This window comes from Artibeus jamaicensis, unplaced genomic scaffold (genome assembly GCF_021234435.1).
Source record: "Artibeus jamaicensis isolate MK-2021 breed Jamaican fruit bat unplaced genomic scaffold, CSHL_Jam_final contig_851, whole genome shotgun sequence".
Classification (NCBI taxonomy): domain Eukaryota; kingdom Metazoa; phylum Chordata; class Mammalia; order Chiroptera; family Phyllostomidae; genus Artibeus; species Artibeus jamaicensis.
In genome coordinates, this window is record NW_026521986.1 from 14,129,097 (window position 1) to 14,200,531 (window position 71,435).

Below are 71,435 nucleotides of genomic sequence, written 5' to 3' on the forward strand. Positions count from 1 at the left end.
ATTGTTGTGAGCTCAAAATAGGTTATTACGTATAGAGTGTTAATTACAGTGCCTGGATGCACAGAAGTATTATAAAAGTATTAGCTATTAGGTATTATCTTTATCATTTAGGGAGGTGGGGGTTTCAGGGGAGAGAATATATACCCTTTGGAGCAAGGACAGGCTTCATTTCATTCAACAAAACGTTTCTGGTGCCTACTATCTATCAGGTGCTGGATTCAGATGTGGGGGAGACAAAGCCCTGTCCTTAAAAAGTTCATGGTCTAGTGAGGGAGGAAGTCTCATAAACATACCCATTATAATACACTGCAACAATGAAAATTAACACGAGGTGCGGGTTTTGCATGGAGGAGGAAGGGATGAACTCTGCCTGGGGGGTCTCTAATAAGAGACCTCTGAGCTGGGCTTTAAAGGTGGCCGAAGAGAAGCAGATGAGGATAAAGTGAAGATGAGCAAGTGAGAGGTGGAGGAATTCCAGGAGGCAGAGGGATAGCAATGTAAAGACACAGACTCATAAACCAGTGCACTCAGTTTTGCCGGACTATAAAATGTGGGGCCGGGGGAGGAGAGGATGGGAGCTGTAAATTAAAGAGTATTCCATAGTTACATTTGATTTCATCTGCATCAGTATCGCAGCATCAAAGTGGAGGGGGCTGGACATAGGTCAGAAAGGAGTAACTGTGGCCAGATCATGAAAAGGCTGGTATTTATTTAGTTCAGTTGTGTGTAGGCTGAACTAAGGCAGTCGTGGTGGGGATGTAGGGGGACCAAGAGGTGGTTAGTGGGTAGAACTGTCTGCACTTGGTGACTGAGTGAATGTGGAGGTGATTGATTGAGTGGAGGTGAGGGAGAGGGTCCAAGCTCACTCCCAGTTGACCAGGCCTGACACACAAAGAGGCGTGTGCTTCCACCAATGACTTTGGGACTACAGGAAAAAGAGCAGATTTGGGGGATAAGACGCTAAGTTCTGGGTTGGACAGGTCGAGTTTGCGATGCCTGTGGAATTTTGGGGAGGGGGTTGTAGGCTGTTGGAATTACATGATGGAAGTTCTGGGACGTGAATTTATAGAGCTTGTCTGGAGGCACGTGGTTAGGATGGAACCTGGAGCCCTAGGATATAACACTGATCATGGCTAACATTTTACATGTGCTTGCTCTGTGCAGGGCTGTGCTGTGCACTTCACGGGCAGTGCCAAACCAGGGACCACAGTCTCTTTGCTGACCATTTCCCCTCTGGCACCTGACACATAGTGGGTGTACAATGATTTTTGTTGAATGGATGCTCTCATTTAGCCCTCACAATGATCCCATGAGGCAGATATTAGGATCCTCATTTTACGGGCAATGAAATGACCTAGGAAAGGTTAAATACATTAACCAAGTTCACACAATGGAAAAATAGCAGATTTGAAAAATCAGCTCTTTGCAACTTTAAAGTTCAAAGTGCTTTACTGCTCTGCTAGAATGTTAAAATCGGCCCCTAACTATGTACGCTTGTGACCTAGGGTAAGACTCTAACTTGAGACTGTTTCCTCTACCAAATCAGGAGTGGGTTTTGAAAATCTCAGAACTCCCTTTCCAGCTCTGAAATTCTGACATCAGGTGACACGTGTGGAAAGACACTGACTGGGCCCACAGCTCGTCACTGAGGGTGGAGGGCTGAGCAGTGTATGCCGCGCTGCAGCTGGATGCCAAGCGCACAAGGTCGAGAAGTCCGGCCCAGCAGCAGGCAAAAAGGAGGGATCGGTGTTGTATTTCTGTATAACAAGTTATCACACACTTAGCAGCTTCGAGCAACACACATTTATTGTCTCACAGTTTCTCTGGGTCGGAGTCCAGGCACGATTCAGCCCAGGCTTCTCTCCAAGGTCTCCCAAGGCTGCAGTCAAGGTGCCAGCCAAGCTGTGTCCTCACCTGGACGCGCGAATGGGGAAGGGTCTGCTTCTGAGCTCATCCCGGTCGTTGGCAGTCTTTATTTCCCTGGGATGGTATAACTGAGGGCCTGCCTGTTTGCTAGCTGTTGGCTGCAGGCTGCCCTTAGGCCCTATAGGCTGTTTCTTCAACATGGCTTGCTCGCTTGGTTAAGGCTACCAGGAGAACCCACTAGTGTGTGCTAGCAAGACAGAAGGACACACACACACAGCAACATAATCACAGAAGTGAATTCCCATCATCTTGGCCCTGTCCCATTGCTCAGAATTAAGTCTTGTAGGTTTCACCTGCACTCAGGGGGAGGGAACTACCCAAAGGCAAGGACACCAGGAGGCAGGAATTATTGGGGTCACTCTAGGGTCTGTCAGCCACAAGAGGTCACAATACCTGCCGAGAGTTTAAAAGTAGTAGTAAAACATCATTAAACTGGAAATCCTAGATATTGTCAGTGACAAAAAACTTCCTGAAAAAAATCTTGTTTTAAGTTCTGAATGGTTGCTGGGATTACTGTTGAATTTTCATAGAGTATATTAAAAAGATTACTTATCATTTAAAGCATTGCATCCTACGTGGATGTAACTCCCAGTTACACTAACAGTTGGCCCCCAATCATGGGCTCCGCCTCATGCCTTCACTTTAAAAGTCTGTAATGGCCCTGGCTGGTGTAGCTCAGTGGATTGAGCGTGGGCCTGTGAACCAGATAATCGCGGTTCGATTCCCAGTCAGGGCACATGCCTGGGTTGCAGACCAGTTCTCTGCAGGCCAGTTCCCAGCAGGGGAGGCACAAAAGGCAACCATACATTGATGTTTCTCTCCCTCTCTCCTTCCCTTCCCCTCTAAAGATAAATAAATAAAATATTAAAAAAAAAAAGTCTGTAATGGTAGATCCCTGGTGACCGTTCTGATATGTGTGGTGTCTCTGACTCTGGCGATACACAGTTCTGCGTTGTACATAGTAGATCTGAAGTAACGGCCACACAGAGACTGTAAAGGCAAAGAACCTGAGGTCCAGATACTTCAGTTCTGTTCTTCTTTGTACCATCTGGAGCTTTTGTGTTTAAAATTTAAAACTGTGAAGCAGTGCAAACTGAGACAAGCAATGTTTTTATGTGTTGAGAGCCCATTTCAGTTAACACGTGAAATATTTTACTAAACTTTAGCATTAAGTTTACAACAGATAATACTTCATTTTAAAACTAAAAAATGAATGAAGAAAACAAAACATCAGTAGTACAGTTTAATAGCTGCTTAATACTAGGTAAACTCCCGTTGTGCTGCTTGGGGCTAAAAAAGAAATAACTAGTGCTAATTTGGGGTCCCAATCTGCTAGACACTGTTACACACACACATCTACACATCTATATTAATTCATTAAACGAACACTAGCAGGCAAGACCTGCTCTTCTCCTTCTTCTATAGACAAAATAGTCTGGGGGCACAGAAGGATTGTGATCTGCTCAAGATCATCCAACGGGAATCGTGGAGCTAGAATTTAAGCTCCAGGCACTGTGGCTCCGATGACTGAATTCTTAGCCACTAGTAAGAAAAAACAAAGCAGAACCAATATCCCCAACTTTGGAGGCCAGTGGCAGCCTTTCAGAAAGGACAGACAGGCTTTCAATGCAGAAGCGCTCCTTTCTATTCCTGACTGGGCCCTGCTGGGCCCTGGGTTGAACAAGAGCTGGGACCTCCCAGAGAGTGCGCGTCTCTAGTGTCCCCTCCCTTAGCCCGTCAGCACCCAAGTCTGCCAGGCCCAGGTTTCTCCTGGCTCTTCCCAGCGTCGGGCCCTTTGCTCCAGGACAGGTCGCCAGGTCAGGCTGTGCCAGGAGCTCTCGAATCCTCTATTTACTGTTTGGTTTCCATGGTGACACGCAGGCGCTGTCAGAGCCACCCATCACCCCCGCCGCGCTGCCCCACCCGGCGCCATGACGTCTGCCAGCCGCTTCCGCCCTGCCCATATTTGGCGCAGTCACCACGCCGCCTGCCGGGTGGAGGTGGGGAGCCGGGCTACAGCCTCGCCCCGCCCCCGGCCCCCGGCCACGCCTCCGGGGTGTGCTGACGTTGGCAGTGTTCCACGTGCCCTCCTCCCCTTCCCGGAGACCCAGCGGGGTGACGGGCGGGGTCGCTCAGGGACCCCGAGAGAGGACGTGGGTGATTACTGGATGAAGTCTGAGGTCTCGAATGTTCCTTGGTCGTTGAGGCTGCAGTCAGGGTTTGGGGTCGTCTCGTCTGTTCTGGGTGGGTGAGCAGGGATCGTGATTTTCTCACTCTGCCCAGGAGTCATGGAAACAGTTATCCGTTCCTTAGTCTATTGTGAATTGTATAGGTTTCAACTTAAGGTTCTCGCCCATGGCGCAGTGAAAAGCTTTGAAGCCGAGGTTTGAGGATCACTGTTCCCCCTTGAGGGATAAGTGACCTTGGAAAGGTCGCTTCCCTTTAAACGGCCTGGTAAAATAGGGGTGGCACCTTAATAGCTGCAGCAGTGCCGTCAGGTTCTCGAGGGGGGATCGTCTATCATCTTCTAACTACGTCCCCCCCCACGACAGAACTGGAATGTGAGTGAAGTTCTTTGAGGACCCCTCAATTCTGACATCATTGTAACTGGATTTGTGTCTCTGCGCCTTGCCCACATTAGACGCTTAATTAACTTTAGTTAACTGATTATTGAATCGATCACAGGCAACTTACCTTCGGATTTCACCTTCATAAATCTGGACCCCCCCGCAATTCCTTTTACAGGCGGAAGAAGGAATATTGCGATGATTAATAATGGTGCAGCAAGGTTGCTGATGTAAAGCGATTTGCAGGTGTAAAGGGCAATAAGCATTCCTGGGAGGAATCCAGAAGTGTCTGAAGGAGGCGTGGGTGTTTGCCTCGGGGCCTGAGTGTGGGGGTGGGGCGGGAAGTGCCGCAGTGGCGGCTGCTGGAGAGTGAGTGCTCTGGGGAGCTGTCTGCGGGCTTGGGGTTAACTCTTCAAGCTGCTCAGTGGGGTGCCCCCCTTCCTGTACACTCCCGCCCCCAGTTCTTTTAGCCAAAGGGAATGCGTGTTTTTCAGAATTTTGGATATGATTCACCCATCAGATTATTCTCTAATTCAGCCTTTCTATTTCACAAAAGGGGAAATATAAGGACCAGAGAAGTTGGTTCACCCATCCAAACTTGCGCAGCTAAAAAGATAGATCAAAGCTAGGGTCTCCCCTCCTTCCCTCCCCCCTCCCCTCCCCCTCCCCTCCTTTCCCCTCCCTCCTTTCCCCTTCCCCCCTCCCCTCCCTTTCCCCTCCCCTCCCCTCCCTTCCCCTCCTCTTCTCCTCCCCACCCCTGCCCTCCCCTTCCCTTCCCTTGGAGGGATGGGGGGAGCTGCAGCTGCCCATTGCTTCCCTGACTGTGAGTCTCCTGGGGTTCCTTAGAGTTTAAGGAGATGCACACCTGTGGGGAAAGCAGAATGGGAAGGGAAAAGCACAGGTGTATTCCCAGGAAAGCCGGGATTTCTGACCTCACCCGTGTCACTTCTCCCTCACCTAGCTGTGTCTAACCTCTTCTTTCTGTGGCTTCAGGACCCCACTGCCTGGCTGAGCTGGTGGGGTGTGTAGTGAAAATGAGTACTCGTTAGAGGGCTCCTGTAGGCACTTGCTGCCCTGCACAGCCCACAGCATGAAACCTGGGCTTGGGATGATGGCAAGGAGGTGTCTACTCCCAAAGTCACAAGCATTTCTCCTTGTAGTGTCTGGAATAGCCACCTTTATCCAGAGAGCCTCAGTCAGCCAATCCTGAAACCAGTGTTAGAAAGTAGCTGATCACTTTTCATAGTTACTCAAGTCTTGCATTAAACTTTTGTCATCCAAGACAACAGCAGAAGGCACGAATAGTTTCCAACCAGTGGAAATCCTTTTTCTGCTCTTCGGGAGTTTTTTTCCCCATGGTACAAAGAGGTTAGATCCTTTGGGGCTTAGAGGCTTCTGTTGCTTCTGCCTTCCCTTTTGGCCTCACTTAACTTCCTCTTACAGTTTATATTTCTTCACTAATTTTTAGGCTGAATATGGAGGCAACTCGGACTGAGAAGAGTGGTTCCCTTCCATGGCTCTGGCCGTTCCAGCTGGCTGATTTGAGGAGGGGTGGGGGATCCTAGCACCTTCCTCTCTGATTGCGCTTGGAGCTAAAGTCACAGAGGGGTAGCTCTGCCCTCTAGTGGACATGTGAGGCAGAGCGACCTCCCCATGCCCCAGTTCTAGAAGCAGCATCTTGGCGGTGCAAGTTGGAGGGAGAGATTTTCTTTGTTCACGCTGATGGAAATAGCAAAATTTGACAGAAAAAAATTTTTTTCTTTCTCTCAAGTTTATTTATGATGATTTAGCCAATTTAGATGCAGAAGGACATTTCTGTTCATCCCCCTTGTCTGGACTGCTTTATTCCTTTCTGCTAGCCAAACCCTGCCTCTGCTTTCAAATTCTATTCCAAATCCCGCCTCCTTGTAACAACTTTTCCGACTCTTTTTTCCTATGTATCTTTTGAAATACAGCTGTGCACAGACCCAGCACACAATGCACACTTTTATAGGCTGTTTCTAGTGTTCTTTCCTCGAGGCCGGGGCCATTTCTTTTGTGTTCACAGTGGCCGGCACAGGGCTGGGGGTGAAAACTGCTCTCAGTAAGCTGACTGATCAATCAGTTGATTGTTTGATTTCTACAAAAAGCAACTCTAGGCAGTGGCTTCAATAAACCGTCCAGAGGCTAAGTGCTTTGTGGGGATCTAGAAAGTGATCTAAGCAAATGTAGCCTTGCGCAACAACGGGCTTCGCAAAGCGGTTTCACAAGGGAACACCATCCCTGCCCCACGATGAGGAAGTCTGAAGTGGACTCTCAGAGACATGAAGAGGGTGGTGATGTAGGGAGGCCAAAGGATGAAAAATAAGGAAAGGGGGCCTCTGCTCCTGGGGTCAGAGAGGCAGCGTAGGCTCCAGAGCCAGGTTAATACCCAGGCTCCGCCCCACACTGTGCGGCCTTGGGCAAGTTCCCTCCTCTCTCTGTCTACGTGAGCGGACATCTCATAGTGGCGGTATGACGAGGGTGAGTGGAGCTGATATTTGTATGGCAAGTGTTAGGATAGTGCCTGGCACATAGGAAGTGCTATATAACAGTTTGTAAGTAAAATTTTTCAGCTTTGATCTCTTATAAATGGAATAGAGGAGCATTGTATGGTCTCTTGGGTCCCTTCCGCACTGACCTCCCACGGCAGTGCCTGAGCTTTGGGGGCAGTCGGGTCTGGTTGACTCCTGTGTCTGTTAGCAGTTGGGGGGGGGGTCAGTTTTCTTAATCTGTGAAATGGGATGATTGTGTCCACCTCAAAAGACACTTGTGTGCATTATGTTGCTTGTCAAAGGCCTGGCACTGAAGGAACTTGAGAAACAGGAGATATAGTTACTGTCAAGGACAAGAGCCATAGAGAAGACTCGGGTCTTCAGTATCTTTCATGTTCCAGGAAAGACTGAACCTACTGAACAGCAAGGACACCAGCTCTATTCAGAGCTTGGCGGCAGGAATTGAGGCCCTGGGTCTGGGCTTTGATAAGCCATCACGGCATCTGAAGAATCCGGGGATGGTTTGACTTGCACATTAACTCTAGGAACATTTTCTGCCCAAGGGCTGAGCTGAGGGTGTGGACCCAGGGCAGCCAGGTGCCAGCAGATGCAGGCCCTTCCTGCTCTTCTCCTCAGGTGGAGGGACTGGTAGGAGAGGGTGTGGGCGGGGTGGGCCTTGGAAACCTGCTGCTAGGTGTATGTGTGTTTGTAAATGTCCCAGATACATCCCACCCTGGGAGTTGACTCCCGGGCCTGGTGTGGCCTCCCTCGTGGCGGAACCTGCCTGCACAGCTCCTCAGAGCTGGTGTTCCCTTCCTGACGGAGGTCACTGCGGCTTGATTGTCAGCAGTTACCCAAGGGGCGGGGAGGGGGGTGGGGATGGGGGGGAGGGTTATGGCAGTCTTAAAGCAAAGTTAATTCCTTCAGCTGCTTGTGTGGAAAAGTACTGAACAGAACATGCAAATGCTCTGCGGAGTCCTTTTTGAAGGGGAAGGAGGGTTGCAAAATCCAACAATGACTGAGTGTGGCAATCCCAAGTATGTTAGGAATCACTCTTATGGTCCTTCCACTCAACAGCTCTTGTCCCCTGTGACCCACGAGGAGTTGTGTGTTCCCCAATAGGTCAGTATCTGCACTGAGTTGTTGACCAAGGATTCAAAACCTGGGCAAATCCACCTGAGGGGCTGTTTGGAGACCACGGAGGAATCTGGAGGCCTCATTCCAAACACCTATTTCCAGTAAGAGCAACAGGGCGGGGCCCCCGGAGTAGCACCTGGAGCGGACTTTGGGCGGAGGCTGTGGTTTAGGAGTCGTGCAGGCGCTCACGCCGGGTGCCTCTGCGGAGGAGGGAGTGCGTCTTTATTTTCTTCATTTTGCTTGTTGTACTTTCTGATTTTTTTTGGCACATGCATACTGCTTTTGTAATAAGAAAAAATATTTTTAAAATGTTCCCAGCAGAGTAGTGTATTTTTAATAGATAACAGAACATCGAAAATGGGAAGTCTAGAACACCTGATTTTTTTTTTTTTTGCTTTCTCCACTTTCCAGAAGAAATAGGTGCTTGCGGTAAAACCTTTAAAAAATTTAGATAATCAAAACAAAGAGAATAAAGATCACCTGTAATTCTATGACAGAGCTAAAACACCTGTCAACATTTTTAATTCTCCCTTTCCGAGGTACAGTTTAGTTTTATTCTCTTCAGTTTACATACATACTTTTTATGGGAAATAGGATCATGCTGTAATACTGTTTTGCAGTCTGATTTCTCTACACAGTAGATCATGAGTATACAATATCTTTTTCATGTGATCACATTAATGACTAATCGCATAGGCTTCTGTTTGTCAACATCCAACAGCTTTGCCACCTCCGGGTCGGTGGACCTTCAGGTTGTCTCTAAACTTTCTGCTATTATAGGTGAGGCTGCAAATATCTCTGCAGCTGAATATGTGTTCCCATCTCAGATTACTTCTTTTGAAGTGGGCCAACAGTGTGCTCCCTTTTCAGGCTTTTGAAATGTAGCTGTGTGGTCAGTAGGGTGTCACATGGTACAGTGTGCAGTTCCTGTTACAACTGGGAAGGTATTGATAGTCTTGGCTTGGTCAGTTTCTAGCTGTGTAATCCTTCAGAAATTACTCTCTCTACACTACAATTTGTGCAACTGTAAAGCCGGAGTCACAGTAGCTATCCAAAAACATTGCTGTGCGGCCTGGGTGGAAACGTGTGTTAAGTGGTGCCTGACATAGCAGATAATGAGCCCTTGATAGTGGTGCTTGTTGCTGATTTATGGACTGTCTTTTATTCAGGGGAAGAGGTCTTAAAATGGAGGTCTGGTTGCCCAGGAAAGTTGGGACAACTCGAGCAGTTTGAATGGTGAATAGGGGAGACTGGAGAGTGGCAGGCAGAAGTGGACGAGTCATGGAGAAGGGGTTGGTGGTGGGTAAGGGGAGGAAAGCTAGCAGAGGGGAGTGGGCGGTGGGCGGGAACAGGAACTCAGTGGGTGGGGGCGAGACCTTCACTGGGGCCCTTTGGAGTGGGACCCTTGGAAACAGAGCTGTGTGGCACTTTGTGACGGAGGTGGAGCCTGCGTCCCCAGGCCCCTGGCCCTGTCCAGGCTCTTCCTGCCTTTCTCTCCGCCTCACGTTGCACCACTGCACGCTGGTCTCCTTTCCATTTCTCCGTGGCGCGTGACCTTTGTACGCTGTTTTCCCTGGCGGGACTCCCGCCCCTTTCCTGGCTCACTCCTGTTCACCTTCAGATCTCCAGCTTTGAGCTCAGTCCCTTAGAGAGGCCTTCCTTCACCATGTGGTATAACCAGCCCCCCTCGCATCCATTCCTCTCTCCTGACCCTCTGGGCCCGAGTGGCAATACCAGGGCGTGTACGTTGGTGGCTGTGCACCCTTGGTGTCCCCATGAGGCTGAAAGTCCCAGGATGGCAGGACCAGCATCTTTTTTCTTTTCTCTCACTATCGTGTCCTTGATGGCCAGGACGTAGAAGACACTCAATAAACATTTATTGAGATGGCAGAAGAATAAGCCAGTTCATTTGTGACCTTCGAAATGCTTTTACACCTCTCCTGTGTTTTCATTTCCGTCTTGATTGATGCTGGCTGGTTAGCTGAAGGGACAGAAGACTTGGGGGCTGTGGGGGACGGCTTAGCCAGCTCCTCTCCCAACCCCCTTTCTCTTGAGGAAGCAGGCTTCCCTTTTCAGGACTAGACACTTTAGATCAATGCTTCTCAAACTTAATATGTACATAAATTACTTGGGGATATTCTTAACATGAAAATTCTGATTCCGGAGGTCTAGAGGAGGGGCCAAGACTCTGCATCTCTAACAAGCACCTGGTGGTGATTCCCCGTTGTTGGTCCCAGGACCATTCTACATCTTGTCTACAGGCCACTGTGATTCCCACGCTTAAGCTTGAGTCGCTGCGCCCTCTGTCGGCCACTGGAGGGCATAACGATCTTTGACCAAGCTGATACAGGCGGTATGCATGACTTTTAAATTAAAACACACCATTCTTGGAGAACGAGACCGACTAAAAGCAGATGGGCACACAGATTACACTAGTGTTAGAAACTGTACTCTTAAGAATGCACTGCCATGCGGAGGCAGAAGGAACTCCCGGAACTGGAGGGTGTGAGGGTTGGAACAGCTGCACTCTTCCCATCAGCAATTTTCTTTTTCTTTTGCCACTGTTTACCTCCCTCCCCTTCTCTCTAAATATCAGAAGGTTTTCTTCACTATTATAACTTCCATGGTCTGTAGGCACTTTGGCCTTTGTGGGACCCTTCCTCTATAAAAATTATATTTTATTACCGTATTGGTACGAAGATGAATATATTAAAATATACAAAGTCATTTGTGACATAAAAGTTAATTTTCTCCTTTGATTTTTAAATTCCCATGGGTTCCTAAAACTACCATGGGTTCTAGGCCCCACGCCCCCGTCTCGGCCCCGTCTCCTGCCTGGCAGCTGGGAGGCAGCTCCCCCTGCGGGTCGGAGGCTGAACTCAATGCCTCCAGGGCTGGGCTGCTTTTTAAGCAGGTGGCCAAATGGAACACGTTCCACAGCTTGGACTTACAGTGTGCGGAGTGCTTTCGACACGCCCTTTAAGTTTCAGAACGGCCTTGTCAGGCAGGGATGACCATCATGTCGTGCCCATGAGAAACTCCGAGTTGAGGTGACATCACTTTCCTTGCATCACAGGACCCGTAGGTGGCGTAGCTGAGATTTGAACCCAGAGGGCTCCAGGTGTGATCTCTGACAAGGCCATGCCCTTGATGTGGCAGGGTGCACAATGAGGTGTTGGACCAGATCTCTGTCCCCAAACACATGTGAGGGTATCAGGGCTCCCCTGTGCGTGTGTGTGGGGGAGATGTCAGGAAGGGTTGGAGGCTCTTAGGGAAGAGGGAGACTAGAGCTGGGGGGCTTTGGAAAAACAGTGATTGCAGAGGTGAAGTGGCAGGAAAGGCATTTGTGGCAACAATGTGGAGGTGGGGTTCCGTGGTTGGGGGGACCATGAAGAGACGTCCGAACTGGAGGGAACCCAAGTTTAGGAAAGAGGGCAGTGAAGCAGGGTGTGGCTATGGAGGGTGAGAAATTTGGGTCCAACTGACCATTCAGCGAGAAGTTCCTTGTTTCCTGGAGTCCAAAAATCCAGCCTAAACAATGACTAACATAGCAAAGTTGTATCCTCCTCTCAGCTCCTTTGCTATCAAATGCGAGGCACAGAGTGTGCCCTGCACCCTCTGAGATGTCAGGAGCTTCAAGTGACTGTCAGCCCCATACATGTGGGAGCCAGTGTCCCCGGGCCTGGGTGCTGGACACACATTTGATGAAGGGATGGACGTTTGTAGTCTACAAATCCCTTTAAAAGCAGCAGCATGGCTGGAGAAAGCGCCCCTAGAGGGCGCTCTTCAGAGAAACAAGGTTTATAAAAAGAACCATGGGGATCTTTCTGCAAGATTGTGGATTGAGAGTTTGCATCCCATAGTTCTGCATCCTGGTATTTTAAATTTTTACACAGTATCTAAACCTACCTCAACTCTAGTTTCTTGACTATAAAAAGGGGCTGACATATAGTTTATTTCCTCTATTCCATACTCTTAATACTTAAGATACTTAATGCCAATATAATTTATTTCGTGTGTGTGTGTGTGTGTGTGTGTGTGTGTAAGACAGCAACCAACATATCACAGCTCACAGTTTTGTGGATCAGTAATTAAGACAGGAATTGGTTGGGAAACTCTGCTCAGTGTGGCCAAGGCTGATGTCTTCCTTGGTGTTCAGCTGGGGGTGGGCTGGCCAGGAGGCCCTGTGACAGCTGCACTCACATGACACAGATATAATGTTACCTTTTGTGTGATTATTTGAAAAACTCTGTCTCCTTCCACTATTCCAGAATCCGCCAGAGGGCCAGAACTGTGTCTGTTTGGTCTATCATTTGATCCCTGGTGGCCAGCACAGTGCCTGGCCCACTGAGACTTAACGAATCAATGGTGAAATTCTAATAAATGGTGTCAGGGTCCCCAGAAAAAAGGCACAGGTGGGGGTCAGCAACGATGACAGCAGCCCAGGAAGTTCGGGGCCTGAGCTAGGCTGGCTGGCCGGCTCTGTCTGCCCCGTCTTACCGACGAGGGGCCGAGGGTGTCCAGAAACAGCTTCGAAGGACACGGAAGAGAAGCAACTTTTACATCACAAGTCAGAGGGTCTGGGGTGACCTCAGGAGCCCTGGCCGCCAAGTTATTAAATAAGTTGTGTGGGAGACAGAAGCCTGATAAAGTGATAAAAGGCTAGCTAGAAGGCGTGTTTTCAAATTAGTCACACCGTTCCAGGTTCCCGCTTCTGCAGTTATCTGAATAACAAGCGAGACCTCCTCAAACGTTGAGTGAAAATCCATTTGATGTCCATCACCACCTTCTCTCAAACATCCTCAAAAATCCACAACCTTTCTTCTTCATCCTGGATTGATTTGTTGTTGATATGTCTGCACAGCGGGGCTGCTCTGCCAGCATGTATTGTTTCTTTTGTTTGATCGAACAACAGGCTGGCCTTTCGCCATGCATGTGGTGGCATCAGCAGTCCGCCCTGGGCTAGGAAATAGTGCCCTTGGTTGGAACTGGCTCTGGGGTCAGAGCATTCGCTGCCTATCTGACGTCTTGGGGCTCTGCCTCACCCGAAGGGCTCTTCTTGTCACCATGATGGGGAAATCCCCCAGAGTGCCAGGAAATTCCTTCCCTGGGGTTGCGAGCTGACTTCCTGGTATCCCAGAGACTCCAAGCCCAGCCCTGCAACCAGCCAATCGGCAACAAACTGCCTCAAACAGACAAGCAAATCGAAGCCCAACAAAAGCAGCTGGAACCCAAACAAACAGACTTGAGTGAGGCAGGGAGGGAGTCAGGCCTCGCGTCATCCAGGCGCTGAGCCAGGATGTTGTCATGGTGACAGCCAGTGTAGTTTATCAGCAAGCAGTAGAGCCCGTTCTCTGAGGGGGGAAGCCCGGAGAGGGGGCTGGGATGTCCTGGGGCCTGAGCTCCTCCAAGTAATAGAAACCCACAGAGAAGGCACGGCCACTCCCACAGGGAGCAGCAACTTCTCTCAAGAGCCGGGCAGGAGGCCTGGGTGGCAGTGGGCTCAGAGGAGCTGGCCGGCGAGAGAGGGAGGAGAGTGGCCACTGAACCAGCAAAGAGGCCTCTGGGAAGCCTGGATGGCTTTCCTGGCAGAAAGAGTTTGCAGCTGTGATAGCTTTCTGGGCAAAACATGAATTGAAGTGGGCCACAGGGTTCTTTAAAACAAAACAAAACAAAACAAAACAACAACACATACATACACTCACACAGAGAGGCCAGTACTGGAGAGCGGAGCCTTTGGGAAATACCCAGGTCCTTCTCCAGGAGCTTTTATTTATTTATTCATTGCCGATGACCACAATTCAAGTAATCACCTGGAGTGGAAGAGGAATGAGCAGCATTCGGTGTAAAACAAAACACTAGGAAATATCTGCCTCGCAGGGCCGGGCCTGAGAGGTGTCCCTGTTCTTGGGGGCGGGTTACTGTAGGGTAAGAATAAACACCCTGTCTGGCTAATGGGCAGCATTGGCCAAAAGAGAAGCAGTGCAGGGAACTTCCTCCAGAACGCTTGCTGTAAAGTGTCCGTCACACGGAAGGACCAGTGCGGCACGATTCCTCTTCCTGAGGACCCTGGAGTAGTCACAGTCACAGAGACAGGAGGCGCAGTGGTGGGCGCCAGGGGCTGGCGAGGGGGTGGCAGTCAGGGCTGCGCGAGCACAAGTTCGGGTTTGGGATGAAGGAAGGACGTCTGGGGACGGGTGAGGTGACGGCTGCACCACGTGGTGGACATGCTTCATGCCACCGAACCGTAGGCTTCACCTGCTTGCAAGGGTAAATTCTATTACCTATATTTTATCACAGTTCTTTTTAAAAAAGTGTCTGCCAGTTACCGGCTGTCTTCTTGTTGCAAGAGACAGTGGCATTTGCTTGAAGGCTGACACCCAGGGCTTGTTGGCAGTGGATGCAGGTCTTCCTTCAGTCAGTACTGCAGAGTGCAAGTGAGAGCACTTAGTGAACAGAAGTGCTCCATAAGATCCTGAAACGTGCCCTGGCCGGTGTGGCTCAGTAGGTTGGCTGTCACCCCACAAAGTGAAAGGTCACTGGTTCGATTCCTAGTTGGGGCGCATGCCTGGGTTGCAGGTTTGGCTCCTGGTTGGGATGTGTACGAGAGGCAACTGATCAGTGTTTCTCTCTTACACATCCATGTTTCTCTCCCTCTTTCTCCCTCCCTTCCTAAGAATGAATAAATAAAATCTAAAAAAAAAAAAGAACATGAAATATGGTTACGATATTATTTCAAAATTCATTGTTAAGGTACCCCCAAATGTCAAGGGGAAAGTTGGAAGGAGAAAGGGGGAACTTTGGAAGAAACTGAGGATTATATTCGGCAATGAGAAGAATTGGGAAAAAGCCCAAACACAGGAGAATGTAAGAGACTTCTGGCTCATTCTCAGGGCCCAGAAGGTTCCCAACTTGGACTATCACGACGATTTCAAATACTTCCCCCTTTCGCTCTGCTTGCATTGAGAAACAAGCCCACCCATCAGAGGAAATGGAATGAAATGAAACAATGTCAAAACATCACCTCTCAAATTTCATGAAGGGAAACGGAGCGGTTACAACACAGTTGGGGGCTCAGTTTATGGTATCTGGCGCCCAAATGTGTGTGTGTGATGCAAGTCACCCTCAGAGAGTCCCACTAACTGTCAACAATTTATTCAAAGCAACTTTTTTTTTAAAAACAAGAAAGATCTTATTTATTTTTAGAGAGGGGGAAGGGAGGGAGAAACACAGGGAGTGAAACATCACTGTGAGAGAGAAACATCCGTCAGTCGCCTCTCGCACCCCCTCAGTGGGGGACCTGGCCCAAACCCAGGTGTGTGCCCTGACTGGAATCAAACAGATGACCTCTCGGGTTTGCAGGGTGACACCCAAGTCACTGAGTCACAGCAGTCAGAACGCGACTTTTTTTTTCCGTTTAAAGAAACACTCTCACCACAACGCCACCGCTTACCCAACCTGTGTGACACTGGCATGTTATTAGCACATGCCAGGCTCTAATCTAAATGAGGTCTGCACCTTATCCTTTCATTCCTTGTAAGAACCGTGCAAGGTGAATCTTTTTCACAGGTGACAACAGGAGACTCATGTGCACCAGTTTGCCCTTTCTGGTTCTTCGTGCCCTCACGCATAAAACGAGAGTGCTGCTACCGCCAGAGAAGTTTAACAGCCTGCCCCCAGTCTCAGAGCCGGTGAGTAGTAATGTCAGGATTTGAACGCATGTCCGCCCGACTCCGAAGCTCTATCCTGGAACACCACACAGTGGTGGAGAAGACCGTATTGCTGAGGAGCTTACGAAACAAAATTGGTCATGCACATTCTGCTCTGAGAGCAGTTGGCATGAGTGGTTGGCAAATGGCTTTGTTGTGACACTGCCTGATGTCACAATGACACACGGTGGGGAAGAGTACTGAGCATCCTGAGTGTGTGTGCGCGGGGATTTGGTTTTGAAGTCGGCTGGCACCACCGAGCGCGGACTGCAAAATGACGCCTGGCTGTGTCGTGTGCACATGTGTGTTTGTGTCTTGCGTGTTGATGTTGCATGTGTTGTGGACACACGTGTATTCAGTTGTGCGCTTGTGTGTCATGTGTGTGTATGTGAGTGGGTTGCATAAGTGAGGGGACCTTGCGTGGCAACTGATTTCTTTAACGCCGAAGACCGGGCATTCCAACAGCCCACTCTCGGTGCTCACTGTGAGCCCCGTTCCCCGGGCTTTGCCCACACCGAGTTGTCCCTCTTCTCAGCAGCCATGCACGGTAGCTGATAATACTGTCCTCCTTTCATGCGTGAGGAAATGGAGGCACAGAAAGGTCAGTCAACTTGACCTAGACCCCCAGACAGTGGAAGGTGAAGCTGGGATTTGAACTCAGACAGATTGGCTTCCTCTTCTGACCTGAAGATCACTGAGTGAGAAATGATGGGGATTATTCTCTTTGTTCAGTCGGGGGAGAGCCCGTGGAGCACGTGGACACGTGTTGGCTGAGACGATCAGTGCCTCTAAATTAGAAATCAGCCCAGGCGAGCCGGCCATCGCTGCTCTTGTGAGTGAGCGGCAGGAATGAAAAAGGGCCGCTGTGCTTAGGGAGAGTCTCACGGCAGAGGCGTGCGTGGGGAGGACGGCGCTGCTCGGGAGGGCTCTGGGCCTGGGCTGGGCAGCGAGGCAGGCAGCTGAAGCATCTTTCTCCTGCACGGGTGGGGGGGTGGTGCTTTGGGCAGCTCTAGTCCCTCAGAAAGCCATTTCCCAGGGTTTCGTTCCCCAGCCCTCGCCTCCATCTTACGGAGTGTGTGTTCTCTTAAGAACCAGCCTCGTCCCGGAGGAAAAGGGGCTGCTATCACATCCCCGAGAGGCAAGCCTCACTCAGCCGGGCTGGGGGTGGGCAAGGGTGGGCAGAGGTGCATTGCTGAAGGCTCTTCCTCAGTGCAGAGCAGAGCACCTCATAAAAAGCTCAGCAGTAGCCCTGGCTGGTGTAGCTCAGTGGATTGAGTGCAGGCCTGTGAACCAAAGGGTGGAGGTTTGATTCCCAGTCAGGGCACATGCCTGGGTTGCCTCCAAGGCTCTGTGGCCACCTGGTCAGCGCAGGCTGAAGATTCTCGGCCTCAGACCAAGGCAGCCTCCATGCCGTGGTTCTTCCTCTGTGCCGAGATTTCAACCATCTACGGAAACCTTAAGGGCTGTGCTTCTTAAATCCCAGCCAGCAAAACCACTCCCTGGGGTGCTTGCTGAAGGGGCAGCTTTCTGGGCTCCACCTTCAGAGATCTGGACCCAGTGAGAAATCTGCATTTTATTTTTGTTTTTTAAAAACTACATCTGTTGGGGCTGGCATTGGTTAGTAATATTATACAGGTTTCAAGTGTGCGATTCTATAAGACATCATGTGTGTGTCGCGCTGTGTGTTCACTACCCAAAGCCAAATCTCCTTCTGTTCGTGTATTTGCCCCCTTTACTCTCTTCCACCTCCCTCCCATCCCCCCTCCCTCTGGAAACCACCATGCTGTCTGTCCTCTGTGTCTGTGAGTCTTTGTCTGTCTTGTTTGTTCATTTGTTGCTTTCAGTTTTTATGTCCCACACATGAGTGAATTCATATGCTGCTTGACTTTTTCCATCTGACTTATTTTGCTTAGCATGATATTTCTCAAGACCCATCCATGTTGTTGCAAATAGGAGGGATTTGCATTTTAAATAAGAACCCCGGTGACTGGGAACAGGTGGGAGAAGGAGCATGATTGGGAATAGGGAAGATTCGGGAAACACGACAGCCCTGCCAGGGAGGTAATATTATTCTCATTATTCTCAATTTATAGATGGCTAAACTTAAGCTCAAAGGGTTGTACTAAATGGCCCAAATCTCAGAACTAGTAGAAGGCAGAGCTGGGATTCCAACCCACTTGACTACAAACTCTGCTGCTATCTGAGTTCTGAGGGGAGAATACTGGAGGATCCAGCTGAGTGCATCCAAATGCAGGTTTGTCTCCTGGCACCCCCTGCATGTGCGCTGTTTCAGCCAGGCCAGCCACCCAGGAATAGGCAGGCTAGGTGATGTTAAAGTAGCAAATGGCCATTCCAACCAGTAGGGGGCTCTATTCATTACAGTAGGTCTGACACGGGCTGATGGAAGCTCCATATTGCCGTGTTTCCACGATTGGAGAGGGAGGGAAGGAGGACAAGGGCTTTTGAACCATACATTTCTGTCTGGAAATGACATACGTGTCACTTTGGCTCCAATTTCCTTGGCCAGGCAAGTCCCATGGCCAAGCCTGAGTTCATCGAGGTGTAGAAATGTAAACAAGAACATAGCTGACCACACCAACCCACTCATGAGACCCGAGTGTGTCTTCCTTCTCACAACTGCACATGCCATTGCAGCCGTCTCGAGTCCTGACCCTGCTTCTCAGCCGGGCTAACTAGACTCAGTGTCTAATTCTAGAGTCACCTGCCACCTGCTCTGGGCAGCCTCCCCCAACCCACCCAGGCTGGGTTAGGTTCTCCAGTCTCCAGGGGGTGCTGGGCTTATCTCTGTTAGGGCACGTGCCATACTGCCGGGCAGCTGTGGGTTTGCTGGTCTGTCCCCCAGCCCAGTGTACTGTCTCGGGAGATGGGAACGTGTCGTAGTGACAGGCCTTGCAGCTGTGGCTCCTGGGAGGCAGGGGTGCAGGAGCTCAGGGGAGCAGACCAGAGTGATGAAGAGCTGGATTCTGGGCCCAGAGGGGGCTGTCCTCCCTTTCCCCGGTGGGACAGGACGGCTGGCGGCTTTAGAAAATGGGGAAGAGGAAGGCAAGAATTGGATGCCTTCAGGATGAGCCAACTGCCGATGGAGGAAGAAAAAGCCCCTTCGGAGGGGGTGGGTTTTTCCAGGGCTTCGTTGCCCCATCATGGAAAGACACCTCAAGCCCGGGTTAGTCACTGTCTGGAGCTGGCTGTGTCACCACAGGGTGGATTTCAGGAGTCCCAGGGAAGGACATTCTGCAGCTGGGAGAAAATCCTTGTCGTTCTCGCTCTAGGCCGCTGATGCCCCTTGAAGGTCAGTGTTAGCAAAGGGGCAGGTGTCAGTGGCCTCCTAGGAGGGAGCTTTGCCGGGGCCCTGTCCCATGGCCTCTGGGTCCTAGGGAAGGGTCTTTGAGGTCAAGAACATGGGCCAAAGCCTGTCCTGCCTGCCGTGGGGCTCTGCACGGTCTGGGTTGCCTGTTGGAAGCCCCCATCTGGAGTAACCACAGGAGAAAGGCAGAGAGGCCCAGAACTGTGCACAGAGGTGCAGTACCTGGTTCCTTGAGCTGCACCAGGCAGGACCTATCACTGTCAACCAGGCTTCTGGGTCCCCATTGTCCCCCCACTTCCCACCTCACACCTGGGACTCTGGCGGAAGAGCCATTTTCAGTTCCTGGGATACCCCATGCTCTCTCACTTCTGGGCTGATGGGTGCACTAACCCGCCAGAAATCTTGGCTCCACACTGCATTTTTCCAAAGACATTAAACCCTTTAGGGGTTTTGCCTCTTTCTGGTGTGGCCTTTATTTTATTTTATCTTTAAAATGGATCCCACAGGCAGAAACTGGGACGTTTCACAAAGCAGCCCAGGAGACCCAGCCACGGCGGGACTGCATTCCTGCACGGCCCAGCCCTGGGGCTGAGCTACCTGTGGTGGCTCAGCTCTCCCATCTGCCAAGGTCCTCTCCACGCCGGCGACTTTTGCTTGGGTGCCGCCTCAACTGAAGCACACATGGGGCAGTATCTCTCCTCACCCCGGCTGTGGGACTCCAGCAAGGCTCTCAACTTCCCTGAGACCCCTTCATCAGTAAGATGGAATTTCTGGTGGGCCCCAGAATCTGGGATGAGGATTGGATGAGAAAGGCCTTAGGGAGCAAAGGCGCTTGGCCCTCCCCCATGTGTTGCTCCCCACTTCCTCTTCCCTGGGCACCTACCCCAGACCCCACTGCTCTGTCTCTGGGAGAGACAGCTCTCCAGCTGGGTGGGGAGAGCTGAGGGCAGCCCCTGGCTGCTGGGGCACCTGCGTCAGTGTGAGGCCTCCTCCCAGGAAGGACACACATGTCATGGTGAAGGGGTGACTGGGATTTAGGGGGGCTCTGAGTCCTAGCTGGGCTTGGCCCCAGAACAATGAACAATGAGGTTTGAGCAGCGCCAACCATCTCCCTCAGGTGGCCACCACACGGGTGATGGCCACCGAAAAGCCCTCCCTCTCCAACCCGAAGGTCCTCATTCTAGAACCAGGTACCACAGCCACTGCTGGCGAAGTCAGCTGGGTTTGCTCAGCTTTTCTAGGAAGTACCTGCTTCTTTCCCCTTGGGGCTATTAAGCTCCTGTGCCTTTTAAAAAGGTTTCAAACTTTTATTGCTTCTTTAAAAAACACCATTCTTCCCATTTTAGAACAAATGACACTTCAGGTGGATTCTCAAGATTTTCTTGTTCTGATTGCAAAGCTAATCCATCCATACTTTTAATACAAAGATTTGGGAAATGTATAACGACACAGAAGACATGAAAACCTCTCATAATCATTTAATATTTTGGCGTATGTCATTCTAGGCTTTTGTCTGTATAAGCCCAATAATTCATATCATTATTATTAGCCTACTTTTGCCCACCCCTGTCTGTCTATGTATATATTTTCCACCTACACATGCAAGAGTCTTATATACACTATTTTATAATACACAGCATAAGAGCTGGCAAATAGTAGGTGGTGAATAAATATTGCCACCACCAATAAGTGTTGCTTATTGATTTGCTTACAATATGCTGGGCATGATGCTTGGTGTTTTATATGTTCTATATCATTTAGTCCTAATAACAAGAGCTATGCTAAGGAACTGTTCTATTTATGTTTTACAGATGAGAAGCATGAGGCTTAGAAAAGTTATGTTATTTGTCAAAAGTTACAAGGTAGTCAATGAAATGGACAAAACCTGTTCATGCGTTTCTGTAGAAATGAAATGTACATTTACTGGTTTAAAAGTCTTTCAAAAACTTAAGGAGTGTCCTGCTGCCTTCTCAGGTGAGACTTTTTACTGAGAGTGGTGTAAAAACATGTTCTGGAGGCAGGGAGTCTGGCTCTGCAACTGACTAGTTGTGTGATCTGGAACAAGTAACTCAACCTCTCCGAGCCTCAGTTTCCTCATCTACAAAACAGGATTTGTGTGCGGACACCAGTTAGTACCTGCCTGGCGTGTAGGAGTATTTGATACGATTGACAAATGCTGATGACAATTGGAAAAGATCAAGAAACTGCAAAAGCACATAACATGAAGCTTGCTTAACGTTGGCTTTTTCTACAAGGCTCGGCCCCTTGAAGGTGCCGCCTGCAACACCAGCTTCTTTAGTATTTCTTCTAGCGACCCATGCTCAATAGATCTCACTGCCTTGAATCTCGTCTGATGGATGGACGGCTCTTTCCTGCTGATTTCTCACCCAGATTGTGCTTTAACCCTTTGGAAAAATTGCCACAGCCCCCCGAGTCCCAGACACCTGAGCTCTTGGCTCTGCTGAAAATGACAAATGCGGAAGCCGAGGGGCCTGAGTGCCACCCCTGATGCCAAGGAGACGGGCCTCTCAGCCCCCCTGGGCCCCTCTCAGCCACCTGATTCTACAGCAGTGCCTTTGTGGGACAGCTGTGGCCTCAAATGGCACCTTGTTGCTGTTTTAATGCCTATAGCATGTCCTTCTGTGGTACCACTAGGTAAGCAGTGGGGTGGGTGGGGGGCAGGGCGGGGCAAGGAGAAAAAGTTAAACACAAAAAAAGTAAGAAAGGAGTAGAGTGAGGACCTGGCTGTAGATTTTCAACATTTGTATTTCATTCCCCCAGCTGAGGGTGTCATTAAAAAGGGGAACTTTCCACCCTTTCAATTCCTCAATTATTTCTAATAGTTTACCACTAAAAGGGAGACTAAAGACAAATTAAATCGAAATAATTGACCTTCCATGTAGGCCAGAGCTGAGGGCTGGATATGCTGATTTGTGTGTCTAAAGTTGTCCCTCCCATCCCATCATTTTCACCTGTAAAGACTTCAAAGAATGTATCTCTAATAGACAAGGACTTTAAAAATATAACTGCAATAACGCCCAACAAAATGAGCACTACTTCAGAAGGGGGCATTTTAGAGACTGGGGAGGGGTTTGGTAAAGCCAGAATGTCCCATGAACTGTGCTTCGGGTTGGCACGGGTCTCCCTCCCCTCCTTGAGCCTGCCACGCTGGGCAAGCAGGAGCAGCCGAGGGGGAAGGAGCCCGAGTAAATTTAGGGAAGCACAGGACTGTGGTGAAGGAGGCTAGTTCAGAGGTCAGCAGCCTGTGGGCCAGAAGTTTGAGGGAGCCAAGGGCACACCCTCAGCCCTACCGGGTGTCCCTGGCAGGCAGGACACATCCGTCTGAAAAAGAGAGAGAGAGTGGCAGTAGAAGGGATGGAGCAAGATACAGAGAGAGAAGGGGGTGGGAGGAGAGAGAGGGCCTGATATTGAGAAAGGAAAAGAGGAAGGGGGGAGCCAGACTAAGTAACTGAGCACCCACAACATGCCAGGTGTCAGGGCTGCTGCCTCTGCCCCTCCAGGTTTCCAGGAGAGGCCCCTCCCGGCCGCCTCCTCCGCCCAAACCTGCCTGGTTTGTTGCTCACCCCCTGGGTGAGTTACTCTGTTGGTGGAATGAGGTTAGGGGCCAGTGTTTATTTATGAGGAAAGAGGGTTTTGTGCCTCAGGCACAGGAGGGAAGGCCCCACCAGTGTGGCTGCAGCCGTGGGCAGTACCTGAGGAAGGGCGTCCCGCAAAGCAAGGGAGAAGGCAGGCCGCAGAGATGAAGGGCTTGTCTTCTTATCAGGGGGCGCCGCAAGGCAGCAGTCTCCCCAGTCTGGGGTCTGTGCAGAGCTGGAGGCCATGCCAGAGCGTTGGGTAGGAGGGTGCCCTGCGTCCTCCAGCTGGTGGAGGGCTGTCTCCCAGGTTTTGGCTGCGAAGCCCCTACAGGTGGCGGGTGGGGGGCTGGGAGGGAAGCAGCACAGCTTGTGGGGAGGGTGAGCTGGGGAAGGAGGGGGTCACTGTAAGTAAGCGGGGAGAGTTTCCTGAGCTCCTCGGGCGTCATGTCCAACTTCTCCAGGTTGGAAACTCTGCGGGTGATATCACCGGCGGGAAGGCAAACCTTGAGGCCAGAGAGTGCCTTTCTCGAGGATTTTGGGGCAAAAAGCGATGGGGGCTGTGCTAGTGGTACACTGGATGCCCGGAGGGGCTCCAGGCCCCCACCCCCTGACATGCATGGGCCCACACCCTCCTGGAGCTTTCTGGTTCCGTCTTATACAAGTGCTGGCTCATCCTCCAAAGCAGCATGAAAGTGCCCAGGAGAACAGAGAGTCTGCCAGTTACTTTATGGCCACTTTGCCTTTTGACGCTGCCCTGACTGCACAGTTGCTGAGTGCTTCCCTCCAGAATCTCGTGGGATGGATTGCAAGAGGCGGTGGTTCAGGGAGGACCCTAACCCTGGGAAATCTTTGTTCCCTTTCTTACTAAACCAGGCACAGGCTGGAGGTGAGCTGCATGTGGATTACAATCTGCACAATGGCTGGTGGCCCCACTAGTCCCGGGAGTGGGGGGTGGGGTAAAGTCACCAGCAGCGTGGTTTCACAGACAGCTAGCTGATGCTGGTGAGCACACAGCCGAGGAGGTAGACCAGATCACCCAGATCTGAGGACTTGTCCTGACCTGCACACGGGAATAATGAACACACAGAGGTCTTCCTGCGTGGCTGCCACTGCTCTGCTTAGATTGTTCTAATGCATCTGGTGCATGTTCTGAACATGCATTATCCAATTTCATAACATTATTCCCGATTTTACAGATGAAGAGTCTGAACCACTAACAGATGACATCACTTGGCCACGGTCACACAGCTTCTGGAGCCCGTGTTCTGTCTTTATGCAGGAGAAGGAATACGCATGGCACTTCTCTAAAGGAAAAACAAGCTGATGTGAGGGATTCTTTCAAGAAAGCAAATTTCAGGGCCACTGCTGAGATCACCACCCATTCAGCAAACGTCCCCAACGCGGAATGCACTTCTGTATGTCAGCACAAGGAATGACTGATGCCACCATCATGACCTGCAACCGCCAAGGAAAGGTTAATTCGTATTTTGCAAGCTCTGTCTAATAAGGTGGAGTGAGTAACAAGCTTTAAAAAGATCTCCATCAAAAGCAAGTCACCAAAGTGAAACACTCAGAGGAATTCACCCCTCTCTCTGAAAAGCTTGGCTTCTCCCGGTGACACATTCTAGAGGACACTTTTTAACCGTTGTCCCCTGTGGAGGGTCTCTGCTGTTATGTCACCAGTGTTACCAGTGCATCTGTGAAACAGGAACGAGCAGTCTCCCTCCATTATTTCCCCATAAGCCCTCCCAGAAGATGGCCAGGGGAGGGGGGAGGGGGATCACGTGGGGAAGTTCTCTTTCTTCCACTGGTCTCGGTCTGAAATTCCCCAAATGCTCAAGGCTCTGCCACACTGGGCAGCAGTTGCCCTGGCGTCCTGCCCGCCTTTGCACAAAGCAATCAGTGTTGCAGAAAATGAGGGTCCTGTGACCACTGGGCACCATCCCCTGCCTGGCATTTGCGTGGGAGAAGGAACGTCCTTTTTCCCTGACAATAGATTCTGGTCACAAACCAGGCTTTTCAGGGAAACAGCTTCCCGTAGAATGAGTGCCTACAGGTGAGAACTGAGTGGTGCAACAGAAGGAACTTCCTGCGGGAAGCCTGCTAATGTCACTGGGAGATCAGTGACAGCCTGTGAGGGCCTCGTGCAGCTTCCCACGCCCTGCCCTCGCTGCCATCAGCCTGCACCCAGGACCCCTCTCCCCTCACCCTGTTCCTCTCCTTGAATTTGCTTCAATGGTGGCCTGTCTGCTCCCTGGCCATCGTGACAAGTTAGTGGCCTAGAATTCCAGCCTCACCCCTGAATGCAGGTGTAACCATCCTTATAGTGTTTCTTCCCTGGGTTACTTTACTAAGAAATCAGCATCAGTAGAATACCATTGGCTAAATTACAGAGTTTATTTGGATTTCCCCACTCTTTCCACGAGTGTCCTTTTTCTGTTCCAGGACACCATATTGTATCACATCTCGTGTGACCTGTGAAAGTTTCTCTATTGTTCCTTATTTTTCGTGACCTTGACACTTACGGGTATTTTAGTTGATGTCCCTCAGTTGGAGTTTGTCTGAGGTTTTCTCGTGATGAGTCCAGGGTTGCGAGTTTTCTGGGAGACTACCACGGAGGTGAAGTGCCCTTGCTCTTTGCACCATGTCAGGAAGGACGTGACATCACCAAGACTAATGGTGAAGTGAACCTTGATCGCATGGGTGAGGCTCTGCCAGGATTCTCCACTGTAATGTTGCTACTTCTCCCGTTTTAGACTCTACGAGGAGGAGGGGACCCAGAAAACACCCTGGAATTATCTTCTGGAGGGCAGTCCCTTGTAGTACAGGCTCCCCCTGCTAGGTGAGTGTCCTGGGAACTCGTCTGTATCAGCATATAAGCTGGCAGTGTGGCGAGAGGCTCCCTATGGCTTCGGTCCACTTTTTTTAAGACTCCTTGAACCCCTTTGCCCATTTCATGATGGGTGATTTGTGAGCGCACCTGCCCGCACTTGCACTGAGTGTTCAGCAATTTTTGACCAAGAGATGGCACGACCCCCATGTCCCATCTTCCGTGTTCACCTATTCACCTGATCTCACCCTAGCAACTTTTCTTTGTTTCCTTGATGAAAAAAAGTCCTCAAAGGGAAACGTTTTGCCGACGTGGATGAGCTGAACCAAAAAACAGCAGAAGCACCAAAAGGCATCGAAGTCTGTGGGTTCAAAAACTCTTGAGCAGCGGAGAAGAATCTCAGTGTGTGTACTGCACCCAGTGGAGAGCACTTGAAAGGTGACTGAAGTTTCAACGTGTAAGAATAAACACACAATTTTTGATAAGGAAACTCTGGTGTTATTTTGGGTCCCTCCTCACTTATTGGAAGTGAGTCACTAAGTCCCGTCCACACGCAAAGGGAGGGACGCTAAGTGCTACTCTCCGGAGGAGGGAGAATCTACATTCATAACGTGGCCTTCTGCTCTAAAGATTTGTCTTTTCTCCAAAACTTACTTATTTAACCAATTAGTTATTTACATCAGCATGAACTCCGGGATATTTATTTTATTATTTAAGTTACAATCCAATACTTTCTAAAATTGCTTCAGTGTTGGTCGTTGGGAACTCCTCCAGGTTGGCTCCTGTGTCCTCTTTACATGCCCCCTTCACAAGTTTTTTGTTTTTGTCATTTCTTTATTTCCTGGTACTCCCAGATGCTCCAGGCTCATCTTGTATTTTCCCTGCTGCAGCCTTAGTCAGTTCTTTCCCCAGGGAGCCCTGGTTCCTTTCACTGGAGAGTGGTATTTCTCCAGTGAAGAAATTGGAGAAACCAGGGTTCAGAGCCCCGGGTGTGCTCGCTGCTGCTGGGCGTCACGCCCTCTCAGTGGACAGAGTTAGGAAATGTACGTGTACACGCTAACCTGTGCATAATGCACGTCTCTACATGCATTTCTGTGTCCGTCTGTATACTTCATACCGATGCTTCCAACTCGAATCCAGCACCACAGGATTCACTCTGGCCTCCCTCCTTTTTCCACGGTCACTTCTTTCTCTGACCAGGAGAAACCCGGCTCCCATTGGCTCCACTTTCTATGTTGTACTAATTTGTTCAACCCTGGCATGCGAGTAGTTTCAGAATTGCTGATCCTCATGAACAACAAAACTTTAACTAGAATACAGTGTTTTCGTATACTTCCTTTTGTCTTTAGTCTTACTATTCCAGTCAAAGCATTCTTCAAAGTTACTTGGGTCAGCCCTTTTTATTATCCTCTTGATGGGTGCATCTTAGTCTTTTCAAAGCATTTCCACATCTGGCTTTACCTTCGGTTATATCACTGTTGTTCTGTGAGGGAAGAGGAAGCCTTGACTCATGGAAGTTGGACTGGCTGCCTCATGTCACATCATCAGTTGGATCCATGATTAGAACTTGGGGCTTTGGGCTTTGCTGGACCACCCTACCTCTTCTGGAGCTGCTGTTTGCTTGGTGGGTCTGGGCTGCAGAGAGAGCCATTATGCAGATTGTCTGGCCAGAGCAGACGGTGGAATATGGCTGAGCAGGCCTGTCTCTTCCTTGGTCAGGCAGAGTCATCAGATGTGAGAGGGAAGGGAGGAAGCTTAGATCACACGGCTCAACCTACTTCCCTTATAGATGAGGAAACAGGGGCTTAGAGGTGATGTGACTTGTCCAAGAGGAGCTAGCTGGTTAGAACCATAAGTAGGGACAGGAAATGTCACTTGGCACTCCATATCTGTGCTCTTTTCTCCACTCTGTGGGCTACAGGGTCAGCGGTCACAGAGTAGGAAGAAAAGCCCTTTGAAATTATTTGGACAGAGTTGGGAGACTTCCCCACGGTTTCCGGAACAGAAAGGTAGATCCAGCTTCCTTAATACCTTGTGCATCCTGAAATAGGGGGGAAACTGTTAAGAAATGACTAGCGGGCCCAGAAATTTGGTCCCTGCATGTCACACGGTCATGTCTTCATTCAAAAGTAGTGACTTCAGGGATCTTGTGAATTCCAGAGCTACCTTTTTTTTTTTAAACCAGTGTCATATCCTCCCTTAATTATCATTCCCCTACTACTAAAACACTGAGGGGAGTAGTATCTGTCCTGCCCATACCATGGGGTTGTTTCAACGCTCCCTATCTAAGTGTAAGAAAGGAGTTTTTGTCTTTATTTTCTTTTTCTTTTTTTTACTAACTACTGATTTCCTAATCTCCAGCATAGGGCATGGAACACGGTGGGAATTCAACAAATATTTATTGGATGAATTAAGGATCATATGAAATGCTTCGGGTAAAAGTACTTTGTCACCTCTACAGCACTATGCCGATGTAAGGGATCATTAGGACATTAGCTAATGCTCTGACCTTGGGCATGTTGCTTAACCGCTCTGGACTTCAGTATCCTCATTTGCAATACAAAATGCTCCAGGCTTATCTTATATTTTGAATTAAACTAGATGCTCACTAAGGTCCCTTTTAGATCTATAATTCTGCAATTTTGTTGTTCACTGTTAACATTGTAAGGATTTCCAGACTGATTTAGGATACGAAAGCGTCACAGACCATCATGGGCTGGTGAGAGGATGACAAGTTGATACCTGGAATGCAATATTGAGGGTCTATAATACAGAGTGCTAATGATTGATTAGTGATGTCTGTCATGGATACGGTCTACAAAGCAGCTATTTGGTAGCAAGCTGCCAAATAAATATCTGCCATTACCAACCTAGGTGCTCAAAACAGCAGCTGTTCTGGAATTTCTTGGAGCAATGTTATTTTTCTCCGATTTTGCATAATAATGGAGAGACCTTTTGGGTGGGGAGGGGGTTTCTTAGAGGTAAACCCAGAAGTCCGTAGGCTTGTAGTAAATCACCCTTCTCCTTTTTATTACCTCTCTTATTTGTCAGGCAAGTATAAAAATGAACACAATTGACTAATTGTTGAGAAGTGAAATCCAGACTCAGAATCTTCTACCACCCCGAGATTCAAACAGATGCACAAGAATGGAGGATAATATAAAAATTCTACACCTAAACATGAGCCCATTCGTCCTACAAGTACACGTTATGCACCTACTATGTGCCAGGCTGGCCCAGGTAAATGCATGATGCTGAAAACACAGATGATCTCTCCAGGAAAAAGGCCTTTTCCCCTTTGCCTATTTTCTTAGGCGAGGTGGCCAGACTGATGCCCGGTTAGTGTATATGTGTCCATGAGTTTTCTGAATGTAACCCTTATATTTCCCAGTCTACCCTGGTGGTGAGGAAGTGATAAGTTTTGGCTCTGAGTCCCAGAGTTCCTGAAGGAAATATACAAACGAGGCTCCTCGAATCTCTCATGGCACACAGGGGACGCTAGCCAGCCAAGGAGAGACTTTCATAGCCCTCAGCACCGTCCGGTTGCTCGTTTTCTTTCGAAACCCAAGGGTGCCGTGAATGTGAGCATGCGCTCTCTCGAAGCATGGAGAGGCCTCTGCTTTTTGGTTGAGGGCTCATGTGTATCGATCCCACTTGTCACCACTTCACAGCTGTCCAGAAATATGTCACAGTGGAGGAGTGACCTGACACCCCTCTGCCCTTCTTCCTCCAGGTGGTCTGCCTTTGCTATAGAACTTCGGCTTCCAGTTACCCTCCCTCAAGACTGGTCTTTCTCTACATTCCAGGCAGTTCCTGAAAAGGCTGCACTGAGTGAGTGATTACTTCAGGACTTGAAATAGCTTTTTTCCTGTCCCAGATACAACACAGTCACTTCCCCAATAGAGCCATCACTCCAAGAGGAACAGGATGTCCTTGTAACGGAGCCAAGAGGGTCACATGATCAGATAGCCAGGGGGCCTCCCGGGACCTCATTTCCCCTGAAGCTGTTGGCCAGGACTTGTCCACAAAAGCGGATCTGGCAAGCCATCCTGAACCTACACTCTTACAGGGTTTCGGTCCAGAGCCATTCCTCCAGGGAATAAATGTTTGATGAACTAGCAGGGTAACGGGGAGAATCCCCGTGGAGCATCTCTGGTGGCTGCACGGAGATAAACCCAGCGTGCACGTGCTTCTGCGCCGGAGCTGGGAAATCCCCGTGACTCCTCATCCTTGTCCTCAGTGGCACCCTTCAAGGAGGCCGTACAGTTTGGACACGCAGCTCAGCTTGCTGACTGGGGAATTCTTGGCCTAGCCTGGAGCCAGCTGGAGTGGAGAGTGGAAGCAGAGGCAGGGAAGGTTCACCTTAGAATCCAGGTCAGGCAGAGGAGAAGAGGCATTTATGAAGGATGAACCGGTCCTAACCCCGGCTCCAGACCCTCAGACCTCACAGGCACATGGTCAAGTTTTATTGGGAAGTTCCGAGGCACTTCAGGGGCCGATATAATTTAGGCAGCTGTGCAGGAGCAGGGGTGGAGGAGCCAAGAAAGGTCTTCAAGAGGCCCAAAGAAGGGGAAAATGAGCTGAGTCAGAAGCCAGCAAGAGGAACCTGTACTAGAGGAACTGGGCCCACAGAGTCAGAGGCAGCCTCACACTGGGAGAGAGGGTTTTTTTTTGTTTTTTGTTTTTAATCTTAAATTTCTGGTGCCATAAAAATCTTGAAGAGACATAAAGCGATTTACATTTATTTAGTAAGAACTTCCAGTCAAAAGTCACCTTTGAGGTAAATAGGAGAACTTCCAACTGAACTAGGAAAAACTTCCAGAATGCCAGAACCCTAAGCAGATTTTCCAAGGCCCTCTGGTCTTGCTGCTCAGCCCCTTCTCTTCTCTCCAAGAGAAGATGAAACAGCAGATGAAACTCAAAAGCCCCAAGGCTCTTGGCCTCTGGGTGAATCGAAGCTAGCCATGTAGGCAGTGCGTGCCTGTGTCCCAGGGAAGGTGGGCAAAGCCACGGGGCCAAGTAGCAGCCATCAAAGCTGTGTTGGTTAGAGTGCCCAGCTGCAGTTTAAGCAGGGTGGAGTTATCTGAGGACCTTGGAAAGCTCGAAGGATTGTCAAAAGGGCTGGAGACTGAACCTCTATGAACAGTCCCCAGAGCCACACTGCTGGTTTGGGCTGGGATGGAGCAGCTGCCACACAGCCAGGACACTGCTGCCACCACCTCCAACCCCAGGGACCTGCTGCACCTGCCATCACTTGGGCCTGCCAAATATGTGCCTGCACTCCTTTTTCTCATGTGGGTACATGTCAGTGGCAAAACCTAAGCCACATGTCTGTACCTAGCAGCAAAGGAAGATGAAAAGTGTCTACACATACGCTCAATCAATCAATTAATCAGTCAGTGTGAATGTCCTTAAAATGTGGCAGAGATGCAAAGCCTTTTGAGAAGTCAGGAGTGACAGATATCGGCTACAAGGTGTCTGTGAGCTGTGGGGCCTGGGGTACCCAGGAAAAGTCAGTGTGAGAAAGTGCCTCCCTCAGTAGCACTATGTTCGTCTGGCCTTAGACGAAATAGAGAAGTAAGGAATGCTTGTGTTCCGGGTTGCTCATGCAACCAACACAAACTGTCATCCTCATTTAGTTTTAAGATACTTTCAAAAAGAGACTTGCATTAACTAGCATGTTGTTTTGCATGGTACAATCTAGTCCATTCTGGGTATTATGAAAGACTGTGGATTGAACTAAGGTGGCATCAGTCCCGTCAACTAGGAAGCCATGTTTAGCACATGCTCAATAGAGCAATGACCCAGAGGGATGATGTAACCCCTCGAGCATGCACAGTGCATGTTGTGGACAGCACGTCCTTATCTGAGGGGTAACATCACCCTCTCAGGGCATGCACAGCAGAGCAACGAAATCAACATGTGCTTATCGAGGTGGCACAAAACAGCGTGTGTTAATCAAAGGCTGGTGCAATGTTGCATTAAACAAGAATATGAAAGCAAAGGCCTTTGGACAGAGAGTTGAGACACAGCCAAGAGGAGCTGAGATGGCAGAGAAACATTCCACTCTCCAGTTGACCTGCTCTAGCTGACTCGGCTGCCGCTGTAGACTCTGCCTTGCAAGATGCTGACCGGCTGCCTCCAAGACCTGGACCTGATCTGGACTCTTGGGGCTCAGGTTCGTTATCCCCCAAATCTCTTGTGTGTTGTTACTGCTGATTGTTTCTGAGTGATTATTGCTATTGGATTATTAATAAACACTGAATGAATCACATGGTCACCTGGGTTGACTCACTGTTATCCCTTGGTGCTGGTGTTGCCTGTAGGGCTGGTGGCCCTATAGGAGGACTGGCACCTCCAGTGCATGACAAAGGCTAGAGGCTGGCTTATGGGAAAGACTACAGCTCGGATACTCATCACTTGTGACAGTGAGACACTTACATGGGTGGCTTCTGGTCTTAATGGGGAGCCAGGAAAACATGCTTGCACCAATGTGATAGAAATAACCACACTATGAAAGGCACCAAATGAGTGGCACAGATAATGGTGATCAAGAAGCCCTAAGGAGAACTGTGGTTTACAGTGGTCAGGATGGCTTTTTGGAGGAGGCAGAACCAGAGCTGGGCCTTGAACAATAGTTAGGATTACTCTGGCAGTCCTGGAGGGTGGGAATGAGGTGAGCAATGCTCAGAGTGGGTGGGGCATGTGTATATAAATGAGATGAATTGGGGAAACTGTAAGTTACAGGTCTGGAAGTCTTGCAGGATGTGAGTAGAAGAACTGTAGAAGATAACATTAGAAACTTGAATTGGGACCATGTTTTGGAGAATCTTGATTGCCCTAGGTATTAGTCAGGACTGCTTTAGTTTGAAGTGATAGATATCCAACTCGAATTAGCTGAAGATAAAAGGGAATTTATTGTTCATCTAACTGAAAAGCAGGAGTGTGAGACATGGCTAAATCCAGGTATTTAGATGATGTCAACAGGATTCAGTAGCTCAGCTCCGGGTTCCTCCGGGTCTGTTCCATTTTCCATTCTCTCTGTCATGGTTTCTGGCAGGCCCAGGCTTATACCATCTCCCAGTTTGGTAGTTTCTTGCCCAAAATTTCTAACAGAATTCTCAGAATTCTCAGGGCTTGTTGACTGGCTTAACCTGAGTCATGAGCAGTCCCACCCCCCTCTGCACTAGAACTGTACCCATGGCCAGTAAAATGTGGGGTCTCTCATTCACCACGGTCCAAGGGGGCAGGTTGAGGTCACACCAACCGCCAGGAGGGGTGGTCACTGAAGCAGGCGCTGTCAGTGCCTTGCCCTCACCCCTTGGTTCTTCCCACTTCCGTGGGTGCTGACTCAATTTCCACTCATTCACATCTGCACCTCTTTGCCTGAGGGTTTCCTCTGACCACCAGAGCCCACCTATGCGCATTCAAGACAGGCTGGAGGTGCCAGAGAATGAACACCTCCAAGGAGCTGTTTGCTACCAATGGCTGACACGGTTGGTGTATCAATGCCCAGCTCTCCTGCCTCATGGGTGGGATCACTCTGAGGCTCATGTTCAACAGTGTTTCTCCGAGTTTCTTGGTAGGATGAAGTTCTAGGTGCCCCAGCTGGTCACTTGACTGATAACAGTCTTTATTGACTTCCTTTCCCCATTTACTTTCCTACCTCCCTGGTGTTTCCTGGGCTCGCCTCCCAAGTAAAGTCCTTGCACTTGGATCTGTGTCTCGGAGTCTTCTTCTGGGGGAACCCAAACTAAGATACCCTCCCACGGAAGAGCAGGGTGCTGTTGCCAGAACAAGGGGAATGAATACGGAGGAGGCAGAAACAATGGCTGCCAACTTCTCTTGGTTAGGTAAGTGGCACTTTTTTGTTTTCTTGCCTATTACATGTCTGCCCCCTCCTCAGGATGGGCAGTGAGTCCCTTAAGGGGAAGGACACAGCTTCTTCACTGTGGTGGTCCCAAAATCTTGTGCATAGAAGATGTTAAAACAATATTTATTGTACTGAATTGAATTTTATAGGCAACAAAGAACCATCAGAGAATTTTGTGAACCCAGGACTGGCAGAATGTGTTGTTTTTTTTTACTAACATACAATAACCTGGAGGCCGGGCACAGGATACGCTGGAGGAAGGGAGGCCGGGGAGAGCCTCTCTGGGGCAGTCACAGTGGGTGAGGCTTCAGTGGGGAAGGGTCTCCCACGCAGAGCACAGGGATAAATGCTCAAGAAACACCTGTTGAGTGAATGAAGGCTAGCAGTTGTTTAAGGGTTAGTGCCATTAAGCGGATACTTTGGAATAAATTGAGCAGCTGCGGTTGTGTTGCTCGGTTTGACAGAGTCTGAAGTTTGTCAGGTTACCCCGGGATGAGAGTCAGTTTTGTGTCATTGCTGCGAGTTCACCAACAGCATTTCCTTTTCCTCCAGGGCACACAGCTAGACTACGTTCTTGGTCTCTCTTGCACTTAGGGGAGGGCCTGTGACTGAGTTCTGGCCAATGGAATATCAGTAAAGGTGCCATCAACCACCTCTAGGCCTGGCTCCTGAAGCCTTCACTGCCACCTATCACTCTGTCTCTTGTCTTTCATTAGCTGGCTGGACACCGAGGGTGCAGTGGAGGACTCCAAGGATTTAGGAGATGACAGAGCCGTTGGGGTGACAGGCTTGGGTTTCTGTGTGGAGCAGAGCTGGACTGGCCCACTGCGTGGTCAGCAAAGTCACCCAAGGGGATGGCAAGGCTTGGGGTGAACAGGGAGCGTGGGGTCAAAGCTCTGTGTGAGTGGACAGAGGGGGGCTGGGAAGTTGGTCAGTAAAACTGACACGGAGAAGGTGGAACAGCACACGCGAAGGCTGAGAAGCCTTCTCGTGAAGGCTTCAAGCTCAAGAAAGAGCTTAAAGAGTTTGAGGAATTGAGGTGACTTCCATGTTGTTGAAGCCTCTCCTGGACGGAAAGCAGCAGGAATGGAGGCTGGAAGTAGAACTCCGCCTTATAAAAAAATCCCACATCCCCACACAGTAGCGGAGGCGTGCCGATGATACAGAGGAAGAGAACATTTCTGAGGCCACTGTGTGCACAGGCTCTGTGCTGAGTGAGTCCTGGAATGATCACTTTTTGTTATCCTCATGGCCACCACCCCCAAGGGAGCCACCATTACTAATCTCAACATTGCAGGAAGGAAAACTGAGGCTCACAGAGGTTAAGTAATTTTCCCACTCAAGGACATATTTCAGTGAATGCCAGGTGAAGAACTTGTCCTGAGTGGTTTGGATTTTAGAGCCCTACAGACTGATCACCCTGGGGAGACTGAGGCAGCACTTGACAGACACCTGGGAGGCCCCGCCCCCCAACACAGAGGGAGGGGGCTGCTATGTTGGTTGGAGGCACGGGAGACACTTTTAAATGGGCAGTGCTTCCTTAAAAAATAAAATAAAATAAGTACACAGTGCTTCAGGATAGCCAATGACTCCTTTGCAACAGACAAGGAAAAAGCTTCTGGAAAGTTCGCTTGAACCATACCAACCTCTCTCTGAGATAGAGAGATGGATAATGATAACCTGCCTCCCCTCCCATCACCTCCCACCCCGTGTCAAGGCAGAGCCACAGCTCTTAGTCTAGCTCCAGCCCTCTGACCTCTGGACACCCTGGTGGCTGTTGCTCTGTGGCCTCCTTCTGGGAGGCCTCACCCGACACCCCAGCCGAGATACTTAATTTTTCTCAAGGCCCACGCTGTAATTGTTGATGTTTAATCTGCTTCCCTCCATGGAATGGAAGTGCTGGAGGAACAGGATTTTATTTTGTTCGGAGTTGTGTCACTGGTGCCCAGAATAATACCTGGCACACAGCACCTGCTAACGGATATTTGTTGAATGCATGCCTATTTCCCAGGCACTGTGCTAGGTTCTGCCTTTGCATTATGTCATCGAATCCTCAAAACCCCATGGTGTACGCACACTGGGCCCTAGAACCTATTTCAGCAGGTGTGAAGTGGATAGGTCCTCCAACGCCTTTTCTGCATTCTCCCAGGAGACCTCAGTCTGGCTGGTCTGTCCTCAGGGCTCCTTACACCCAGGTCCTCCTGGGAGAAATTCACAAGGCCAGGCCTTCAGGGGTTCTACCCAGCTGCCATGAACAGCATCAACTGATCCCAGCACCTCATACTTCCCTCGGTGTCAAAGTTCTTGGGGGCACAGGATAATCATAGCTCCCTGAACCTTCTTTTCATAAATTAGCAGCAAACCAAAAAGGAGAGAGCCATCTATGGGAATGGTGGAGGGACTTCAGTCTCCTGCAGCCTGTTGACCGTGGGGAGGAAGGTCTCAGGACAATGGGGGTGGGGAGAAGGCTCAGGGTAGATAAAGAGCAACTCTTTTTTTTGCCACCTTCTGCCCTTCTCCTCTCGTGCAGTTGCCCTCCCCTGCCTCAGATTCGGAGGAATGAGGGCTTTGGCCTGGCCAGAGCTGCCCCAGGGAGAATGGGAGTGCACCCCTTAGCTCTCAGCGAATGAGGGGCTCCTTTCCTAGGTGGGCTCTTTTTAGGCAAACAGGAAATTTCACCATGGCACACTCCAAAAGCTCGCAGCCTGTCTCTCTACATATAATGTATTTAAAACTTTGGGGGCCACCAGCAGCCCAGGATGGTGCACAAGGGTCTGGGGTGAATGGTTATGGCTGTGGAAAGCTTACAACACTGACCTCCTATGCAAAGTCGCCCCTCTTCACATGTCACAACCTGGACTGGAGTGGCCTTTCCCTGCTCCTGCCTTCACCATTCCTTTAAAATAAACTTCCTCTCACTCAAAGTCCACCTGCTATTTTTGGTTAGTGAACAAGTGTACAACAAATATTTCCTGAACACCTACTGGATGCTAAGCCATGCCCACAAAATGCTGGCTTTCTCGGGGTTTGTAATCCAGCAGCAGGGTCACTCACTCAGCCCACTGCAGAGTCTGAGTTCTGTGTTCTTAGCGTGTCCTGGTCTCGCCTTCGGCTCCATGTGGCGGAACATTCACAACTCGTTAGAATTGTAAAAACATCACTCAGCCATCCAGAGACCCCCAGCCCACACAGCTCTCCTCCCTTCCTATTTAATCCTTGAGGCCGCGTTTCTGTGCTCAGAACACCAGGACCTAGGAGGGGCTTTTCTCTGACTGTAGTGGGGCCAAGCCTACAGCCGGCAAACATTCTTAGGGGCTGCTCGGCACTAGCTGCTCCAACAGAGTGGAAACTGGAGACAAAAGCCATCCTCACTCTCACTCCAGGCTTTCTGTCTGGGCTTCCAGAGGCACTGAGCTGGCAGGTGGGAAAAAGAGTCGTTAACCTCATAAATCCCCCCCCAGCTTCCCCTGCATTGGGGGGAACAGCATGCCATGAATTTGCCATGTGGTTTGGACAAGATTCCCTAGATTTCTGCCTCATGGTATGATACCATCAGCTGTTCCCTCATAGTCTCAGGGTCTGACCATCTCTCTGTTTATGCTCAGCAGTACAAAGCTCTGTGAGTTTGTGTACACAGGAGGCCACCAAATGTCTCAAGAAGGAGGAGGGAGGTCACAGTCTGCCGACATTTGCTTAAGTGGCAGCTGGATTCAGTTCTTACCTAGGAAATTGGTCTGGGGTTCCCAGCCTTGGCACTGCCGCTCTGGGGCCTGCGTGGGAACAGTGACAGCCTGAAATGACTAGGGGTTGGTTAAGGGGCAAGATCCTGGACATCAGGGTGGAGGGCTTCTGATGCGAGTCTGCCTGTTGGCAGCACAGCAGACCGAGGCCCAGAGATGCGAGATGACGTACCCTTAGTCCCGCGGTCAGCAGAGGAGCTGGTTTGGGACGGGGGATGCCTGTCCTTCAATTCACTGCTCTTCCTTCCAGTTTTACATTTAACCCGTCAGCAGTGGTCTAATTTCATACAGATACATGTCTGCATTTTCGTGATTAAAGTACAAGCCACACACACACACACACACACACACACACACACACACACACATATAATTTTTTGGTAAGAGATTTAAATAAATCTCATAGCCTGAAAACAAAGGAATACAACTTTCCCTGATGCCTATTGGTGTCAGGGAAAAAAAATCTTTCCCTTCCTGTCTCTCCCCAGAAGAACATCACAACCCCATGCTCCTAAGCAACAATCTAATACAACCAACCCGAACCTGTTTTGCCGTGCATACTGTGAAATCTGTGTGTGTGTGTGTGTGTGTGTGCATCTGCGCAGGTATACAGGGATTTTTGTTGTAATGGTTTTTGTTGCACCAACAACTCAAATGCATGTGTGGGAGAATTTGTTTCTTTCCTAAGTGACCATTTCTGAAAGAATCTGTCCTTCTTTAGGTAGAAGCTCAGGCATTATTTATTGCCAGTGGTGGTCAGCATCCTTAATTCTTTTTTTTTTTTCTTTTTGCATGTGTAGGTGATACTGGAAAGGAAACCCAACTTTCTATTCCAGAAGTTCATTCGTAAAGTGGTTATGAGGACTGAAAATTCATTTTCCCATAAAAATTATATGCGGTTTAATTAATCCTTGTAACTTCACATGTAGTTGAAATGCTGCCCATTTGGACTTTATGCAAGTATGAACACTACTTTTTCACCATCAGTACTTAAATAGGAAAACTAGAAAATCAAATAAGATTAAAACAATCACCGTCAATGTGCATGGTAGGGGCTGTACAGCTCTTCCTCAAAGTGGAGGCAGATGGAGACTCTCTGAGTCCTGATGGAACCTTTAGGTATTTCAAGGGCTTGGTGTTAATGGTCCTGGTTCTTGGGAATGGTTCACTGTACACTTGTGCCTTTCTCTGCCTTCCTAAGGCATCATTAGCCCCACTGTTTAAATTGATCAGATAAGAATAGGGCTTGGGCTTTTGCTGACAAAGGGAATAAAGCAAAGGAAGAGCAACAGAGGGAAAGATTTTTCCTCCTGGGATCACTAAGTAGGAGTTGGAAGAAAGTAGACAAAGAAACTGCTTGTATATATGAGCAGGGACGCCTCACCATGTGTGAGTCCTCCGCCACTGTTTTTTTTTTGGGGGGGGCAGTAAGGGGAGCAGGAGAGAAGTGATGCATGGCCCACCCATGTGACTCAAACTTACTGCTCAGTGGTAATCACTGATAGCTCAGAGCCCTGAACTTTCTTTGTTTCTAATGTAAATCACCCCAAATTAGCATGTTGGCACCATTCTGGCAGCCTAATCTCATAGGATCCCATGAGAGAAATATCCTGCTAGCCAGCAGGAATAATCAGCTTGCCCTAATGCCCTCCTGATACCTGGACCCAGCCAGAGCTCCAAAACAAATCCACAGACATGAATTCTGGAACCCCTCTAGCCATCTGGTCAACCCCACACATCTGGGGAGTGGGAAGAGGATAGGGGAACGAACAGAGGGATTGGAGAACATCACAAAGGAGAGACATGGGATATTTAGAAAAAGTAAAGGACTTAAAACATTTTGAGTAGGACATGAGTTTCATCTGGTTAAACACATTACTGCGTGAGAAAGCTGTTTGGAGATGGGCCCAACTAGACCTTGAATGGTAGAGCGGGCAAAGGAGAGGACTTGACTGTCAGAGAGAAGTCAAGTGAGAGAAGAAAGGGGAGGGTGGGGATGAGTGTGGTAACTTCTCTGCACCATCCACCAGGGACATCGACCCACCCCTGGCGTGGCTCCAGTTAAAGCAGAGTGATGTTTAAACAGGCACCTCAGATGCTGGTCAGTGGAAAAGTAACCATAAATTCATTGTGCTCATGATCCTAACGAACGCTTGGTTTACACAAATAAAAAATTGTCTGAAAATTATACAGTTTATCTATTCTTTTCAATTCTTGCAATCTGTTCTTAAATTACACCAGCTGCGGCTCTAGTCTTTGGGCTTCAGCGGAAATGTTTTTAACAGATTCAACTGTGTTAAGAAGCCATCGATCTATATTTAGGGATGTTTTGAGAGACAAAATTATGGAACTCCTTGTCATGTCTATGGTATGAATACTGTTTTCTTTCTGAGGACCAATGGAAGAAATTTCTCTTAGGCCTTTGTTCCAGGAAGAGTTGCGTTTGTCCTTCACACCCAGCCTTTAGTTTGCAGACACTATAGACTAAATAACTGGCCACATCTCTTATCCACGGGATCTCACACCCAAGTTTGAAGCAACGTCAAGCAAATGGCAGAGCCTCACTACCTGAAAAAGTGAAATTTCATCCTTAGCATCTGCACCTTAGTTTTTTTCTCATTTCCCCTTTTTCCTTATTTTTGTATCTACCTATTGTTTTGCTTTTATTATATAACATGTATTTTTTTTAGAAGGCATTTTAAGTTGTGCTGGGAATAAGGGGCTAAATCAATACAAAGGTGGGGAAGGGGAGCCAGCTCACAGGAGTCCGTTTGCCGACTGTGGTGGGGTGGCCTGAACAACAGGCCATTCATAAGTACAGGAAATTTGCAAGGCTGATGTTAGAAACTCTGGAAGTACCTGCACTATTTATAGTTGCATTTTTAAACAAATTCTTGAATCTTAGCTGTGAATATGTGCCATTCTAACTGGAAAGGTAATTATCAAATTCCTTAGTAGTCCGTTTGGCCATGGTATAGAAGTACCTTGACACTCGGGGGAGTGAGACGCTGGTGATCTCTTTCATCTAAGCACCACTGTTTTCTTTTTAAGGTTAATTCCATGTATATATCCAGTCAAAGATCAAAGTCCAAATCGTTCATCAAAACCACTGATTTTGCAAATCCTTAGCCAGTCTTGGATTAGACTCACAACCACCAAGTAGTGAAGAAAGCAAAGCAAAATGGAACCAGGCCCTCACAAAATACATACTGTATTGAACATAGGTTTTGTTTTGTTTTTCTAGTTACTGAATACTGAATGATGTTGACTTTCAAATTATCCCTTTCTCTTCAACTGGAAGCAGAAACAAGCTGAGGCTAGAAATGGTTTGAATGGAGCAAAGGAGCAAGTCTACTTTCTACATGTCTCTCTCAGTGGAAGTATTCCTTGCATTTCTCCCTGTGTCATCTGGTCTCAGAAGGGAACAGAGATGATCCTACCTGTTCCCAGGTGGAGCGAGTACAAGTGAGCATCCCAGGGTGGGCAGAGCGTAGGTGTAACCTAATGGAAGCAATTCGGCCTTCCTGGGCCTGCTTCCCTGCGGGACTAAGCAGAGGCCAAAGTGGGAAGAAGAAGAAGAAGCTTGGTCCTTGCTTATTTGGCCTTTTCCCCATCGGGAGTGATTCTGACTCCCATCTGCTTAGAATCGAGGAGATTTTCTGGTATAAATACTAACAGTGCGGAAAATGAGCCCAGAGTTGGAATAGGATTTTGAGAAGAAGAGAATCAAGCCCACTGTATTCTTGAAGGAAAGACTTTGAAAAAAAAAATCACAACTTGTCCATTTCAAATGAATATCTTTCCAGTTTTCCCTTTTTGAGATAGGGCTGTAATAAATACTCATTTGTACCCACTGCCTTTTTTTTAAAAAGCCCCTCAGCAATGCATGGTGGTTGTCTCTGAGTGGTGGGATTCCGGAGGAGCATTTTTCTCTTGTTTGGCTCTGTGGTCTGATTCTCCCTCCGTGGAAGTGAAGGACAATGTGGTTGGATGCTATGTCAAGTTCTAGAGGCAGTATGTAAAGAAGAAAATCATGTCCCGTAAAAGTATCACAGAGGATAACAGCCCTATTAAAATAGGATATGCGTGGCTTTGTGCATCACAAAGCAGTTGCCTTGCATATAAGGGCCAAGACCTATGTAAAGATACACATCCTTACCTTTATACATCAGAATCCACCACAGGTGCCAGGTGGTGCAAAGCTTCGTGGGCTCGGAAGCCGGCAGTGGAGGGAGACGCCGTCTTGTTCTTCGGCCCCGGGGTCTGTCCTCGCTGAGTGGAATGGCCTGAGGAATCGTCTTTCGCATCCAAGTGCTTTCTCTTTCTCTCTCTCCTCCTGCTCCTGGCACCAGGTTGCAGTGTTCAGGCCTGTCTTAGAGCTGGGCTTGCAAGCAGGCCGTTATCTTCACTTTATTGCATATTGTAGATCAGTAAAATTCAGCATTTTATTCTAAGGCGAATGAATTAAATTTATTAAATTCTAGGGTGAATTGGTTCGAATTCCACATAAGACTAAGAAAGCCTCAGGGCAGGGAGCACAGGAACGGGGTAGGTCTGGGAGTAAAAGCGGGGTCTTTCAGGGGTCCCCGAGGGCGCCTCCCCACATTTGCTTGGAAACCCAACCTGGGAGCTCTGGGCTGCAGCAGGAGTCGCACGTGAGGGTGAGTCTTCACTACGGGTTGTTGTCCTATTTGGGGCCCTGCACTGGTAGGTTGGGGTTTGGGGCTAGGAGGAGAGATCATTTGGAGGGATGGAGAAAAGTCACTTTTATTTAATTGTCTCCCTCACTCTCACATCTGCAAAGACAAACAGGTTCCCACTAGACGTATGTGCCACTAAGAGATTCCGGGGGTCCCGGACGGAGGAAGTGTTCACCCAGCACGTACTTCCTGAGCGGCCGTTGTATGCGAGGCTCCCAGGCTAAGTCCCGAATCTTCTTGGGGGCAGCCTATGCACTTGCCTTCCTCCCTGCCAAAGAAAATGACAGAGAAGACACAGTTGTGGCTGCTCATTGCCATCTCATTCAGTGGCTTGTCCAGCCTCTCTTATCATGTGGAACAGGACAGTGGAGTTAAGACCTGGGTTTCGGAGTCAGATGGACCTGGGTTCAAATCCTACTTCTGGCATTTGCGAGCTGCATGTCTTTGGTCAAGTTATCTCTGAGCCTCAAGCAAGTTACTGAATCATTCTGTCTGTGGGAATGATACTACTGAGCACCTCCTATGCAGAAGGGACTGGGGATGGGTACTGTGCCACGCTATCTGCCCAAGAACCTGTGGGAAAGACCAATGTTCACCCACGTGAGAATAAACCTCAGTAAGTCCTGCAAAGGGTGAAGGAAGGACTGTGTAGCCAAGGCGCTGATTTGGGTCACTCTGGGGAGAGGGTCTCTCTGAAGGGCTGCTTTGAGTGGGGAGCTGGGGGATGAGAAGGCGCGAGCCGGAACACGAGTGTGGGAGAGAGCATCCCAGCAGGGGTAAGGCGTTTGTCCCACCTCTAGTCTGTGAGGACCCCCCCACAACACACACACACACTCCAGAGCAGCGGAAGCCCTCCTTAGCTAAAAATAAACTTGCTGAACCTCTGGGGAAAATGCTGCCACGGCCCGGAGCCCCCCGGAGAGCCCATCCTGCGGCTCTAACCCTCCGTGCTCCACCCCACAGGATGTGTGGGGCTGGTGGTCCTCAAACTGCAGCCCCCGACCTTTCCGGCTAATTTTGCCTCCCTGAGAGTATGTCTCCAGCGAGGCTGGGCTTCCAAGCTGGGCGTCTGCCAGTCAGTCTGGCCAGGGAAGTAACTATTTTGGGAATTTTTATGATGGAACAATATTTTTTTGGTAAACAAATGGAAAGCTGTTAAACAGGGACGCTCACCCCCCAGCTCCTGGGTCACCTTTCTCCATGTGGAGGTGTCAGAGGCGGCACTGTCCCCTGGGGAGAGTGTCCCCAGAGAGTGAAGGTGGGACAGCACCCACCTTCAGTGCATACCCCGCCATTTCTCTTGGGATAAACACCTATGGAAATTGGGGAGGTTCCCCCCCACCCATGGTCTGCCTTGGATTCCTTAAAAGCAAAAGCCCCTGGAGTGACCTGGGGTAGTGGGGGCCAGCATCTGATGAAGGGACCCAGCCTGATCAACCCCTAGCGCTTACGGATGGCTTGGACTCCAACATTAACTGTGGAAGGGACCTCAGCGAACATCTGCCACCCCCCTTTGCATCCCCTTTACAGGAAGGGAACCAAGGCCCAGAGAGGGAAGACCGCCTTCCGAAGAGCACAGAGCTCAGCAAGCACAAATGAGGTCGGAATCTCAGATGCCAGACCCCAGTCCTCTTCTCTTTGTTCAGAACGATGAGCCAGACCAGTGGTCAAGGAAAGGAAAGAGTAGATTTCGAGCCTGGTGTTCTGCAGAGAGCCTGCAAACCACAAACTCGTAGGCAATCATGAATGTGCTAATTTCCTAAGCACCAACCGCACCCTCCACCTCACCTGGGCAAGGGCTCACCTTACTTCTGAGGACCAGCCCTTTACCCCCAGCCCTGACCTGACCTCTCCAGGAGTGGACACCTAGAGTGGTATTCACCTCTGATTGGCTGCTGTGGAGGCTGCAAGGGTCCCGGTCTTCGGTGCGGGGAGACCATTCCTGCCTGGGAGACATTCCTCCAGCAGGACTGTCATCTCTCCTCCTACCCCGTGGCTCCCGGGCATCCATGGCTTCCTGGGCCTTGCTTTCTCGGACAGGGCTCGGGTCATTTTTTAATGTTTGTGCTCAGAGAACGATAATTAGGGCCCCCGACTGAAAACAGGATCCGTACATTGCCTTTCCCTACTGACAGAGCTAGGAAGCCACTGTATTGTTACAGTAATAACAGCAATAAAGGCTGCCTTTTATTGAGCCTCGCCTGGGTCCTTAGAGACATCTTTTCATTTTAGATAACAGCCATGCATGGTGTGGATTTATTTGTTTGACATCACAGATGAGGGTTCTGAGGGCCAGAAGAAGCCGGGATCACGTGACCAGTGCAGGTGGGATCCACTCCGCCTTGCCCCACCGGGCCACCTCCTCCTCCTGCCACATGCCTGCAACAGGCCATGGGAGGGACTTCGTTCACAAGCTTCAATAGAGCAAATGTTGCGGTTGAAGGAAACAGGCGAATAGAACATATCGCCTAAGCTGAGTCCTGTATTGGTCAGTCTTCCATTCTGAGGAATAGAAACCCAACACATCTGGCTTATGTGAAAGAGACCTTATCTTCATTTGTGTTTCTGGAAAGTCAAGGGTTACAACTAGCTTTGGGAGCAGCTCGGTCCAGGACAGACTTTCTTTTTCTCCTCCTCTTGGCTCCATGTGGCTTATTCTTCAGACAGGCTTTCTCCACCTGAAGCTGTCAGTGGCTGTTGGAGCCCCAGAACCCCCCTCTCCACAGAAAGGAGCCATTTTCTTTCATGGCTTTGGCGACAAAAATTCCAGAAGGACTCCAACTGGCTGGCTTAGATCATGTGCCCATCTCTGAGCCAATCAGTGCAGCCAGGCGGATGCAGGATCCTAACCTGGGGGTGAATGTGCTTCCCTGGGGCGGGGGAGGATGGGGGGAATAAGCTTGGGTATCTGAGGAAGGGACTTAAAAGGTCTGGAAAGAAAGACACGACAGACGTCCTTGGGCTTGAGGGCTGGGAGCATGTTGTCACCACTGATGACCAGAAGGAAAAATTAGGAGGAAGAATTACTTAGGAATAATAATACTAAGTATAACAACAGAAAGGAACAACATGTATTACTTCACTGCTTACAAAGCCTTTTCATACTCCTGTTGAGTCCTCAGCTAACCCCGAACGGCAGACAGAACAGGTGTTGTCTCTGACCTCAGTTTACAGAAGAGGACAGGTTGGCAGGGTTGGATGATGTGCTCACAGCTGCAGGGTGGCAGGTCCGGGGCTCCGGGAATGGGCTCGCACTCATGTTCTCTGAGATCAGGAGGGAAGACGTGCTGAGTGTGGAGCTGAGTGTGCAGTGTCTGGCGTCCTGAAGGCAGAAGCTACTCTCCAGGTAAGAGGCACGCCCAAGCATGTCACCTTGGAGTCATTCAGCCTTGTGTGGTCCCCTGCTAGGTGTTACGTGGCATGCATGCGTGCAAAGTTCTTTTTTAAGATTTATTTATCAAGATTTATTTATTTATTTATTTATTTATCTTTAGAGGGGAAGGGAAGGAGAAAAGGAGAGAAATATCAGTGGATGGTTGCCTCTTGTGGGTCCCCTGCTGGGAACTGGCCTGCAACCCAGGCATGTGCCCTGACTGGGAATTGAACCTCGATCCTTTGGTTCGCCGGCCCGCACTCAATCCATTGAACTACACCAGCGAGGGCATGTGCAAAGTTTTTATCTGTCTAGTTCATTGCTCTACCTTAGTGCCAAGCACTGTGCTTGTGACACAAGAGACACTAAATACAAACTGGTCCCGTTGAGGGGCTAAATTTACTCTGGGGGACAGAGGGTGGGGATCAGAGCTGCAGGCCTAGGGCTGAGCCTTGGGGAATGAGTCAGGAGAGAGATAATGAGGGGGCTCAAAGTGCGGCATAATTGGCCACCGCTCCAAACAACCTTTGTCAAATGTACTGGAAGCCTTTGTATCTGCTGGACAGATCGAGCTGGACATATGGGATCTATAGGCTCTGAAAATCCCAATGGTGCAACTGGACCAGGTTGGCAGTTGGTCAGCTGTACCTTCTGGGGTTTGATTGCACTTCCGTTTAATTAAGTTAATGTTAAATCGATCAAACTCCATTTATTGAGCACCAACTACATGCCAGGCATTGTGCATATATTGTGTGCCAGATGTACGGTAATAAGTAAGACAACATTTCTGTCATTTTAAGGGTCACTCATTCATCGAACCCCCATTACTTACGAGGCACTGTGTTAAGCACTGGGTGTGTAAGATTTGGTGAAATTCTTATTCTAGGCTCAGTGGATGACACGTTTATGCCCAGCTGATCATAATGCATACGATGGGACAAGGGGTTTGAGCAGCATATTAAAAAGTACTTTGGGATTATAGAGATAAAAGTGATTGATTTTGTTTGGAAGATGCAAGGAACTCTTGATAAAGAGATGTTAGCTGAGCTAGACTGGCTGAGCAAAGGATCAAAGGTAAGTGCACGGCAAACCTCAAGGGTGAATGGCGAGCTGTTTGGGGGCCGGGGAGAGTTGGTGCACAAGGCCCAGGGGTGGGAAACGCAGGGTGGGAAGGAGGCTAAGCTTGAAGGCCAGCCCAGGGGTGTCCATTTTATTCTCTGATGCTCTGGTCCCTTGGAAGGGCAACCCTTGCCCGACACGTGTGTCTGTGTTTTGCTGTTCGGTCATCTGTTGGTTTCATACTTTGGTTGCACGCCCTGTGATGTTTGACCTTGTCGCCTCATAAAATGTAAGTTCCCATTGGGCAAGGATTTGCCCAGTGTTTGTGCATTTTTAATTTTTTTCTCATTGTTAGAAAAAGATTTTATTTATTTATTTTAGAGAGATGGGAAGGGAGGGAGAAAGAGAGGGAGAGGAACATCGATGTGTGAGAGATACATCAATCGGCTGCCCCTGGGCAACTGGGGGCCTGGCTTGCAACGCCGGCATGTGCCCTGACTGGGAATTGAACCTGTGATGTTTTGGTTTGCAGGCCAGTGCTCAGTCCACTGAGCTACTCCAGCCAGGGCATATATACATATTTAGTCCTGAGCCCCAGACAGTATAGACAATCATAACCAGGATCCCAGCACTGCTGTGGTTAAGGCACATCAAAGGAAAAGGGTGGCCATGAGCTCTACTGAGGGTCTAGGGAGCAAACTCCAGGACAGAGTTGCTGACATTGAGCTCTCCCTGGGGGTCCCTCATCTGCCACCTGGGGGTCACCCACAATGTACCCGCTGGAGTGTGCTCAGTGTCCACTGACTCCCATTCTGTTTGCTAACAGAGCTCCTCAGTCTGATCAGGGCACATGCCACCCAGCCTCTCCTGATGCTTGGTACATCCATACAACTGTGTATGTTCTGGCCACTGGAATGTGAGTGGAAGTGACCCACATTTGAGCAGGCCCTCAAAGGAATGCATGACTGCTCCCCCGCCCTTTCTCCGTTTTCTGCAGCAATGGGTGAGTGCCACCGGAGAGGTCATCTTGGACACAGCAACGGATGCTGTGTGTCTTAGGATAGCAGAGTCACCGAGTGGCCTGCATGCCTGTCTAGGTCCTGGTGTGTTTTTAAGCTGCTTTATTATAGCACCTTAGTGGGCACCTGAATCTGTTTAGTAGCAAGAACCTTGGACAACTAGTTCTTTGTCCCATGGTCTTGGACAAATCACCTTATCTTTCCTCATCTGTCAGCTGAGAATACTAACTCTGTCCTTGCTTCATAGGAAGCATGTAAAAGCTGCAGATGTTGCTATGACCTGAAAAGCACAGGAGCAAGGCAAAGGTGCACGGGACGCATTTTGGGGTGAGCGAATGTCTCTGATGATGGTTTACTATTCAACATGTCGATTCAGGAGTTCTCAGTGGCCCATGGACCCTGCTGGCCCAGCTAATCAGAGCCAAGGAGGGCCCTGTGGGTATTCATCCTCTGCCCAGAGTACTTCCCAATCTTTAAAGTGCTCGGAAAACTCGGTTTGTGTTGGCTGCAATGGGCCAGGCCTAAGGAATGAGCTGGGGTGAAAGCTCTCATCCAACTGTAAGTCATGAAACGCACTGGGCCCAGATGAACCTCATTAAACTGCCGAGGTGGGTTGAGTGTTTATATTTCATGTTCATGATGTTTGAATGTTAAATTCATGTGAGAACACGTAAGCACCGAGATGACATAACGGGCCACTATTTCAGGATGACGAAGGGCACTTGATGGGGACAGCAGTGTTGATGGAACACACTGACTGTACCTGGAGGTCAGTGTTGGTACTGACTGTACTGACCGGACCCACGCTCCCACTCCGCGGGCGCACCCATCGACTCGGTTTGCCTTTTTTCATGTGACCCCTTGCGAGGTGGCGGTGCTTGAGCAACACGTGCCTGGCTGGTTTGTAATAAGCAAGGGGTAGAGTCCGTTTGACCTGAGAGAATCAGACAAAGAGCCAAGTTTAGGAGTTTATTGGAAAGAGAGAAGGAAAAAGAATGGATGTGCAGGAAAGAAATGACAAGATAGTTGAAAAACTGGAAACCGATTGCTTAAATACCTGAGAGCAGGAGAATAGTAAAACAAATCATGGCTTAATCATGCATTCCATTCATTTAAAAAATATTTTAATTGTCTACAGTACATTTAGTTTCTGGGACGAAATCCTCAGATGAAGCAGCTATATTAAGTTATAGTTATAAAGTTTAGGTAACAACATGGAAAATGCATTTGATGTAAACTTAGCAGAAGATGGAAGGGTCAAGATTTGTGTACAGTCTGACAACAACTAGATTATAAAAAACGGCAGATACAGAGGAGAGCGAAGTGGGGGAAACACGACAAGGAACTCACGTCTGTGTTAGGTTGGTAAAGTCAACTGGTCTTCATTCCCCGAAGTTACTACAGTAATTATATTCCTTTCCAAGAAAGGACATCATCTGACACTCGCACATTGGCCACTTGGTCCAACCAGCCTTCGAAGAGTCCTTCACACTGGACACACCCATCTTCCCATGCCAACCGACCACGGACATGCTCCAGGTGTCTGGGCCTGCTGCTCGGAGTCTAAATCATAGATGTTAAAGTTTGGGAGGGGCCCAAATAAACAAAAAAGCACCCCTGTTCTCAGTGATGGCAAGTCAGCAGCTTTCCAGTGGAAATGGTCCCCAGTCCAGCACAAATGTGGGGGCTGGTATTTCCCCCCGACTCTTAGGGCCTGGGCGCCCATCCATTTGGAGCACGAGATGAAAACCTTGGCCAGCTTCCCACCTGGGGAATGGATGAGCCAGGCACCAGATGCCAAGCCACAGCCAGGCACTCACAGCTGTTTCTGCCTCTCCTGGCAAAGCAAAGGTTCTGTCTGCCCATTGCAGATGGGCCTGTCTGGGGAGTGACTCCGGGATGCGGCTTGGAATCAGACAGATCCGAGTTTTGAACAACTGCACAAATATTTAATTGAAGAACTATATGCACATGGTTAGAAAGAAAATGATTCAGAAGGGCTTACCGTAAAAAACAGATCTCTATTCCCCTCTACCTGGATTCCGTCTTGTCTCCCAGAGGCAACGGCTTTTAATTGTTTGGGTTTTCGGTTCAGCCAGTTTACCTTCCTGTCTCGAGGTAGTGGGCTAATGATCCTACCGTGTCCTGGTGGATCCTCTGGGGCTTGGCCTTTCTCCTCTGGTAAAGTAGGATTTAGCTCACTGTACACGTGGGCAGACACACAGAGAAGTGCCATCCAGACCCTCCCTTCAAAACAGACTTGCTGCCCAGCTACAGGGAGTGTGGTCAGCAGACGGCTGCCATCTGCCAGCTCCTTCTGCTGTGGCCTCAGAGGTACGGAGCCACCTCTCTAGGTCACACACCCCTTCTAGGGCAGTTGCATCCAGTGACTGAACACAATGAGGGGAAAAGGCTGGACTGTTTCCGCTCAACCCGAAACTCTGGGCCAGGGTCGGAGGATTGATAGGGTCTGAATCACAGTTTGACTCCTCCTTGCGCCCAACCCATTTCCTGCCCCTTCTCTCACAGGTGTCCATCCGCATAAACATCCCGTGTCCCTAACTGTTTCCCTGTCTGCTTCCGGGGAACCTACCTGTAACAAGTGTCCTCGTCCCTCTCCCAGTTTTTCAGAATTTATCAAATTGTACTGTGTCAGCGGGACTACAGTTCCCCCAATTCCTCCCCTATGTGGTCTCAAGCTAGGGTCAGTCAAGAAGGGGGTTTGTGGGAAATTTAGAAGGCAGAAGTGAAGCAACAGCCATTTTTACTCTTTGAAGGTCAGCACAGGGCCAGGTGCCAGCCCTGCCCATTGTCACTGACATGCGGCTCACCTTGTCGGCATGCCACCCAGGGCTTCCCAGCGATTCTGTGTCCTGGGACACCTGCTTATTTGAAGGTCGTGGAGTTTGGAGGTGGAGAGAGACGGATGCAGATTTCAGGTTGTCTCTCCTCTCCCTCACTTCCATCTTTTGCTCCCAACTTCCCGTCCTCCTGACCACAGGCCCAGCACCAGATACAGAGGCCACCGACTGTGGAACTAGGTTCCCTAACTACATAAGGTCTAATCCCGCCCTTTAGATTCTAACAGATAACAGTCACTATTTCTAGTTCTTCTACTGATAACTTTGTTTCATCAGCTCTCAATTGTACTTTACTCTTTACCTTATAAGTTAGGGCGTTGGTATCACCATCCTTGTCCTTCTCTTTCTTCTTCTTATCACCTCTTCTGTCAGCTATTCTCAAGTTTCTACATTTTCCAGGGTGGTATCATTACATACTATCCTAAAATCATAGTCACCCTTTCTTTCCCTTCTTTATCTGTGGTCCATTCTAAAAATGTAAGACCAACGAACATCAACTGGAGCAGGGTATTTTGTGTGGGGACATGGGCATCAGGCCTACCGCTGGTCTACTATCATATTTTTGATATGATAATAGATGTATGTTCAAAGTATGTTCAAAGACAGACACCTGTGCCACTCAAAGGACAATATCCTTGGCTTCAAGATCAAATAGATTTTCTTATGTGTCATAATTTGCTCAAACACATCTTACCTCTCATGTCGTTTCATTTTTGGACCATAACTTTTTTGCTTAGTGGTTTGTTTTTCCCAGAGTATTTGATTGCTTTCTTTTTTCTATTTGGGCAAAAAAAAAAAAAAAGCTAGGTCTTTGTCACCATGTTCCAATGATCTAGTTTTTTACTTATTTTATGTATGTCTTAGGATCTATTATATTATCCTAAAAGACTTTGTCCTTGAGACCCACTGACATTTTAATGGACACCAATTTCTTATGAGACTTTTAAAAAATATATATTTTATTGATTATGCTGTTACAGTTGTCCCATTTCCCCTTCACTCCCCTCTGCCCTGCACACCCCCTCCCACCCACATTCCCCGACTTTAGTTTATGTCTTTGGGTCATACATGTAAGTTCTTTGGCTTCTACATTTCCCACACTATTCTTACCCTCCCCCTGTCTATTTTCTACCTACCATCTATGCTACTTATTCTCTGTACCTTTTCCCCCTCTCTCCCCCACCCAATCCCTTGTTGATAACCCTCCACATGATTTCCATTTCTGTGTTTCTGTTCCTGTTCTAGTTGTTTGCTTAGTTTGTTTTTGTTTTTATTTTCAGTATGGTTGTTAATAATTGTGAGTTTGCTGTCTTTTTACTGTACATGTTTATCTTCTTTTCTTATATATATCCCTTTAATATTTCATATAATAAGGGCTTGGTGATGATGAATGCCTTTAACTTGACCTTATCTGAGAAGCACTTTATCTGTCCTTCCATTCTAAATGAAAGCTTTGCTGGATAGAGCAATCTTGGATGTAGGTCCTTGCATTTCATGACTTGGAATACTTCTTTCCAGACCCTTCTTGTCTGTAAGGTCTCTTTTGAGAAATCAGCTGACAGTCTGATGGGAACTCCTTTGTGGGTGACTGTCCCCTTGTCTCTTGCAGGTTCTAAAATTCTCTCCTTCATTTTAATCTTGGCTAATATAATTATGATGTGCCTTGGTGTGTTCCTCCTTGGATCCATCTTCTTTGGGACTCTCTGAACTTCCTGGACTTCAAGGAAGTCTATTTCTTTTGCCAGATTGGGGAAATTCTCCTTTATTATTTGTTCAAATAAGTTTTCCACTTGTTGCTCTTCCTTTTCCCCTTCTGGTACCCCTATAATTTGGATGTTGGAACATTTAAAAATGTCCTGGAGGTTCCTAAGCCTCTCCTTATTTTTTTTAGATTCTTGTTTCTCCATTCTTCTCTGACATTTGGATGTTTCTTTCTTCCTTCTGGTCCACACCATTGATTTGAGTCCCAGTTGCCTTCCCATCACTACTGGTTCCCTGTGCATTTTTCTTTATTTCACTTAGCATAACCTTCATTTTTTCATCTAATTTGCAACCACATCCAACCATTTCTGTGAGCATTCAGATGACTAGTGTTTTGAACTGTGCATCTGATAGGTTGGCTATTTCTTCATTGCTTATTTGTATTTTTTCTGGAGCTTTGAGTTGTTCTTTCATTTGGGCCATTTTTTCTTTGTCTTGACACACTTGTTACGTAGTGAGGGGTGGAGCCTTAGGTGTTCACTGGGGGAGGGCAACCCAGTAGCTGGGCTGTGACACTATATGTGGGGAGGGGTCTGAGAGGGAACAATGGCGCTTGCTTTGTTCTCTGTAGGATTTCAGTCTCTTTTGCCACTTCCCCCAAGGAAACTGGGCCTTTCTGGTGCTGGTTCCCATGTGGGTGGGTTTGTGTATGTTCTAGGACCCTGTGGGTCTCTCCAATGAACTCTCCTGTGAGGCTGGGAGTCTTTCCTGGGACCTCAACCCCCATGGGTGTTTTCACTCAGAGGTTTGAGGCTTTATGTCCCTGCGCCGGGGCCTTGGGTTGCGCAGTCCGTCTGCTCCCCAGTTGTTCCTCCCAGTTTATTTGTGCTCAAATGTGGGACTGCCCGGCCCACAATCTATCGCCTCGCTGGTCCATCAGTGCTGCCACAAGTCCTCTCTGCCTGGCTGCTTGTCTCTGCCCCTCCCACTGGTCTGGATGAATGTGTTTTCTTTAACTCCTTGGTTGTTGGACTTCACACAGTTCGATTTTCTGTTGGTTCTGGTTGTTTTTTGTTTTTAAATTGTTGTTGTCCTTCTTTTGGTTGTGCAAGGAGGCACGGTGTATCTACCTACACCTCCATCTTGGCCGGAAGTCTCTTTTGAGGCTTGTTAATCAGCTGTCATACTGAAATTTCTTTTTACTGGATTCTTGGATTAATTCCATCATTTCTTGTATTCCCATATTATCTCTCTGTTCCCTGGACGTTCACTCAAATTTTGCTGGAATACATTCTCATTTAGCTTATCCACAAGGCATGCTCAAGGAGGAAATATCAAGCACCTACGTGGGGAATTAGCTGAGTGACTTTGGCAAGTTCCTAACCTCTTTGTATTTCATTTACCTGAACTACAACATGGGGATTATGTCGCCTACCTCATGGGATCACTTTTTTTGCTAAGAGATTTGGAAATGTTCCCATTGCCTCTGAAATAAAGCCCAGATTCTTTAGCATGGTCCAAGGCCCTTCATAACTGGATCCAATTGACCTTTTCACAATTTTGTTTTAGAAAGACAGAGCTGGGAATGGAGGGAGGGAGAGGAACATCAATGTGAAAAACATTAATCAATTGCCTCTTGTATACACCGTGAGCCCACAGCCCAGGCATGTGCCCTGACTAGGAGGGACTCCAACCAGCAGCCTTTCACTTTGCGGACTGATGATCAAGGCCAAACTTATTTCTTATTACTCCCTCCATGTACCTTGGCCCCTGCGAAACTCTTCTTCCAGCACACCTGTGTCTCCCAGCCAGCAGGCCTTGACTTGCCCATCCCCTCTGCCTGGAAAGCCTTTCCCATTACGTATGTGTGTCCAAACCCATTTCCCTTCTTCACCATACATCCTTCCCTGATCTCCAGGTACAAACAATCTAGATGCTTCCTCTGGCTTTTGTCCCTTTCTAGTGGGTATTAGAGGTATTATGGCTACACCCTTGCCTGGCCACCTGTGGATGGTCCAAACTCTCTCAATGCATCTTTGCAGCTGAGGCAGCCACAGTGGTGAACAATCCCCTTTTTACAGACTGGACAGAATCCAGAACGTCTCTAGGCAACATTTACAGCGAGCAAAAAAAACTGCTTCTTTCCTCTCTCTCGCCAGTGTAGCCTCCCTTACCTATAAACAGCCCCCCCTCTACCCTCAGCCCATGGAAGAGCCAACTTTACTTTTAGAGATGCCACCTATATCATAAGGTCTTAAGGCTACTGAGAAAGTGCTCTGCCATGAAGTGTCTCTTCCATTGGGGTTTAGTTAGAGAAACAAAATGCCCATGCCATTGGGATGTATGTACATAAAGTATAACATTATTAACATTGACATTCACTCACTCACCCGCCCCCCACATTTGCGAGGAATAATGGTTGTTAATGCTGCTGTTGAGTTGTTTACATTTATGGTAAAATATTATGTTATTTATGTTATTAAATATTTTACTACATTTTTTGCTTCAAATTTTTTCCTATTTTCCTCCTCTAAAACCTAGGTGTGTCTTATGGTCTGAATAATACAGTGTTAGATGACTCTGTTGTCCCAGGCACTGGGGAGGACTTGGGGACGCAGAAAGGAAAGATACAATCCCTGCCCACAGGGAAATTACAACTAGCTTAGGTTTAAGGTCACTTTCCAGCTGAAAGCAGGATGCTGGAGTATTTGAGCACCAGTAGTGGGTTGAATGTGTACGTGGGGATGGTGCAGGGGAGACCTTGAGGCCCTGGGGGCCTGGGTAGAGGAGGATCTGCAGAGTAGTGGGGTGCCTGAGGCACAGTTTTCTTCATCTCACAGCGTAGCCCTCGGGTGCGATGGAACCTCACTGGTCACCAGGCGAGGCAGGAAGGAGGTTGGAGAGAGGGTGGAATGGGCGATGGTGCAGCCTCGAAGTAGAGGGTTCACCTACTGTATTCATGCACCATACTCTCTCCTGTCCCAGGTGAGACCCTGGACAGCTCCTTACAATGCTACCTGTGTAGCAACCACAGAGAAAGGAAAACCCCTTAGTTCACCCAGTCACATTCCTGGCCACTTGTTGCTCATTTTTAGCAGTCATAGGAGGCGTGGGAAAAGAAGGGTGGTCCAGGCTGGTGCTCATCCCAGGCCCTCCTCTCCACTGCCAGGCCAGGCCCAGCCTCCCCGACCTGGATCCATGCAGAGGGTTTCCAGCACTGGAGGTGCAGAAGCTCAGCGTCGTGTGTTTCTGAGCAGACACTGCGGCCTGTTAAAGGCTGAATTCCGTCTGGTGGTCATATCCTGGAACTGGCTGCCCTGCAGCAGACAAAGCGCCTTTTGTAACCAGTGGGACCAAGGGAAAGGGGAAGCTGAGTTCTTAATGTGGCCAACCAACTTCCAGCTTCTATCAATAAATTTATTCCTGGCCCTTTCCAAAACAAAGCTCCGCTAATGTGGAGCTGTGGGGCTGCGGGAGCTGGCTGAGGCCTGGCGGTGTCCACAGGCCCAGGTTCTCCTTACTCTTGGCCAGAGCCAGCTCTGCGGCTCAGACTATGAAGTCTTGGGACCCCAGCCTTTTAACTGGGCCTCTGTGCCGGCTGCCCTGTCCCAGAAGGAGGCTGTCAGGGAGCCCGCCTACACCAAATCAGAGGCTACAGGTTCTTGTAGCTGGACGGGTCCTCAGAGAGAGCCAGTCCAGTGCTTTTATTGCACGGGGAAGTGGGGAGGGAGAGGTGCTGGATCTCTGTTATGTACAGTGGTAGTAGCTGGGATGGAACTAGACTCCAGGTCTCCCCACTGCTCATCAGGAAATCCTTTTCCTTACACTGAGCAGGACTTTTCTTCTGGAAACGTGTATGCTTCAAAAAGGATGAAAGGAAGAGGGCAATTAACTCTAGAAAACCAACTGATTGTGGTGGAAGCTGAAGCAGCGTGACTGGCCTGTGGGCCAGGGGCTGTCCGGCTTGTCCCCACACCCTGCTCTAGACCAGCGATTTTCAGCCTTTTCCATCTTGTGACAACATAAACTAATTGCGAAAATTCTGTGGCGCACCAAAAATATATTATATTTTTTGCCAGTCTGACCCCCAAAAATTATTTTGATTCGTTCACACCAAACGGCTATTACTGTGTTGGCTGTTGTCATTTTTTCATTTGACAATCTAAGGGAAAAGAGGTCAGTGCCGTGGCACTCTGGTTGAAAGTTGCTGCTGTAGACAGTCTGGAGACCAAGGAGACAATGGTGGAACTCTGAAGGCCTGAGAACCATGGTGGCCAATGTTGTAATTCTCAGTCCAAGGGCCAGAGAAGGCCAGTGTCCCTGCTCAAAGGCAGGCAGGAAGAAAAGGGGGCAAACTCCTCCTTCCTTCACCTTTGTTGTAGTCAAGCCCTCAGCTGGTTAAGTGATGCCCACCCACACTGGGCAGAGCAGTTCACTGAGGTCACCCGTTCAGGCGACCGTCACATGCGGAAACACCCTCACATGCACACCCTGAAATAGTGTCTAACCAACACTCTGGGCATCAAGTTGACATGTAAAATTAACCGTCACAGGGCTTTAAGTTTGCTTTTTTTTTCTGGATCTTGAAAAGCAAGCGACTACAAGCCCTCATCCCCACTAATCCTTCCACACACACCCAGGACTTCCCAGGGATGCAAAGACTGGTTGGGAGGGAGCGAAAACCGCAGTTCGGTTACGATGCAGTTACAGCTACAGACAAATACCCGCTAGAAAGTTAAATCCCAGCCATTTGTTCCATTGCTGCAACAGCAACGAACAACTTTTGGGGGACTATACTGATAAATCATTTCAGGGTCTTATGCACGTTGGGGGGAGGCGCGATAACCAGGTGCGGACCTGGCTTCAGAGCTCAGCTCTGCTGCGATCTACTGGCTCTGTGGCTGGTGGGCAGTTCTGTAATCCACCTGTGCACAGTTCTGCCATCTGTAAACTGGGGATAATATTGGGGCTGTTTGGGAGAGTTAAGTGAATTACTCCATATGAAGTTCCTAGAACAGTGTCTAGCACATGGTAAATGCTCAATATGTGTTAGCTATGGTTATTATTATTGTTGTTGGAGAAATGAGTGAAAATAATAAATGTCTGTGGCGTGTTGGGGTGAGGTATTGTAGGACAGATGCCAGGAGTCTGGGGAGATAGGAGGGTTAATAGCAGAATAAAACCCGGGGTCTGGTCTTGGGCACTTTCAGTCTACAAGCAGAGAGCAGATACTAATGAGTCAAAAGGGAGGACCGCCGTGTGAGTGCAACCAATAGAGAAACTCCCGAGTTTTGAGAAGGGGGATTGGCTCTCACAAGGGGAAGAGCAGAACTCAGGCCAAAACCTGAACATTCTGTGACCTCAGAAATGGGAAAGTCATTCTGAGTGATTTGGGGCAGTTAGAAAGCTGCAGTTTGTTCAGGCCAAAGGCCTGATATGTGTGCGCGCACGCGCGCGTGTGTGTATTCCCACTCACAAAAAGAGAGGCCACTTTTTTAAAAGTTCAATTTATATTGTATTTTTTCCATTACCATTTAATCCTCTTCCACCTGTACCTCTTCCACCTCCACCGTCCCCCACAATCACCCCAATGTTGTCCATGTCCATGAGTTTCCTTTCTTTCTTCTTTTTTAAAGAAAAGAGAGAAAGAAACATTTCCAACACCCCCCTGTAACCCCATTCCCCTAGGTGGCTTCATGAATTCATTAGCTCATCAACTGTGGCACCTTTGTTCTGGCCAGCCCAGGCTCCCGGAAACCTGGGGGAGTTCTGAGAGGCCACCTGTGCCTGTGAGAGAAAGAGGGAGCCCAGCAGAGACGTCCAGGTCCAGGCCAGGCACCTGCCCCTGTGGGAGCGGCCTGGGGACCCAACCATCTGACACGGGAGGAATGGGGCCCAGGAGCCATTTCTGCAGAGGCCGATTTGTGTATAAACTTCTAAAGCAGTGTTGTCTTCTTAAACGATAACCAAGATTTAAAAAAAGGAGGACTTTAACCTGCTTTAGAATCTCTTCACCTGGTTACTTTGAGCCTCTGTAGTGAGACCTCAGCTATTTGTAACAGCAGAGAGGTAAGCCGTCCCAAAGGGTTAAAATTTGGGTGCTCAAACTTAAAGTGAAAGTGTGCTGATGGGCTTTAAAAATGTACACATGCTTCTTTGCTTTTTTATTTACTAGAATATTTGGAACGTGATTTACCCTTTTCTTGATGACTTAAGGTGCCTTCCACCGTACTCTGCTGCCCGTACGTTTTTATGAATAAGATGACTGGACCCCACACTAAGTGGGCCCAGGGTACTATGGACTTTGACTTTTATTTTATTGGGGACCCCCGCCCAATAAACTCTGAATTCAGCTGCAGTATGTAAAAAGCTTCTTCTCGTCATTCCTGTCCTTCCAACAAGAAAAAGCTGTACAAACTAAATGTCCACGACTTTTCCTGAACTAAGCAGAGAACTGGGGTTAGAGGGCAAATCACCACCTTGAAATCCGGAGTCACAGATGAACACAGAAAAACACAGCTGAGACCAGCTCACCCGTACCTTGCTGGAGCCAGGAACCAGCGGGGACACTGACGTGATAATTCGACACTTTGTTGGAGATGGAATGTGGACTCCCATGGGACTGAGAAACTCCTGGGGGCCGTGATCTTAGGGGCCCCCAAACTTGTGGGTTTTAAGTCCAGGAGCTCCACCAGGTTCTCAGGGTCAAAATCAGGAAACAGCTCCAGTGGCCCTGGCAGGGAGAGGGAAAGCAACTGTTCTGAAATACTCTCCATAATAAAAAGCCTTCTACCATCCAGGGAGAAGACTTTGCCAGAGCCCGTAGCCCACCCCGGGAAAGGGCATCATATAACTCCAGCCTTCTTTAGCATTTCTGCCTAAAGCAAGGAGGACAGCTAAGAAACATTTGTGAAGGTCTCAGTCCAGCAACACGAGCCCACTAAAAGACTGAAATTAAGTCATAAGAGGATATAACACATCCTCTCCTCACACTTTACCACATCAACAGGGCCCCTGTATGGCAGGAGTGGATTACGGCTGAAAGAGCTGCCAGGAGCAGATGCTATTTAAGAAGGGTTCTCAGGGCCCTGCCAGGTGTGGCTCAGTGGATTGAGCACCAGACTGTGAATCGAAAGGTCGCCAGTTCAGTTACCAGTCAGGGCACACTCCTGGGTTGCAGGCCAGGTCTCCAGTTGGGGGCGCGTGAGAGGCAATTGATGGATGTTTCTCTCGCACATCCATGTTTCTCTCCCTCTTTCTCCCTTTCTTCCCCGTCTTTAAAAATAAACAAATATCCCTGGCTGGTGTAGCTCAGTGGATTGAGTGCGGGCCTGTGAACCAAAGGATGGTGGTCCGATTCCCAGTCAAGGCACATGCCTGGGTTCCCAGAGGGGGACACATGAGAGGCAACCATACACTGATATTTCTCTCCTTCTCTCCTTCCCTTCCCCTCTAAAGATAAATAAATGAAATCTTTAAAAAATAAACAAATAAAATCTTCAAAAAAAAAAAAAGGAATTCTTAGGGAAGCTGAAAGGCAATGGAAGACACAAATTTAAACTTTTCTAATGGTAATATTAAAGAAAGTAAAAATTGGTTAATTCAATATATCTAAAATAATAACATTTCAACATGTAGCTAAGATAAAAATTCTTAATGAGATACTTTACATTCTACCTCCCTTTCTCGGTTTGCACTAGGCACACTGCAGGTCGGCACCAGCCACACTGCAGGTCTGCATCAGCCACACTGCAGGTCTGCACCATCCACACTGCAGGTCTGCACCAGCCACACTGCAGGTTCTCAACAGCTACATAGGTGGGACAGCAGCGTTCCAGAGGATTGTATCCAGCTAGAAGTAGTTTTGACGCTAGTGTCAGAAGTGGCTTAACCAAGACAAAAATGCATTTCTTTTATGTGAATGCACAGGTGGGCATTGAGCACTTTTTGATATGATACTTTGTGGCAATATTCAACCCAGGCCCCTTCTATCTTGTTGCTGCATCGTGCATGGGCTTTATTTTCAGATTCCTCAATAGTCCAAGATGACTGCTCCAGCTCCAGTCAGTGCATCCACATTCCATCCAGCAAAAAGGGAAACAGGAGGGGGAGGAGAAAATGCTGCTCTCTTTTACTGACACTTCCAAGAAGTTATACTCATATAACTTCTACTTTCATGTCTTTGGCCAGAATTAGTCGTGTGGTCCTAGTAGCTGCACAGGAGGCCGAGAAATATATAATATGACCATGCAACCAGCTAAAATTCTGGGATTCTATGACTGACAAAGAAAAAGAGAACAGATGCTGGGAATTAACTGGTACTGCTGGTCACAGAAACACTAAAGAAATGCAGATTGGAATGGTAAACCAGAAAGCCAATTTATTAAGAGACGAGGCGTCCGTAATTGCCAGCCAGGTGGGAGGGCCTGGGTCTGCTGACCAGTGCAATCGCTCCCCATTAGGACATTCTACGTGGCTGGAAGATTAATGGAGCAGGCTACGGGGGCCTGAAAGACTCCTTTCCACTTACGGGTGCGCTGGCCTGCCAAGTGAACTGAAACATTCCTGCCAGCCACGGAAGCCCTCTCTGGGATGACACTGGAGACCGCTGGACTAACTGCTGCTCTCAGTGTTCCTTTATCTGAACTTTTGGGGGGCTCCGTCCTTCCCTCATCCTTTCCACATTACAACTCTGCTGACATCTGCTACATTTTCAATTTCGAGAAGACTAGATTTTGAAGACAAACCAGCTCCTTGTTGCGGACTTTGGAAATACTGTTGTTTCTGATCAGCAACACTTGTTCACTGGACAAACATTTATCGAGCACCTACTGTGTGCCAGGTAGTGCCTTATGCTGAGAGTGAGTAAGAACCTGGCTTCTGTCCTTAAGGTGATCACAATATCCAGAGAACAGGGAAGGCGATGTTGAGCAAGGGCTTGAAAAACGAGCCCAGGTGGTCACTGAGCAGGAGGAACGAACAAGCATCCCAGGTGGGAGGGACAGCATGCGCAGAGGTCTAGGGACACGGAAGACTAGAACATGGTTGGGAGCGGGAAGAGGCTGGGTGGGGCTGGAGGGGAGCGGGCAGAGGGAGGGTGCTGCACTGCACGTGGTGGTGGCCTTCTCCACGTCCATTCTCCCGGTAACCACCACATTTTCCTTTGCGTATCCACCTTCCCTACACTTCTTACGCACTTTAGAGGAAGTTGACTCCACCCTGGGGGTGGGGTGAAGAGCTTCAGTATAGACTCAGCAAAATTCTTTCTTGTCTGAAAATAAGCAAGTGACCCAATGCGGACCCGAGACTGGAGAAGACTTTGCTGGTAGCTTCAGGGAATGAAGCACTCTCTTTCTCCTTCTGCATGGCATGGAGTGTGGGTGTGAAGCCAGGAACTGCTGCAGCCATTCTGTCAGCATGAGAGAAGCCTCTCCAAGGGTAGAGGCTTCTAGAAAATATCATGGAGGGCAGAGAGAGGATGTCCAGAAAGAAGCAGGGACTTTGATGACATTGTTGAGCGATTAAGTCAAACCTACCCTGAAGCCCACTCTACCACCTGGCTTTAAGCAGCTTTGGGCCATAGTGTGAAGGACCTTGGGACTTGGCCTGTGTTATGGGGGCAGTGGGAACTATAAGCGGTTTTCTTCCTTCCTTCCTTCCTTCCTTCCTTCCTTCCTTCCTTCCTTCCTTCCTTCCTTCCTTCCTTTCTTTCTTTCTTTCTTTCTTTCTTTCTTTCTTTCTTTCTTTCTTTCTTTCTTTCTTTCTTTCATCTTCCTTCCTTCCTTCCTTCCTTCCTTCCTTCCTTCCTTCCTTCCTTCCTTCCTTCCTTCCTTCCTTCCTTCCTTCCTTCCTTCCATGTTTATTAAAGACTTATATGGGCACGTGTTGTTCCAGAAAAAAACCATTAGAAGGTAATCCTTACATGGTTCTTGTAAACCATTTTATATAATTACTTGTAAGGGAAGAGAAATTAAATTTTTTGGTAAAGTTTTGTTCATTTTATACCTCTACTTGGTTATTCCTTTCAGGTGCGAGACTCCTTCTGCATAGTAACCTCTACTTTCCCTTCTTCACCTGTCAACCCCAGAGGGCTTCATGTTCCTACTACCATAACAGCATTTTTGTTTCTGGCCCGTCGACCTCCTCCCTCCAGTCTCACTTGCTGCCTCTCTTCCCGTAGGAGGCTCTCAAGCAGGAGAGGATTGGACCGCGTTGTAGGAAGTGGCCTTGGGTGTTGAGTACAAAGAGCCTGGACCAAGGCTAGAAATGAGGACCTGAGCCAAGACAGGAGAAAAGTGGGAGAATCTGAGTGGCCTCTCAGTCCACCCCTCCAGACTGACCAGATAAGGGGGCACGCGGACCAGGACGTGCTTCAGCACGACTCTGAAACTCTGAGCCTGATCAGGCCAGTGGAGACTTCCTCCCACCCTCTGCCTCCAGCGCTGTGGCCCCAGGAAATGCTTTTCACTGCCAGCCTCTTAATTCTCCTTCGTGGTGCATTCATACTTCTGATTCCAGTTCCTTTTGGGTATGCCTGGCCCTCTAGGGCAGACACCACGCCTCATCATCTTCGCACCCCGGGAACCAGCCTGGCACGTGGTTGGCACTTGGTCAACGCTGAGTTGGATTGAGTCGATAGCACACCGGTTCTTGCTGAGCTAGGCGTTCGCTGCACCCTCCTCCGGCCCCAGGGGCTTAGTCATCTCTTTTATAAGTAGCCTCCAAAACCTGCAGCCTCGATACCAGCTTCCTTCTTGTTGGCAGGTGTTGGCAGCTCGAGTGCCAAACGCCAGGGAGCCAGGCGCTGGGAACACGCTAGGATGGTGAGAGTGAGCCAAGTAATCAGGGCTGTGTGCATTTACGAGAGGCATGAGTGTGCTCCCCAGGAGATCTGCAGCAACACCCCCTTTCCAGGAAGCAGAAGCCGGGCCTCTTCCTTTCTTGTTTCTCACCTGTTGTGTCTTGTGGCCAAAAGCACATTCATTGGCTCTCCGTGCTTCTAAAATAAATCATTTCAGGACCACACCCTTCCAAGTTACCCCAGGTTTGTTCCCAGGGAGCATTAATCCCTCGCCATCCCTTCGGGCCTGACATGCTGGGGTTCCACTTCACAGAAATGTTAACTCTTTAGCTGCCTTCAGAAGGGGGAATCTCAGTTTGCCTGATGTTGGCTCTGCACTGTTTCTCCCTCTGCTAATAATTCATCCTGTAGGATGCTCGTGGGCTGAGCAGCATTGTGGGGAGCGGTATTAACCTTTACCAACTTTGCAAAGGACCCTTTTCTGAGTTTTTGAGGTGCCCCCTTTTCCTCCACCCCCAAATCACCTTCCCAAGATTTCAAGCTTTCCCCCTGGTCTGCGTCACGATGGAAATCCCTGGCCCCCCTGTGAGCCTGCGCGTCTGGGAAGGGCTCTGACTTGCAGCTCTCATCTGCCCAGTGTTGTGTTGTTTTCCTGGGCGTCGCTATGGCAGGGATTAAGACTCGAGCCAGGGAAGGAGGGCGGAGGGAAGGGAGCGAGCAGGGAAAAGTAAGACTGGGGAGAACAGGACAGGGAGAGCCCGGCTGGAGGAGACAGAGGGAACAGAGGGATTCCTGTCTTGTTTTGTTCTGTTTCGGTTATGGTTTTTTAGCTCGGGTTTGTCTCCAGAGGTGAGGAGGCAGCCGCGTAGTGTTCAATCCTGTCCCTGGTGCAGAGTAGAAGCCAAAGAAACCCGCTCCCGTAGTCAGTGATCCAGACCCCAGTTCTAGCAGGAAAAACTCTCAAAATAGCTTCCAGTTAGTCTCAGTTCACTTTATGAACAGGCCTGCCCAGTCAGTGTGACAGTGTGGCTGGGTCCTACCCAAGAGGCAGGCCAGAGGCCCTTGACCTTTGGAGATCCCTGCCCAGGCTTCCCTGTGTCCTTGGGGTGAGAAGAACTCAGGACCAACGGAGATGCCCAGTCAGAACCCACACCCATGCCCACACCTGTCCTCATTTAGACCTTGCTCCTGGGACTCAGGACCCCAAAATCTCAGCCCCATTGGCCCAAACCTGCTTCCAGAGCCATGCGGGCCTGTTCCTGTGGTCCACTCCAGCAACCGCCGCCTGTGCAGCCAGTGGCCAAGGGGTGACTGCTTGGGGCACAGACAGTGGACAGAACTCAGAGGTACAGGGACATGCAGGTGGGCGAGACGCCCTGCTGATTGCGGGGCCCAAAGGGGACAGGCCCTGACCTGGGACTGCCAGGCCCTGATCTGGGACTGCCGGCCCCCGGCCGCCCATGCTGGCCTGAGGGATCTGAGAACTCTGAAGCCGTGCGTGGCCTTTCGGAGAGCCGGGGAGGTGTGTTTGTGAAGGTAGGGAGCTGAGACATATTTTATTTAACAAAACGTTCGCTTGACTGATAGCTTTTAAATATTTAGATACATGGTATGCGGTCTTTATTTGGATTCTTGCCCCGGTCCCAAAAACCAGTGAAAAAACGAAGATTTGCCTGCCTGGCACAGATGCCTCTGTCTCCACCCGTGTCTCAAAAAAAAATTTTTTTTAACTCAAGGCTTTCCAAAACCTTGTTTCTGAAGACTCTTCTGATGGGGTAGAATTAGATTTTGGAATTTGGTGTCTCTTGTCCCAGGGCTATGTGCCATCAGTTCACTAAAGCCACGGTATTTTGGGAGGATACCAGCAACCAAAATCAAATATGAATTTAATGAAATGTACTACAAAATTCAATTAGAAGCGTATTCAACGAGCAGTAGCACTTCCCTTGTCCACAGGCGATTTATACAGCAACCTCGGTAATTCAGAATACTGTTAGGCACCAAAAATAAATAAATAAATAAAATTTAAAAAAGCAAATGAGGAAATAAACAACCAACCTAAAACAAAACAGAGGCCACAGTAATTGTCACACGATTCACCTGCTACAGTCTACGTACTTACTCACAGGCAAGTCCCGCTCTCAAACCTTCCTTTGGAGCCCATTGACCCTTTGTGGGGACACGATTCAAGGGACAGTGTGGGTGGAACACTTCCCATCCCACAGCAGATTTGAAAGAGTGCCTTCGAAGGGGAGGGGGGACGGCGGCTGGAGACCCACCCCGCTGATCGGCGGGACAAAATGGCTGTTAGTTCGTGGTAAGGGCAGAGACAAGCCTAGAATACAAAGTAGACAGAGGACCACAGCATGGCCTCTGAGGCCAGTCTGTGTAGTGGGAGCAACCCCATGTCACAGTCCAGACCAAGGATGGGGAGGGGAGTGTGTGCTGTGGTCTGAATGTGTGTGCCCCCCAGTTTTCATACCTGAAACCCTGGCGCCCAAGGTGGTGATGGTATCAGGTTGTGGGTTTCAGGGAGGTGCTGAGATCAGAAGGGCCGAGTCTTCAAGACTGAAATTAATGTCCTTATGAAAGAGGCACCAGAGAGCTCCCAAGCCCTTTTGCCCTGTGAGCGCACAAGAAGTCCGTGGCCCAGAAGCGGTCCCTTACTGGGCCATGCCGGCCCTGACCTCAGACTTGCAGCCTCCGGAACTGTGAGGGCTCAGTTTCTGTTGTTTATTAGGGCAGCTCGGATGGACTATGACCTTGTAGTTCATGAAAACCCTGGGCATCATGAAAAGTTCAGACAAATTTAAAAGTGGGCCGTATCCTCCAGGGCTGGTGAATGGGGGCTGGGGGAGCAGCGGGGATCTCCCACTGCTGCTGTGAGACTAACCCCTTAGGAAGCTGGTTCTGCAGCACCTCATGCAGCCGAGCACGTGTGGACTCCCTGACCCAGCGGTTCCACTCCTAACTATGCGCAGGCAGGACCCTTCCTTGCACATGGGCGTGGAAGACATGGTCGTGCCAGAAAACTCAAGGCAGTGCTGTCTGTAATTGTACTCCACATCGCTCAAACGTCCATCAGACGGGGGAACGCACGCATGCATTGTGGCATGCAGTCAGCGATGGAATAGTGTTGGGAACCTTACACCTGGCTTCTAGCTAAAAACATTGCATTGATTACAGGAACCTGTGCGCTCCATGAGCCAGTTGGCTACAGGTACATGAGGTGTGCATGCGCTCCCCAAGCCAATCAGCTACAGGCACATGAGGTGTCCACGAGTACCAGTTGCACCCAAGTAATCAATAAGCGGGCCCTTCTTTGTCTCGAGCTAGCCAATAGCAAGCAACCTAATCTTCCTCTCCCTCCCCCCCCTATATATATACCCAGTTCGGAAAAATAAAGTTTGCAGCTTGATCAGAATCTTTTGTCTTGCTGCCATTCTTCGCGCCTCTTGTCCCCCCAACTCATTTGTTCTAGGTAGGTGGTCGAGCCCCAGTTGATTGCTCCGCGGGCCGGAGCAGAATAGCATGCCGCAGAGAAGATGACCGGACCGTGGCCACCCCTGATAGCAGGGATGAGTCTCAAAACCACAACGTTCGGCAAAAGGAACTAGTCACAACAAAACATGTGAGTGGGATTCAATTTGTAGAAAGGACCCAGCAGAACTAATTACATTGTTTGGAGCTACATTCATATTGTGTAAAACAATACAGAAAAGAAAGACAGGATGAACGAATAGACTGGTGCGGAGTCACCTCTGACAGGAAAGGGAGGGCTCCGAAAGCCCTGTGGTGATGCTTTTTTTCTTCCTATTTGGGTGATGGTTCTGTTGGTATTTACTTGATTTATATTCTTTAAACTGCACATGGATGTTTTGTTCATATACATATATTTCACCAGCAGTTTTTAAAAGAAGGAAAACATAACAAGAGGCAGTTTCTGTCTGATTTACAGTTTAAGAAGGCAAGACAGTATTTAATAACATTAATTTGAAACATGTCTACCGATAACAATGAAAAGAAAAACAGTTTCGGGCACGCGCAGAGCTGGGTTGCAGGGACCTGGGAAGTTTTCATTGACATGTGACAGCTGCTCAGATCTTTTTCCAGGTACTCTGGGAATGGCCTGCAATCCCGTCTCTCTGCAAATGAATTTCTGAATTTCTGCGTTGGCCGAGAAAGAACAGAGAGAGGAACCTGAGTGGGAGCCCTTGCTGAGGCACAGGGCCCCCTCGCCGGCGGGCTCCCAGGCTGCCTCTGGCCTCCCTCCCTCTGGCTGCCTTGGCGCCTGGGGGCCTGGTACAAATGCCAATCTCAGGCCTCACCCGGACCCACTGAGTCAGAACCTGGGCACAAACAAGATTCCCAACGCACATTGAAGTGCTGCTTAAGTCTAGACCATGACCAGGGACCGAATCCTCAGCTCTTTATATTTTCAGGAAAAGTTTCTCGTTTGAAAAGGTCCAAGGTGGGCCCTTCTTGTACTGAACTCCAAGTTGCAGTGGATAGTGCTCAGAAAACCTCAAATTCATTCATTCATCCCATTAATATTATGATGAATCATATGAAATTGCTATTCTAGAGGTCACAGATGGTTAATATTGTCCATTTGATAGGGTCTAGTTCTTAATACTTATTGAGCTCCTATTATGTGCCAGGCACAAAGCTAGGTATTGGGGATGTAGCGGTGGGCACAGCCGGCCTTGGCTGCTGCCCTCAGAGACCTTACCATCGACCAGGGGAGGTGGTCATTAAAAAAATTCCACGCAAATAGATATGAAATCACAACTGTGGCAACGGCTACCAGGTGAAGGTCAATAGTTGCAGAAACGGTCTTTGAGTGATGTACTCAGGAGGCGTGGCCAGAACTGCACCTGCAGGGTGAGCCGGGATGGGAATGAGGAGCAGGCAGACTCCAGGGTGGAGGTGGGGTGGCGTTGGGGAGGAATTCTGGACAGATGGCATGGCAGGTGCCAGGGTCTCCTATAAAGGGTTCCATGGACAGTAGAGACCTCCCCACTACAGGGCCCAGCCAGCTGGGCCCAGAGTCTCTCCTCTCCCAAAAGAGCTTGCCAGTAAGGCGGCAGGGTTTGTCCACGGCAGCTCCCCAAGCTTTCTGCTTCTCCTGCAGCCTCTGCGTTTTAGAAGGTGGCCAGTGCCTTTTCTTTCCCACTGGAAAGGACTGGCAGTTCAATGGTCCTGCTGTTCCACTTACTTCACATCCGTGTGCTCTGCTTTTGATCTCTCTGGTCTGCGTAAACTTTGGTGGCCTCTGGGAACTTATTCTAACTCCCTGAATGCCTGTGATGTCTCTCTTTCTGCTGAGTCTTTGCACATGATGTTCCCTCTGCCTGCAACACCTCATGGGCAGCCTGCCCACCTCCCTCCACCCCAAACACCTGGCTAATCTTAGTCATCGTCAGCATCCATCCAGAAAGTCTTCTTTCCCCCTCTCCCCAAACTCTGGTGCTGCTCCCACGCCTCCTGCTATAGCTACATCAATCGTTCATTGCCAACGCTCCCCTCAGCCCCATCTCTGTCCCCATCCCTCTCCCAGTCCCTGTCCCCTGCCCCAAGCTCTAAGTCTGCTTTTCCTCCTCAGTCCTCTCCAACACTCAGCTCAGGGCACAGGAGGTGCCTGATATTCACTTGCTGAATAGATAAATGACACATTGTATTTAACCTGATGCAAAGTGGTGGCCCCACTCTGGGTCGGCTTCCTTGATTGCCATTTCCGCCTTCTTCCTGGCCTACCTTCGTTCTAGAGGTTGGTTTGCTTTCCCAGTCTCCCTATTACATAAAAGTGACCGTGTGACACAGTCATACCAGTGAGATGTCTGCTGGGGGTTTCTGGGAAATTTTTTCCTTTTCTATAAAAGGAACCCACGGTTGGTTCTGCTCCCTTTTCTTCTCCCTCCCTGGAATTGAGCTGTGATGCATGGTGCTGCAGTAGCCATGTTTTACCATGAGGGAAAGACCAACAGAATCAAAGAGACAGTAGTTCTGACATTGCTGAGCCACAAAACCAGAGCTAGTGGCTTCTTATCTCTAGACTTCTCCTTATTTGGGGAAAATGGGTGCCTGTTTAGTCCATCGTGGCATAGTTTTCTGTTATTTGCAGCAAACGGCATGCCAGCAGGGGTGTAGGGTGAAGGAGGAAATAGTGGGGAGAGTCTACCTGGCTTGTCGAAGAAGGAAGTTAACATTTGCTGAGTATCTTTATATTCATGACATTTAACCTCACAATCCACCCAAGGAGAGTTCTGTTATTATGCAGACGAGGCAACGAAGGCTCTCCACCTGAGTGAATGACCCCGGTCTCCCAGCTGGCGGTGGTGGAGTGGGCCCGGCCACGCGCGCTCTGCCCCCTCCTGCTGTTGCCCTTCCGCTGCCGCCCCGAAGGCAAGGCCCTAGCAAAGGGCCCAGCAACGTCAGCCAAGCAAGGTTATTTATTTATTTTTAGAGAGAAGGGAAAGGAGGGAGAGGAGGGAGAAGGAGAGGAAGAGAAACATCACTGTGAGGTTGCTTTTCATGTGCCCCCTACTGGAGACCTGGCCCGCAACCCAGGCATGTGCCCTGACTGGGAATCGAACAAGTGAGCCTTTGGTTCGCAGGCCGGCACTCAATCCACTGAGCCACACGGGCTGGGGCGGCAATTTCTTGCTTCCCTACTCAAAGTGCCTAGTGCTTTCATGTTTTCTCAGGCTCCTTTACTAAAAGAAAAACATACAAGCAAACAAGCTTATAGCCCTGATTGCATCGAAGTGTTGGCTCTTTAATTGTTCCGCCTTTCAGGCCCTCCTCCCCACTGTTGTCCAGTCCTGGCAGCTGGACAGCGTGTTACTAATAAATACTCCGTCCAAGGCCTGGACAGTCAGAACCAACCCTGGTCCTTGGCTGGGGATGTGCAATAGTCTTCTTGGCTGGTCTTGCTCTGAGGCCTTGAGACATTGTGTCAGGTTCTGTGCCTGGCTCGGTGCTAACAGACCTGTCAGTTAAGCATTACGACCCCATTTTACAGGCTTGGGAACTGAGTCCTATCCAAGGTCCGATAGAAGACTCAAACCCAAATCCAGTGGACTTCAAGCCTGAACATAAGGGTGTTTCTCACCCGACCCTTCAAACATCTCCCTCCTGCTTCCCACTCCTCCCCCATCCCTTCTCAAGGAGCCCAAAGATTCCACTTTAAGAGATTTATGCCTTGAGGCTGAAAGCATTTTGATTTTCAAGAGTCTCCATCAAAATGCAAAAGCCTCTGGGAAGTATAATCCCCTAAACCTTTATCCTACAGCAGAGGAGTAGAGAGTGTTTAATGGACCAGTGTGTGGGAGGAGGAGAAGGGAGAGCCTGAGGGCAGGCAGTGGAGGGCAGAGTAACTGCATTTAATTGGCCCAGGGCCCCTTGCCCAGGAGCCTTGAAGAGCCCAAGGTTAGCTTCCCATCTGATTCCCAGGGGCCCCGAGGCTGAGCGCTTCCAGCAGCTACTTCGGGAGGGCAATTATCCTGAGAGCACCTTCATCCCCCACCCTCCTCCCAAATACAGTTTCATAAGACTTTCAGGAGTCCTGGACTGCTGGGCAGAGAGGCAGACGGGCAGGGCCACAGCCACTCCTCTCTCAACCCCAGGACGCAACTTCTGAGGCTCAGAGAGCCCGGGGTTCTTCCAAGGTGGGTCTGAGCCTGTGGTGTGTGCTCAGTGTGGCTGGTGGAGAGGGGAACAGAGGGTAGGGTTCAAGTGCTGGCCCCTGGGTTGTCATGGCAACCTCTTCTGGAGCCAATCTCTTGGTGATCCGGGTGTTTCTGAAGGCAGGCTGATAACTTCCTGGCTGACAGCGCTGGTTTAAGCTGAGCTGTGAAACCCTCAGATCAAGGGACCACAGCATTTCTGGCTTGACACCCGAGGCCTCCAGGGCTCAACCTCAAGAATCAATATTTTTATTTCTGTCTTGTGCGGAAGTCTCTTTGCTGACCTGCAGGAATAAAACAGCCCCTCCACATTCTGAGTCAGGGCCTGAAGGCGGGCGACAAATGACCCCTGAATACAGAAGGGCTGTTCCACGGGCTCCCCTTCACGGCTTCCCTTCCCCCCAGCTTTGCTACCTGATCCACCTTGACTGCTCTCTTCCCTGTATATTCCCCAGGGAGTGGGATGCAGGTCATCAACCCGCCAGGCATGGCAAGCGAAGCACTTTACACGCCTCATTTATCCCTCACTACCGTCAGGTCGGGTACAGGCAAGGACTCCACTCGTGAGGGCACTGAGGCTCTGGGAGGCTGAGCGGCTTGCCCAGGGTCGCAGAGCCAGCTGTGACAGAGCCTGAGTCCGAGCCCCGTCGTCTGACTGTGGAGCTGGACCTGCCAGCTCACCGCGCCTGGGCCTGGGCCCCGCCAGCAGGCTGCCAGGCCACAGGGGACCTGGTGCTGTGGAGACTCGTCATAGCCAGAGGAAGTCTAAGTGCAGCCCAGGATGAAGGGACCTGCCCTTCACTGCCATTCCACAGTGCACGCCCTGAGTAAGAGGCATCCTTTGCAGGATTTCCTTATCTGGAATAAATATCAATGTCACCTAAAAAGTTTAAATTTGGTTTAAAATAGTGACACAGTGATTTCCAGTCTTTTCATCTGCAGATCTGTGTTGCTTTTGGTTGTTCTGTTTCTTTCGTGTGTGTAAATACCTCTTCTGTAAAAGAATATGTATCTGTG

The 71,435-nt window shown here is 49.2% G+C and overlaps 1 long non-coding RNA gene across 1 annotated transcript; it reads left to right on the forward strand.

Moving 5' to 3' along the window:
- The first annotated feature begins 14,333 nt into the window (after positions 1-14,333).
- LOC128628575 (uncharacterized) lies at positions 14,334-26,082 on the forward strand. The gene is made up of 3 exons (XR_008392985.1): positions 14,334-14,413; positions 15,713-15,834; positions 23,970-26,082. It is a non-coding gene; the product is annotated as an uncharacterized LOC128628575 (long non-coding RNA).
- The last annotated feature ends 45,353 nt before the right edge of the window (positions 26,083-71,435 follow it).